Raw genomic sequence first — 72,089 nt, 5'->3', positions numbered from 1 at the left:
AAACTAACAGAAATTTCTACATATTATATTCGAAAATTAGACTATTTAATATTTTTAGAGAGAAAATTATATAAAAACAAATTCATTAACACATAAAAAGATGAAGGGATTAATCAAAGAACATACGTGTACAACCCGTGAACATGGGCAATGAACAGAGTGGTGATCGGCTGTGCCAGTGGGGTGGTGGGCTGGGTGGAAGGTCGCAAAGAGGGAAAATTGGGACAACTGTAATAGCGTAAACAATAAAATATTCTTAAAAAGACATATAAAGGAAAAATACTTAAGCCAGGGTAGAATTTTATAAAGACTCTAAAGTGTAATGAAATAGTTCATAACCAATTGTTAGTGCTTTGATGTCTTACAAGAGATAAAATATACAGTATTATATTTTTAGAAACTTTAGTTAGGTCTTAATGAATTTCTCTAACATCATTAAATGTTGAAAATATTATTAAATCACAATTAATTTTCTCACTTATAAGATCTGCTGTCTTCAAGTGAACATATCAACTAAGGCTTATGATGAACTTTACATAAAATATACCAGCTCTTATTCAAATATGCCTTATTTTTCATACTAGAATCAGTTAGTATGAAAGGTGGTAGGAGCAGGATAACCCCAAATCCCATTTTAAATGCAATAAAATAATTAAAGCTTTTCCCCTTGGAATGAAAAAGAATTACCTTTTTAGGAATGGTGTTTCTAGAAGGAAACAATAATAAAGGTATATTGATTAATTCCTCAAAGTTATTTGAAGGTGAAAATAAAATTTAAAAAAAATCACTCCAGCATAACAGTGAACATTCACTGTATGACACACATTATGCTAAGAAAAGAACTTTTATATTCACTTTTAGAAAAAAACTGAATTTTTGAGGACTAAGTGCCCAACCTAGTTCTGCATCTTGACTCCAAAGCCATGCTTTTTGACCTAAACCATGTGTAGGTTTCAATGTCCTACTGACTCATTGGCAATGCATAGTGGTTAACATGGAGTCTTCAACATAGATTTCAATAATGCACACTGATGTAAATGGCAGAAGAAGGATTAAAGCCCAGGCCCTCCACCTTCAAGCTCAATGCACTTTGACTATAATGTAATGTTTTCCTTAACAGGAAAGGTACTGAAAACATTATACCAAATAATCATGTGGAAAGTTGTTAATATTCTTAAAAGTGCTATCTTGAAGAAAAACACATAATTCTAAATATTAAAATAAATATCATATTCTACATGTATTATTTTATCAGTTTGTCATAAGAAACTCTTGGACTTGAAGAACCTGAATCTGTTTATTGAGTTAGTTCTTAAATACCTCTACTCATTAGGAAAAGTTTCACATGTAGCTTTGGACAGTAAAACCATTAACCAGATTCTCACATAATCTATTTCAGTCTGAGTGATTCACGGACCATCTATTCTTCATCATATTTATTGACAGTTAAAATGGTGAATGGAGGGAGAAGAGTACAGAAGAAAGAAAACTGCTCCCCTACCATAAAACATTACAAAGATTAAACCACCAAGCTTTTTTCATTGACACTTTAGGACTTGAAAATAATTGCTTTACTTTTCATCAAAACGATGCATGAAATTCTCTTAAAAATTTGTACAGAGTACTTTGTAGAAATATTTCTATATATCTTATATCTGGGAAATATAAGGGATTTCAAGTAAAAAATATCAGGTGTATAAAATAACTTCTGTAAAAGCAAATCAAATATATATTCACATGCACTTTTTTTATTAAAATTATCTATAAATATTTAATGAAAGTCTAACTTATTTAACTTCCTAAAATTGATTTTCAGTTATTAAGGAACACAATTTTATTTTAAAATGATGATTACTGCTGAGAGTTTTCTAAAACACCAAGTCCTGCTTATAAAAAGATATTCCCAGTGGTAGAATGATTTATATGGGAAATTTCTATTAAATCAACCTCACCAATGCTGGTGCTTTCAAAGGACAACTTTTGTTGATTAATATGCAGAATGAAAATAAGCTATTAATTTTAATACCCATATGGATTCAGAAGACTTTCTGATACAAAATATATTTTCATTATACTAGTTTGTTTAATTCTTATTCTACATTTTGCTGAAAGATATATTTTCAAATAATATGTGGATTTTCATTAATATCTGTATGAAATATATGTATGGAACAGTGGCTTTTATGTCAAAAATTCCATAGACAAGCAAGTGTTAAAAAAAATCATCAAATGCTTTTAAAAAATCATAGTACTTATTGATTATCTTTCTGCCAGCTACAGGTAGTAACTATTAATCTTTTGTATATCCTAGAGTTACTTAAGAATCTGAAGAAAGATATACCCCCAAGACAACACCCCCCAAAAAATCCCTTTTGTGTGTTAAATTTTTCATTCAATGTCAGAGAATTTATAGACATGTAGAGTTCAATTTGGTATAGATCAATGTAACTTATAAAGGCCTAGGTATTAAAAAATAATATTCATAATAAATTCATTGATTATTCAATAAGCATTGAACAGAAATTGAACTATTAGGAGAAAAACAGAAATGATATTTTAAGCCTAAACTTTCATTCAAATAAAACTCCATGGATTAAAGAATGAAATCACGTTTAAAAAATAGAATGCATGTTATTTTTACAGGATTTTTAGCTTCTTAAGAGCTATTTTTTTTTTTTTACTTTTCAAAATTAACTTGATTGAGACATAATTAACATGCAGCAAAATGCAAACAGATGGTTAAGTTTTGTCAAAACTATATATCTGTGTAATCAGCACTATAACCAATATATAAAACATTTCTATCACCCTACAAATATCCCTCATGACATTTCTTCAATCTCCCCGCCCCTATTCCCAGATCCATATATTCAGTGATCTACCTCTGTCACTATGGATTGGCTTTGCCTTTTCTAGAATATCATATAAATAGATGCTTTGTACTCTTTTGTGGCTGTCTTCTTCAGGTAAGCACATGTTTTTGAGGTATGCCCATATTATTTACATATCAGTAATTCATACTCTTTTTAAACATAAAAGAAAATTTTTAAAGTAGAAGAAAGGCAATTTAACTAAATTAATAGAAAATGCATTCCTTTATTCCAGAAAAAAAGCAATATAAATTAAAAGGCATGAAAAACATGAATATTTAGATAAGACGAACTATTATATTTTTGGTATACATAAACATAAACAAATTAGGTAATATTTACAATTATTTTAACAAAATGGATAAAGAAAATTAATATAAAACTGTAAGAAAGTAATAAAAAAACACTGACATATAAAATACCCAAGCTCATTAATAATCAAAGCCATGTTAACAAAACTATTTGTTTACTATGAAGTCATTGATGGAAAACAATGAAATATGGTCATCGTAAATACCCTCGGGATACTGAGACATAGAGATCTTCACCCACTCCATATAGCAATCTCTACAATTTAAATTTGAAATTTAAAGACTCCCCTCGAAATTTCAAAGCCTAGATATTTTTACTGGAGAATTCCTCTAATATTTAATAAAGAGTTTTACACAAGCTTCTCTGGAAAACAGAAGAGGTGGTAACACTCCCAATTCATTTGTAAAAAAATAGTATTATCTGACACCAAAACCGGACAAAGTAAGTGTAAACAAAGAACAATGTCAGTATTCCTTGTAAATATAAATGCAGAAGTCTTTGACAAAATATAAACAAATAAAATTCAGAAATACATAAAATAGTTATGCGTTCATGACCAAGTTTACTTTTAGGAATCAAGTATGGTTTATATTTACAAATTAATAAATGCAATGTACGCTATTGACATATTCAAGAAGAAAAAATATATAATTATATCAATTAATATATTTAAAAATATTTTATAAAATTCAATACCCATGCAAAAATTAATTCAAAATTTTTAATGATTTGTTTTAAATGTAAAATTAGAAAACTTTTAGAAAAAGATACTGGAGTAAATCTTTAATATCTAAATCTAAGTAAATAGTTCTTAGCCTTGCCACCAATAGCAGAACCCAAAATTGATAAATTATACCTTGTTAAAAATTTTAATTGTTAATAAAAATTTTTTTGCTTTGTGAAGGTACTAATTAATAGGAAGAAAAGACCAGATATAGGCTAAGAAAAAGTATTTGCAAATCAACATTAGACAAAATTACTATATAAAGAACAGCAAACAACCAAAGAATGCAACTAGAAACTAGGCAAAACATGAACAGATATTTCAGCAAAAAGGACGGGCTGATGGCAAAGAGCACATAAAAAGACACTTAATACCATTAGTCAGTTAGAAAATTAAAATTAAAATCATATGAGAAATCATTATTTGTCTATTTGAATGGCTGAAGTAAAAAAAAAAAAGAAAACAAAAAAAAAACAGTGAAAGTAGCAAATATTAGAGTAAATGTAGAGAAACTGGGCCATGCGGACACTCCTGTGTGTATATATTGCCATTCTGGAAAATTTGTCAGTTTATCAAAACACTAAACATGCATGCAACCAACAGTTGCACACCTGTGAAAATATCACAAAGAATAAATACACACACACACACACACACACACACACCCCCGTAACTTAAATGTATATAGCAGCGTTATTTGTAACAGCCAAAATTGGTAAATACCCTAGATGTTCTTCAGTGAATGAACCTTCAGTGGGTGAATGGTTGAACAAACTGTGATATATCCATACCAGGAACTACTACTCAGCAACAAAAATAAGAGCACCATTGATATAGACAACAACCTTGATTAATTTCCATATATTTAGGTTAAGTGAAAAAAGATAATCACAAAAGTTTACATATGATGTGATTCTATTTTTATGTCATTCTTGGAATGACATAATTATAGAGCTGAAGAATGGATTAATTTCTGCCAGAGGGTAAGAACGAGGTGGGGCAGGAGGAACATCGTTGTGGCTACAAAAGTACAACATGAAGGATTTGTGGTGACAGAAATTTTGTTTCATTTTTCTGTATTAATGTCAATTTCCTGGCTGTGATATTATACAATACTGTGGCAAGATACCACCATTGGTGGAAAGTGGTTAAAGCATACTTGGGATCCCTCTGTATTGTTTCTTATAACAGCATGTAACTCAATAATCATCTCAATTGTAGGAAAGCTTCCGGACATATTCTGCATACACTATAAAGTATATAAAATATAACCCTCATAGAATATAATTTAGAGAGCTAATGGAAATGTCATAAACTTATATAGCTGGTAGAGATTACTAAAGGTCATCCAGCCCATATTCTCCTTCCTTTAGAAAAACTTATACCTAAATCTACCAGATGACTATAATTTTTAAAAACACACAGGTTCTGTGACCTCACTATAAATACATATGCAGATTTTCCCTCTCTGAGAAATGTCTTCTTCCTGTATATCTACTGGGTCATCTATATCACCACATGGCTATTTAAATTGATTAATTTCTCAACATGATCCAGAGTTAAATCATATGGCTATGTTGAAGAATAATGCTATGTTCTCATTTACATTTAAGTCACATATAGATAGAATGGTACTTGCAGTAAATCACTTTCATATTTTTGATACTGGGATGGTGGTAGGGGACATGTAGTAGCTATGATGAAGACTAGCTAGATGTTCACCAATCTGATTCCCCTTGCTTTGGTTACAATGCTAAGTCTCTTTTACAGTTGATTGGGACTATGTAACAAGATACTGGCTAATGATGTGTTTGCCAAAGTGATAAAATTCACTTTCAGGTGTAGCCTAAATCAATCAATCAATCAATCGATCAATCAGTCTACACTATCTTCCATGTGTCTTTCTCCCCTTTCCACTTGGCTGAAAACAAAGGATTTCAAAATGGTGAAGCAACACAATGGAAGAATGGAATCCAAATCCTTAAGTCACAGGTTGGAGAAATGTGACAGCGAGGAATGCCTGATTTTCATGAGTTTTTGATGTGTGCCAGACAAAAACCTTGTGCTAGACTGCTGAGATTATAGTGTTAAACAAATTTACCTTATACTAATAGTATAAATTTTTATTGTTAAAAACAATAGTTTATACATTTGAGAGTTTATTACAAAATATAGTTATTTATAGATTTCCAGATTCTGGCATCTGAAAAATTGATCGACTGAATAGTTTCATTCATTTATTTAGTCAAGCATATATTAATCAACGTAGGCCTCATTTATCCAAGGCATTTTTGTTGATTCTTTCTTTTATAAAAGTCTGTGTGTGGCAAAGCTCAGCTTCTGTTTTTGAGGGTAGATGATGGCTATTGAATCCTATCCTCAGAATTGCTTCTTTTCTCCATTTGTGCCAGTCACAAAGATTAACATATTTTAAACAATATTATTTGAACAGCTGAATACATGTGGTAACCAGAAAAATCTTTCAAAAATTCAAATAAAAATGTGGTTATTTATCACACTGTAAAGAAATCATCTACCAAAAGACACTTTATTGAATTGCTTTATTGAAGTTTCTCTTATTCCTATGCAACGATGCTGCCTAAATAACTCAGTGAATTCCAGAAACCTAAAGATACTACTAAATTTATTTAATAAGTGGACTACTAAGGTAGTAAAAATATTTTCCCCAAATGAATGGCTATTATATTTAATATCAAAACATGTTCTTACAGCAATGAGTCAAATAATCCTAAAATAAACCACAAAAAAATCAAACTAACATCTTCTACAACTGACAGATGAAGAAAAATTAAATGTATCTTTCCACATAGGTCTCCATGTTCAAGAAAACAGCTTCAAAACCAATTACACATGTGGGTATTTTTAGTCCATCTTTCCTCTTGATGGCTGTATTCCCCACAGTCCATGGGACCAGCGTTCACAGGAGGCCGCTGCTGTCGTGCTTAGTCCATCACTATGACAACTTCTCACCTAAGCTCCTTATGTCCTCGCATCTTTTTTCTTTCTGACCTAAGGGCTTGTGTTGGCAATATGGAAGTTTGTGTAACCAAGTCATGTTGGAAATCACTGGGCAGAAAGGGGGAGTATTCTCACACGTTGGGGAAGAGTCCCTAGGTAGACACCTCTCTGTCAGTCCTCCAGTGGGATCTTCTGAGGTGCATTTCAGAAAATTTCAAAGGGTCTCCCACAGGACTGAGGCCCAATTATTAACATATCACAACATTTACTGACCCTCTTCTCTGTCTCCATTTCTCTACATTTTCGTGTCTCCAAGGGTCACCTCTCAAATAATCTACTTGTGTTCAACTTTTTGTCTCTGAGTTTGTTTTGAAGAAAATCCAAAGATACCTGCTATATATAAACAATCTATAGACATTATTCTGAATCTAGCTCTTTCTTATACTAACAACATATTAAAGGTATGTTTTTAGTTATATATATGTATATATATAATCAGATATTATATTGAAATCTCAGTCTGCAACTTAAAGTGGGAATTAGATGTCTTATATGCATATTATTTCTCTGTAAACAAATGCTTATGCTATATAAATTATTTCTACAAAGTAAACTTTTCTTATATAGGCATGTATATGTGTATATAGTAATAGGTGTGCATACATATATGTATAATTAAATACTTTCTTATTTCAAGATTAACATTAAGTATTTTCAGAATTTCTCCAACAGTTACACTTTATCTTTTTCTTACATTAAGCTCATGTCTCATGTTACATTAAGGGTCCTAAGCATTAGAGGACATCTAATTTATCCCCAGCTATTAGTGTATAAAAGTTAGTACCTATTATCTATTATTCCTATTTCCGTGTCTTATTCTATCCTGTTTTGCTTTTAGACCATGTATGGCCACAGTAATTTATTTTGAGACTGTCCATTATTCCATTTAGATTAGACATATCATGTAGTTATTTTTATTTTCCAGAAATTTTGCCAACTGTCTAATAGAACTGTCCAGATGTATATCCAGGTCTGTCAACTTTGGGAACCATGAGACGGTTTATTTTAGTCTTTCCAGATGACTTTTTTTTTTTTTGCCTGAAAAAGGAGAATTATAATCTCAATACTCATAAAACAACACAGTATCATATACCCTTTTAATATTTAATTTTATATTATAATTTATCTTACCAGTCATCAAAATAATTAATAAACATTTAGATTGATTTGTTTTATTTTTGTGTTTATTTTGCTGCACAAATATTTTGCACATACATCAATTATTAATTGGTGTTTTCAGTGCTTTTAGTTAGTTTGATAGTTTCTCATAAACTAAATGCTCATGAAATATTTCAAAATTAGTTAATTTTAACCTGAAAATCTGATGTATATTTGAGGGCTAGATTATGATTATGAATTTTCATGGCTACTTTGTGGCATAGAATCTTGCTACTTCATTCTTTAGAAGAGAGGTATAGAATTTAGGGGATCCATTTCTCCACAAGGTTTGCTGGAGTTTCTTCCCCCCTTTCAAGAGCCCTTGCCTTTGCCTCTAGTATTCTCCCTGGTAATTAAAACATAGTCTCTGCCCTGAGGGCATGCTCCAGCTTTGGAGTTTGCTTTACCTTTCTGGATTTATGATTCAGATTTGTTTTTGACCCTTGAGAATTTTCCTTTCTCATACAAGACTATGCATAGGTTTAGAAAAATTATTTAACTATTTGTAGACCTTATAGCTGAAGGATTTTTAAGATATCAGAACTTCCTTATTAAAAGAATGGGAGTACTAAGTATTAGCTGTATATTATTAAATATGGATTTTAATTTGGTACCTTGGCAGAGTGCTTTGCTTCTTAAGAGCGTCAATCAATTTTAATCCCAGGGTCAATAGAAGAGAATATATCTAATATAGACAGTATACTATAGCACGGGAATTTAGGAGATAGTATCGTAGTTTGAAGTTGATACATTTTGACTACCTCTTCTTCAGGAGTTCAGTCCTTATAGGCAATTAGGTAGACTTCGTTAAATGATCTAAGGACTGGTCCCTAGAAAGTATTGTTCAAAATGTTGAAGAATGTTCCCCCCAAATTCATATATTAACTGAACATCAAAAAGTGACCTAACTAGGAAATGGGTCTGCAATGTAATTAAAGGATGAAGATGAGATCATACTGGATTAGAACAGGCCCTGAATCCAATGTGTGTATCTTAAATAGTGACCCTCCCCCCCAAAAAAGCTACCCACAGAGAAGACCATCTGGGAAAAGACCATCTGAAAATAAAGGCAGAGATTTCTACTATTCTGCCAAAAACTGAGGAACACTAAGTCACCAGATACTGGAAGAGAAAATGAAGGATCCTCCCTAGTGCCATTTTGGGAGCATGACCCTGCTGATACCTTGATTTTAGCTATCCAGCTTCCAGAACTGTAACAGAACACATTTTTGTTATTTCAATCTAGCATGGTTCCAGCACTTTGTTATAGTAGCCCTCATAAACTAATACAGAGGGTTTGAAGGAGGCTAAAATCTTGGTAAGATCATCTAACACCCTAGATACTAAAGCAAGGTTTTTACTCTTGCTTTTCTCTCTCTGTAGAAAGAGAGAAAAACGAACTAGTGTCAACTAAAAGCAGTAAAGTGTATCAGAGAGGAAGCAGGACTTTGCATTCAGTTTCCCTTATTATCATCCTGGCCTTGCTAATTGCTACTTGTGTGATCACACTTCTCTGAATCTCAGTGTCCTAATTTCTAAAATGAGAAAATGTCCCTATGTCACAGGTTGTTGTGAAGAGTAAGTAAAATAATACAATTAAAGCACCTGACATGACAATACATGGCACATTTTAAAGCCTGGATAAGCCTTATTTTATTATTTACTATTAATAACATGTTTTCTGCTAATACTATGACAACTATTCCTCTTCCTTCTCCTCCTCTTCCTCGTCATTCACTCATTCTGTGTTTATTAAATGTTTGCTATATGATTCACACTGTACTAAACCCTGAGGACAGAGAAGCAAAAAAAAAAAAGTCAATTATTTCCCCCCCTAGTTTGATCTGATTTGATTTTTTTGGGAGGGGAGAGGGGGTACCTGGGAGAGTGATGTAATAGTTATTAATAAAATTATTTAATCTATTAATGGGGAATAAAAATATGATGTATCTCTTCATTTTTGCTGAAATATTTCTCCTGCCTCACCCAAATCTTAAAATTCGTCCTTTTCTAAAGAAACCTTCCCCATTTTATCTTCATTTCAGTGTATCATCAGTTTTCTGTAGAATCCCTGACATACGTATGGGTATATAAAGCAAAAGAGCATTCTAGGCCAAAAGAACAGTGAGAACAAAGGATGAAAGGCAGCAGTGTATATTGTATGGAAAAAATGGCAAAATGGTCCATATGAAAGTGGATTGAATGAGAGGAGGGGCAGTGAGCTTTAAAGTCAGAAAAGAAAGAGGTGTTACATCCTAAAAGGTTTTGTGGGCCAATGAAAGTAAAGAATTTGGCTTTTATTCTTCATGGAAATGGAAGTTATTGAAATATTTTGAACACATGAGTGGCATAATATGATTTGCTAACAGGATCATTATGGCTTCTTCTTTGAGGATAAATTAAATGCATATAAGTTTAGACGGAGTAAAACCAGACTCCGCAGTGGTCACTGAGCAGATAGGACTCCTTTCTGCTCCTCTTGCTCCACTTGGGCTTGCTCCGCTTCCTCTGCGGCCATGTCTCATAAACCCCATATGGCTGAAATTGAGAATTCTGAGAAGTTGAAACTGAAGAAGACAGAAACAGGAGAGACATATTTGCTTTCAAAAGAAAGGACTAGCTCTGGCTGGTATGGCTCAGTGGATTGAGTGCCGGCCTGCAAACCAAAAGGTCATGGGTTCAATTCCCAGTCAGGACAGATGCCTGGGGTGTGGGCCCGGCCCCAAGTAGGGGGTACACAAGAGGCAACCACACATTGACATTTCTCTCCTTCTCTTTCTCCCTCCCTTCCGCTCTCTAGAAATAAATAAATAAAATCTTTAAAATAAAATAAAACAAAAGAAAGGATTAAATGGGAGAAACAAGCAGGCATATCACAGTGAAGCCCACACTGCAAATATGCATGGTACATTCCACAAGCATTGCCTTCTTTTTTCACTTCTTTTAGCTGTTTAACTTTGTAAGATGCAAAAATATTGGATCAGTGCAAATGGCTATGCTGCCCCTTCTCACATCGGAGAACTACTAAACAATGAAGGTTGCACCTGCCTTCTCCCATCTGCCTGTCTGATTGGCAGGGAAGGAAAAGAACTTCCATGTTTGTGAAGAAAGATGGGTGGGCCCACAGTGAAATCTAGAGTAAAAAACCAAGTTGATCCAAGGTGTCCAAAGGTTATAAAATGAAGTTTAATCAGAGTACTATTATTTTTGTTAAAATGATTTTAATTGGAATGCACAATTTTTTAAAATATGCAAATAAGAAGTTTTAAACCACCCCCCCCCCAAAAAAGAAAAAGAATAGTAAAACCAATTTGGGAGGCCACTAAAATAATTCAAAAGAGAAGTAATGGTGGTTGAAGCAGAAAGCTAACAGTCGAGCTAGTTAAGAAGTAGTTAGATTTAAGCTCTATTTTGAAGGTAGAGGCAACAGATACTTTTGAAATACTGAATATGTGGTATAAGAGAGATGTCAGAGATGATATAAGGCCATTTAATCCAAAGAAGTAAGCATTGTAATTTTTTTTCCTCTGTGATTAAATTGAGGGTCAGGTGGAAGAACAGGAGATTATTTTTCAAACAATGAGTTTGAGGTGCCTATTAGACATCCAAGTGTTTATATTGAGAAAGCAGTTGGCCATATAAATTTGGAGATATGTAAGTTTAAGCATACACTTGATATTTTATTGGTGAATAGACAAAATGAAAATCCATGACAATGATTAAATATAACAAGGGAAAAAGTGAGGAATAAAAAGAGACTATTACAAATATTAGCTCTGAGACAAACCATAATTTTAGAAAGTCAGAGTGTTCTTATTCAGAACATGTGTGCTATCTTTTAGATACGCCAAGGCAGTCAACAGATACCAAGTATTTTTCAAAGCATTTCATAAACTCATATCTTTAGGAAAATGCCCTTTTCCTCCATTTTTTGTAAACTCATTTTCAGACTATGTTTCTGTAATGAGACCGCATTACTCTGATGCTATTTCACACTCAGCATGTTAAGCTATGGTTAACTTCAAAGGCACTTCATGTCAAGGAAAAACTGTCTGCAGGATTTTCTTTAGTTTTCTATATAAACAAGTTTATGTAAACAGGATGATAATCTTTCAAAAGCAATCCACAGATATTCCTGTTTTCAGATTTTCTTCATGTTTGAAGCCTTTGAGAACCTCTGCTTAAGTATTGAAAAATTAAGACTTTTCCTCATTTTGAACAATTACCAGGTTATGATGTACCCCATCTGTTTTGGTGTATATTTTTTGTAAAAAATCTATTTATTACTCTTTTCATTTTTCTCAAAAGGTTCTATTCTTTTATACTTCTCTTTTATTGATGATTCTTTGTATTCAGAGTTGTTTTTGCAATACAGTTCTTGAAACTAGTGTTTAAGCTTTATCTAAAATGTAGTTAAAAAAACATATAAAACACTATGGGATGCTGATAAAAATACAGCATTATTAGAAAACCTAGGATATGCCCTGGGTGGTAGCTCAGATGGTTAAAGCATGATCTTGATACCCCAAGGTTGCAGGTTTGATCTCCGGACAGGGCACATACAAGAATCAACCAATGACTGCATAAATAAGTGGAAGAGCAAATCAATGACTCTCTTTCATTCACTCTCCAAAAATCAATTTTAAAAAAAAGCAACCCTAAGATCTAATACTAGCAACTTGCTTTGAAAATTTTAGAGTGTGGTTAAATTTATACAGCTAAACCCTCTGAACCTCAGTTTCCTCATTTGAGAAAAATTGAATGCAACGATACTGTCAAATTTGTTTTAATGAAAGTGAAATATCTAGTTAAATTGTTCCAATCCAAGTGTAAAAGAGGCTGAAAATTGTAACCAAATCAAGAGGAATCAGGATTGGTGAGCGTCTAGATAGTCCTCATTATAGCTACTGTACTTTCCCTAATACCATCCTAACATCAAGAATATGAAATGATTTATTGCACACAGATTTCTACCTATATGTGATGTTACCATAAATCAGGACATAGCATAGTTCTTCAACATAAACATGATTAATTTGGTTCCAGTTCATGTCAAGATCTTAATAAATTGAAATAATTTTATGGAGATTTAGATAAGAATGAGACATTTCTTGCAGATAAATGTATGTATGGGTATATATATATTTTTATACATGTGTGTATACACACACACACACACGCACACACACACACACACACATATATATATTTATACCGAGGTCACAGAACCCAAGGTGTTTCTAGAAATGAGGTATCTGGTAAGATTTGAGTATAAATTTTTTTCTAAAGGAAAAAAAAAATATGCACCACCTGACTTTAGCAAAGCCTACTAGCCATATAAGTCTGTGACATTTCCTTTAACCCTCTAAAATATATGTTACTGGAATAATATTATACATGTTTTATAGTGTAAATGAAAAATGTCCAGAAGCTTTCTTACCACTCCTGAGAATTTTTTTGTCATTTCATAAAAGCAATATAGTGCATAAGATAAAAAATAAATAGAGTCCTGGGAAACAACTAGGACCAGAGAATGGAAAATATAAAAATAGCCTACTAAGTTAACTAAGAATTGCCAGGGAAGAGAGAGGAAGAGAGGGCTGAGTCAGCTGCTGTACCAGTGTTGACATTGCTGTTGGAGTGACTAACCCTCAAGGATCCACAAAGGACCTCAGGTTCAAATTAGGCTGACCCACAACTCACCTCTATATAGCCTTCAGCAAACTCTCCAGGGAATACATCCAACCTTTTCTGTACTTTGCAAACCTCCTTCCATTATCCTTACAGTTTCACTACTACACACAAGCTCAAAACCACAATTTGCAATAGGCACCAAAGCCACTAATCTCATCAACTCTATTTAGATTGAAGGTCACCCTAGAAACAGCAGTTCTTCAAGGTAACTTTTTATCCTCTGAATCCCTACCCAAAAAGGACTCTAATAAATCTAACAGAAAGTAACCTCACTGGGTAATCTAATCATAAATTCCTAACTGGGCAGGTCATGGTGGTGCTCTTGCCCCAGGCCTATGAAAGGTTTAGTTTTGTTTTAAGCAAGCCTTGTACATTGTTCTTGGGCCTCTAGATTAACACATCTTTGAAATGCCCAAAGTAATCCTCTTTTCCAGAGTTCTTGGAGGCCTTCAAGGAAGCACAGAATTTCGTTAACTATCCTGTAATGCAATCATAGGGACTTCCCTGTGTTGTTTTGTCCCACCTTCAGGCAGTCAGTCTTCCTTACTTTCTCTCCTTCATTAAAAATATATAAGAGAAGTTGCAAAACTGTCCTTCTCTGGAGCATTTGAGATCTTGCTTCCCAGCATGTCCTCAGTTTGGCTCAAATAACCTCCTATAAATGTTCTCTATAGCTTTGAACATTTCTTACTGAAAACAAAACTTTTTGTTTCCTTTGAAAATCTTCTCAAGCCCCATATGATATTCAGCATATTATTGTAACTATACTCAGGTGTATCTCTAGCCTTTCTCCTCTGAACAACTTGACTCATAAAGTATTAGTAAGGTAACTCTTGGGACTTCACCACATAAGATTTCTTTCACACTAAAAACATGTAGACTGAGAGATAAAATCCAAATATTTTTCTCATTTTGCCTCTTCTGCTTATACTCACCTTCTGTATATATAACAGCCATAGTGATTATATTAATGTGTAATTTATATCATGCCATCTTGTGCTGAAATCCTCATTATGGCTTCCCATTTCACTCAAAGTAAAACCACAGACGTGTACCATCTCTTTCAATATTTGATTATTTTTCTCTTCCCTGTCCTGTCTTCTCTAATTTCATTCCCTGTTATTCATCTTCATCTCCTGTTTTAGCCACACTGGTGGGTGTCCTTGATTTCCTTAAATGCCCGGTAGACCCCTGCTTGAGACCTTTGTGGAATCCTAAACCCAAAGTCTACAAAATGCTTCCCTAAGAATCTGTAAATTCATTTGTGTTCATTCCGCAGGTTTTTGGTCCATTGCCACATCATCAAATAAATATACATTGATTATGTCATCTCAAATATCACCCTCATTTTGCTTGCTCTTCATATTGCTTTATTCTTCTTTATTTTAAACATTATGAAAGGGGCCAGAGTTGAGAGATTTAATGCCAGGAAATCAGAACAGGAGGTTGTTGAGTTCTTCTAGGTAAGACACAAGAAGGACCTGAACTGAGACAATGAGGGGACTTACAGGAGAGGAGTGAGGGTTTAGGTATCGGTAAAACTTAGATGTAGAATCACAAAGAAGTGACTACAGGAATAACATGAAGACTAAAGATGGAGGAAGCAAGCCAGGATAACTGTGGTGATTTAACGTGTTCGTGTTCGTGTTTTCCAAAACGCATCAAGTTGATTTCAGCAATGGCAAATAAGAATGTAAAAACAAAAGCAAGTTTGAAATGATGAGGGAATATAGAAGTTTGTGGTACAAATTGGAAACAGGGAAAACATTTTTTTCCTAAATCAGTTACACTATTTCATACCACTAAATTAAATTCTTTCCTTCCAGAGAACTTAGAATGTCCTGGGAAAAGAGGAAAAATAATCTCATATAAATTGAAATATCTTTTACTTCAATCATCTCTGTGTATTCTTATATAAAAACAGTTCAAAATAAATCAATAAAGATTACAAATGTATTATCTAAAAACAGATGAAATATTCTGTTACGTATGGTATAAAAAAATCATCTTTATCACTCACTAAGATGTTCTTTGAGATAAAACTGTTAATATTTTAAGTCTTATTTACTAAATATTTAAATTGGATGTCCTGAATAATAAATTATAATGAAATTGTCATCCATTTATTTTGAAGACATACACCTGTTTGTTTGTTCGTTTATTTTGTTATCCAGAAGCATTTTCAGATTTAGGTAAAATGAGCTGATGGCCTCAATAGAATTTTTCCCTTAAAAATATGTTCGTAAGTAATTTAAAAAAATCATGTCACAATATAGGTAGTAATGAAGAGAAATGTTTATATACTGAATAGTCTTATTTAGAATGTAAAGCACTGTAAAAAATATATTGACCTAAATAATTTAGTATGAAGATAAAAAATAAAGGAATAGGATATTCCAGTTATTTTCTCCTGTGACTATGCATTATTATTTTCCCCTATATTAATACCATTTTTTATTTCTATTTATTTAGCTATCTCTGTTATCTACTTATTTTTCCATCTATCCACCCATTGTTCTTTTCATCTGCTCCAGTATTATCTGAAGTCTGGAAAGTTTAAATAGTAAGTTCTTTTTCTCTCTCTCTCTTATTTCTTTAATTTGCACTGTGAATTAAAGTAATTTTACTTTTTAAATTAGTATTATTTATTTCATTACATGCTATTAATTATTAGAGAAAATAATCTTTTATTTTAAACTTTCTTTTAAATTAGAATTGACAGTACACACATATACATGCATATCCTGGTTTATACATATACATGAATATAGAGTTGAGATTTGACATTTATTTTTTATAGAAAGAAATTATGCATTATGTATGTTTACATCTAAAAAAAATCTTAAGGGGTTCTGGATCCACATAGAAAGAGCTTGAGAGTCTCTACTGCATCTTAAAAATAAATAAAATGTTGAACATAGTTAAAAAGTCAACAACAACTTTTGTATCCATAAGAGAGGGAGGACGCAGAGCAGACTATTGCCCCCAGAACTTGAGAGACAGACAGAACAGGTGAATACAGGCAGTTGGCAGTTCACAAGAACAGAGATTTATGAATAGAAACCTCCTGGGAACTTGTGCCAGGGCTAGAAGACCTAAACTATAATTGTTGAATTGCTAAAGGCTCAGTGAAGACATGTCTAAGAGTTAAAAATTCCAGAGAAATCCACTCATGGTGGGCTCCCCCTACAGTACTGTGAAATTTCCCTCCATGAGTCTGAGTAGTTTCCCACAGTAAATCCCCCCCCCCCAAAAAAAAACTCCTGGTGCCTGCATTTGAGAGAGAAAAATGAACCCATTTTTAAATACTTCAGGGCACTCTGTTCTCCTTAAAATAGCCTCTCTTATGGGAAAGTAGTTAACCAGAGCCTAACCTGCTGGGTATTATGAGAGTCAATTGATGTGGGAGAAGAGAAATACTCAACTCCAGCCCAGTATAAGCATTCCATTCAGCTTAAGGAAGAAGAAAATTATTAAGAACATCTGTGAAGTTCATAGTCCAGATACATAGGCTCGGTAAAGACTGAGATATGAACATAAGACTGTAGAATGCTTCCCTTCTCTACACACTTCAGCATCATATTATTGAAGACCCATTTATAATTCCTTTTATCCAGTATATCATGTTTAACTATCAAGAAAAAATTATGACAGAGCAAAATGCAAAATTAAAAAAATCACAATTTTAAAGACACAAAATAAGCATCAGAACCAGACAAAGCAGGAATGTTGAAATGATTAGATTTAAAAATAATTATGATTAATATGCTAAGAACTCAAATGGATAAAGCAAAGGGATTAGAAAAATATTTCATAGAAGCAAAAATTTAAGAAAAGCGGGGGTAGCAATACTTATATCTGACAGAATAGAATTTAAAACAAAGGCTCTAATAAGAGACCAAGAGTGACACTACGCTGTGATAAAGGTAGCAATCCAACAAGAGGACATAACCTTTGTAAAAGTTTATGCACTCAACATAGAAGCACCTACATATATAAAGGAATTTTTTATTAAATATTTTATTGTTTTTCTCTCACAGTTGTCCCTATTTTTCCCCATTTGCTCTCCTCTGCCCAGCCCACCCCCTACCCTGCTCCCACAGTCAATCCCCACCCTGTTGCCCATGTTCATGGGTCATTCATAGAAGTTCCTTAAGTAGTCCCTTCCCCTTCTTTTCACCTTTATCATCCTCCCACTCTTCCCCTCCCCTCTGTTCCTTGTTTCCATGCATTGTTTGTTTGTTTTGTTCCTTAGGTTCCTCTTATAGATGAGATCATATGGTATTTGTCTTTCACCTCCTGGGTTCTTTCACTTAGCATAATATTCTCCAGTTCCATCCATGCTGTTTTGAAAGACGGGAGTTTCTTCTTTCTTTCTGCTGCGTAATATTCCATTGTGCAAATGTACCTCAAATTTTTATTTCACTCATCTACTTATCTGCACTTAGGCCATTTCCAGCACTTGGCCATTGTAATTATGCTGCTATGAACATAGGGGTGCACAAGTTCTTTTGAGTTGGTGATTCAATATTTGGGTATAGTCCCAGTAGTGGGACTGCTGGATCAACAGGCAGTTCATTCTTTAGCTTTTTGAGGAAATTCCATACTGTTTTCCACAGTGGCTGCACCAGTCCACATTCTCACCAACAGTGCACTAGGGTTCCCTTTTCTCCACATCCTCGCCAGCACTTGTTGTTTGTTGATTTGTTAATGATGGCCATTCTGACTAGTGTGACATGGTATCTCATTGTGGTTTTAACTTGCATTTCTCTGATAGCTAGTGATGTTGAGCATCCTTTCATATGTCTGTGGGCCCTTTGTATGCCCTTGGAAAAGTGTCTGTTCAGTTCCTTTGCCCATTTTTTAATTGGATTATTTGTCTTCTTGGCATTGAGTCATGTGAGTTCTTTATGTATTTTGGAGATCAAATAAACCTATATATCTGGCTGTTCTGTATGAACATTGCTCCTTTTTTCCCTCTTGCTGACCACCTTTGTGGGATGGTAATTTTTCACAGTGGTATTCTCCAACTCTCTTCTGTTTATTTTCTGTGACTCTACTACAGGTTTCTACATTGAATTTACCATGAAGCTTATAGAAAACAGTCCATTGTAAGTTGATAGTAATTTCTAGCACATACAAAACTCTACCTTTTTACTCTTCCCCTTTTTATGTTTTAATGTCACAATTTACCTTTTCTCTATTGTGTATACTTTAAAAATTATAGTTATTTTTAATACTCTTTTCATGAATCGTTATACTATTGTTAAAAATTTACACACCATCATACTACTATGATGTATGTATGATGTATGTATGATGCCCAAACCTTTCCAGGTTGGGGTATTTTCAGACCTTTTTTCTTTAAATAAATTTTCTACCTTCTTCTCCCTCTTTCATCTTTTTGAGAATTAAATGATTCTGATATTGGTTCCTTTCATCATGTAGGACATGACGCTTTCCTCACTCTTTTTCATTCTTATTCCTTTGTTTTTTCTCTGATTTGTTTATTTCAAAATGCCTATCCTCTAACTGCCTGCTCTTTTTTTTTTTTTTTTGGCCTTTTGTTCTAGTGTTGATTCTCTCTATTGTATTCTTCATTTAGTTCATTGAATTTTTCAGCCACAGAGTTTCTATTTGTGTATAGGTATATGTATGTGTGATTTGTCTGTTAAATTTCTCATTTTTCCTGTATTATTTTCCTAATTTTGTTAAATTGCATTTCTGTGCTTTCTTATAGCTTATTGAGTTTCCTCAAAATATCTATTTTGAAATTTTTCCCTCAAATCACAGATCTCCATCTTATTGAGGTTGCTTATTGGAGATATAATGATCTTTGGTAACATCATGTTTCCTTGATTCTTCATATCCCTTAGAGTTTTGCATTGCTGCTTTTGCATTTGAAGCAGTAGCCACTTCTTCCAATCTGTATTAGCTGCCTTCAATTGAGAAATAGTTTCTCTGGTCCTACTTAATATTCTGATGCTTTCCCTGCCATTGCCTTACACCTCTCCCACAATACTTGCTCCTCCTTGTTGCAGAATTCTTAAGCTTGTATGTCTTCTTCCTATCTTGTAACATACCAGGCCAGCTTCTGGAAACCCCTCTTGTTTTCCCAGTGTTGGCAACATAACTCAAAATTTTAGTTTCTCCTTTGCCTGCAGACCCTGATCTGTTTTCTCTGCAGGTTCCTTCTGTCTACTGATCTTGCTCTCACTACTGCCCTTGGAATGCACATGAGGAGCTGGTCACAGAGTGAGGATAGGTGTAGGTGTGGAACTCAGGGTATTGGGAATGCCTGTGGGTCAGCTGGGGGGACTTTGGGTGAAGTTTTCCCAACGGTTGGTGGGCAGGCTTTTTGCTAGATTCCAAAACAGAGTCAGCGGATGCTGTGTACCTTTAATGATCTCTGGTATTATTTTTATCTTCCTCTTTCCCAACCTTCTCCTACCTCCCAGTTATGGAGGTCCCATTTGAATACTCTAGGTACTATGGGAGAGAAATGGGTTTCTTTAGCAATGTCCCGCACAGCTGGGAAAGAAAGGAATTCACTACTGCTCTCCCTTTTCTTCCATGGGAGCAACCCCCAGGCTCTTCTTTCTTTCAGCTACGTCACCTTATGGAGAGGGGTGATGCCTGCAAGGTTCTTCGTATCCACTCCAAAGCATCTATGCTAGAACTACTCTTCTGGAAACCTAGATTTCTACTAAAGCTCTCTCATCCATGGGTTTCTTCCCAAGTCAGAATTGTCTAGGTGCTTCCAGACTGTGGCCAAGTGTGACAAAATAGATGAAGACAGTGATAAATTTCTGGCAGTTCCACAGACTGTACCATGGTTTATCTGCCCATTACCTGATGCACAGGCAGGTGAGACTCATCCCAGATCCCTGGGCTGACAGTGCTAGATCCTGTGACTTCCATTGAGAAACTTCTGTTCCTGGATGGATGCCACATTTTAGTTGTTAAAGGAAAGAAGACAAGAGATGTCTTATGCTGCTGTGTTACTGACTTCACTCTGTAGTCTCATGTTTGTAAAAATTGATTTTGAGAGACACAGGGAGAGAAACATAGATTTGTTGTTTCATTTATTCATGCATTCACTGGTTGATTCTTGTATACACCATGACTGGTGATCAACCCTACAATCTTAGTGTATCAGCATGACACTCTAACAAACTGAGTTACCTGGCCAGGGCCTATACTTTCATTTTTTAAACTTGATTTAAACACACAATGTTTATATTGACATTATCCAAAAGGAAAAGAGAAGCCATCTTTCTCATATCAGAGAAACTCATTTTGACAGCCACATTTTTATTTAAATGTTTGATATTCAGATACTTTTTCATCTTGTAAGCTTAATTGGTATTTTTTAAAAAATTTTCTCTGCTTTTTCTTTGAAAATTCCGTTGTATCCAAACAAAAACATGTGACCCAACCCTACTCATCAAAACAGTCCATATATTCACAAATGTTTATTTATTACTGCTGTATATAAGCACTTTACCTTTTATTCATATAACAATGCATACATACATTATTAATTTTCAGTATGTTAGACTCTATTACAGGTTGTAAGACAAGCATACTGACAGCAAATTTAGTCATCTTAGGATGTGAGTTGAGTGAGGAAACTGAATAAAGTTTTGATGGCTATACATAAATGAAAAGGTAAGTCCTAAAGTAAGGAAAACATTTTAAAAGATATAGTCGCAGGCAAATATAAACTTTTTTTTTAAGGGTGAGGTACATGAACACACCAGTTTGGTTTTGGTCAGCTATATGTTTAAAAACCTAATGAGATAATAGCTGAAAATGTTTTTGTGTCAGAAAGTCATGATAAGGAGTGTGATAATGATTTAGTACATCTGAAGATCTTAGAGCAAGAGAGTAACATTTTATTACTTGAAATGTCCTGACTGTGCCCCAAGACTATTGAAAAGCTTCTTTCAATGAAATATCTTTGGATTTGCATTCACAAACAAAGGTACATTGAAGATAAGTGAAATGAAGTGAAAATAACACAATAGCTAACAAAGTAAATCCTGTTAAGTATAACTAAAGAACACAATACTCGATATTTTCTAACAGGGTTTCTAATTTCATAACTGAGACAATAAAGAAATGCCTCTGCTATTACTTTATTAAACAAAAACAGAATAAAAAATACAAGCTCAATTTTGGTCTCTGATGATATTGCTCAAAAGCCTAATTGGAGTGGAAAATTAGAACTTAAACAATACATTTAGGAAGAAACTGTAATAAGCATCAGTACATATTAGAATAAAAAAGACAATATTAATTTAGTTTAGATGAGAATAAAATAAGAACAAAAAAAGAGAAGCAATCAAAGTGATTCAAAGATATATGTAGTGAAAAAATTTAAACAATATTTTGGAAAAGATAATTTTGGCCTAAATTTTACAGATGCAAATATAGGAGGATAAATAATGAAATCTGGGTATTCATCAAATTCTCTCCACATAACAGATATACTATTAGATATTCACTTGTTCTATACAACAACAATCATTGATATCATAATCTCCACAATCAAGTTCATGAATTTAATTGCCCGGGATCTTATATTTAGATTGGATATACTAAAAATGGATGAGAACACCTGCTTTATCTTGCTCTAAAGTCAATTTCATTATATCCTGATAATGTGTTATATTACAGTTCTAACCTGATATAAACTGCTATCTTCATCAGATAATTATATGGCAATTTTATCTTTAGCACTTAGAATTTATAAAGTGTTTTTACAATCATATTTGTCCCTTACAACAATGAGGAAATGTTTAGGAAAGTGGGGTAATAGAAGGATAAATTACTTGACTATGCCTGGTCGGGTGGCTTAGCTGATTGGAGCGTCACCCATGCATCCAAAGGTTGTGGGTTCAATTTTGTTCTGGGCACATACCTAGGTTGTGGATTCAGTTTCCAGTTGGGGTACATACAGGAGGCAACCGATCAGTTTCTCTATCACACCAATGTCTTTTTCTCTCCCCCCTTCCTCTCTCTCTAATGTCAATAAACATATCATTGGATGAGGATTAAAAAACAAATTATAATAAAAATAACTTGAGCAAAGTCATATGTTTGAATGATATATATTAAAACAAATATATCATGTCCAAGTACTAATTAAACACTTTTGGAGGATGCTGATTCTCTCAGGTCAATTTAATGCATATAGATCAGTGATTTTCAAACTTTTTTTTAAAACCTCTTGGCACACAGAAACTAATTACTAAAATTCTGTGGTACACAAAACAATATATTATATTTTTTTCTGACCTGACAAAAAAATAAGTATAATTTTGATTCATTCACACCAGATGGTGACTGTTTTGTTAGCTGTTGTCATTGTTTTTTATTTGACAATCTAAGAAAAGAGAGGTCAGTGCCCTGACTAAATAGCCAAGTATTACATATTTTAAAAATTCTTATGACACATCAGTTGAAAATTGCTGGTATAGATCATAGCAAAACTATTTCTCCAAAGTCATAAAAAGTAAATATAGCTTTTTTATCTTCTAAAATAACTTCTGTTTAATTGTTTAAATGTGCTTTAAAACCAATGTATTATAGTAACTGACCTTGAAGATTTACCTTCCTAATTATATTATGAAGACTCATATTTCTAATTCTAGTATCTAATTAGGTGATAGAATTTAAAATGGGACATGGGGTTAGAGGGAGAGGAGGGGTTCTATTTCTGTTGCTTTATCTCCTTAGAAGATTGTCTTATTGTTATGTCGAAATCCCAAATAGGATATATTTATATAAATTTAACTCTTTGCTCCAGAATACATTGAGTGCCTTTGTTATATCATAGTTTAGATCTGTCTTGTGTTATGAAACATAAACTCATAATGTATAAGGCAGATAATTACTAAATAGATTCAAAAGAATCTGTAGGCATAATTTTAATAGAAAATTTATATTTAAATGAGATTAGAAATATTTAGATATGATTTTTAATATTATAGAATATTGTTTATTAATAAAAAATAGGTTAACAAGCATCCTTTCAGAAATAACCTAAAAAAACTTGTACTTTCAATGATATCTTTTAAATTTTTTTATTTAAATTTTTTTTAAGATTTTATTCATTTATCTTTATAGAAAGGGAATGGGATGGAGAAAGAGTGTGTGGTTGCCTCTCACGTGCCTCCAACCTGGGACCTGGCCTGCAACCCAGGCATGTACCCCGACTGGGAATCAAACCAGCAAACCTTTGGTTTGCAGACCAGCGCTCAATCCACTGAGCCACACCAGCCAGGTCATCAGATGCCTTTTTGAAATCAATCAAAGATTCAGTAGAATAAATTTTATACATTTCTGTTTATGTTAAGGACACTTTAAGTAAACATTCTAAGAAAATTACAGCTAACAAATAGTACTTACATCATTTGTTGATCATTTTAAGCATAACGAGCACAATGGGAAATTGGAGGAGGGATATTTTATTTTTTTTACATAAGATATAAAAAAATTCTAAATTTAGTTTTAAACACACTCATTTAGATCATCATCCTGTCTTAAAGTCAGGCAATAATAGAATGCATGAGCTGAAGAGAAGCCTATATATTTTTTATTTGGCAACATAAATGAAGAAAGAAATATATCCTGTCAGATAGGTAATAAATGTCACCTAGAGGCTGCAGACTTTTGTAAAGTAATCAAATTTTTAACTGATCACTGTCATTCAAATCTTTTATCAACTAATTAACCCAAGATATATTTTGAGAAATACTGGAAAAAATAAACACTTGTATTTTTACTATGGATCCAATGCTTATCTGTACAGAATTCAAAATATATTATAAATTTTTACTTTCATATAATCCATTTGAAAAGATTTCTGAGCAATAAGGTACCCTATAGCAATAAATCTTTTTTTAATATGGCTTTTCACAATAGTCAATGCAGTTTCAGTAATTTAAATATGATTCTGAATTACAATATTAACCTCAATCAAAAATATTGCATGAATGTACTGTGAGAAAATAAAGAATTCCATGGAATATAAAATATGGCAGATTATTAATATTTTTCACAATTAAGCATATGTTAGTTTGAATAAGACTAATAAGAACTTTGATAAGAACTTTTTTAACCTTGGTGGAATTTCCAATACCAAAAAGGACAATTAGTTTCATCTAATGAGTCAAAATGGAAACCAGTCACATAGAGAGAATAGTATTTATTGCAGAGATATGGTGGACATACTAATCATGCTTAAATATATGTAATGAAAATGCATTTCTGTATTACTTTATTTACTGATAAACATTATAGAAGGAATTGCAGTGCATTGAAGTATTATATGGAATTGTGGGAGCCTATTATTGTCATTTAACATGAACATAAATACTTGACAAGAAAAGTCTGTCAACAGTCTCTGATAACAATACACTGATCTTTGTAGCTAAACCTACTTTTCCAAGGTAAGTCTTTAGGTCTCATGGGCATTCTTTCAAACAGTAACTACACCAACAAGGACAGAATAATTTCCTACTTTTTCATAAGCATGCACTAGATAAAGATATCTAATAAATACATTTAAATTAGAAAGCATACAACTGTACGCATATTCATTAAAAGGAGTAGACAAGAGTAAAGTGATACCAAGATCATAGAGAACAAGAGTTCAGCTTAAGATGTTAATTAGCTGCAAAAGTCCTTATGCAGATATTTTCTTCTACCATAGATCTGTTTCCTTTGAAATGTAAGAACCCTTAATAATTTCCAATCAACAGCAGTAAATGAGAAAAATAAATAAATAAATATTTAGTGGAAAGGAATAAGTTATTGCTAATTGTTTTAATGAACCCGCACAAAATTTTAACCAGGTGCATTAACCTAGTATTTACACAGGTGGGTAGCAGGAGAAATAATATAAAAAAATTAATTTGTTTGGGTTGGGATCAAACAAGAAAGGGATTTCCAGATGAAAGTCATAGAAGGAAAGAAAAAGGAAGATGAGCTGAATTGTTTCCCCTCAAAATTTTATATGTTGAAATCTTATCCCCAATACCTCAGGATATGTTCTTTATCTGGAAATAGATGAACAAAGTTAAAATGAGGTCATCAGGATGCAGTGTCATCCAATATCTTCATAAAATAGAACAGTTTGGAGACATACAGACACAGGGAGAATGCCAAGTGAAGATGGAAGCAAAGATCAGGGTGATGCTTTTATAAACAAGAAATACCAAAGAGTGCTAGAAACTAGGGAAGAGGCATGGAATAGATTGTTCCTCACAGCTCTCAGAAGGAACCAAACTTACATAGATCGTCGATTAGCTAGCCTCCAGAACTGTGCGACAATACATTTCTGTTGTTTAAGTCACTCATTTTGTGGTACTATGTCCTCTCAGTGCTAGCGCAAGCTGCATGCAGTGCAGCAAAGTAGACGCAGTGTCAAAGTTAATTCATGAATAAGCCTTCAGAATAAGCCAGTTTTGAAAAATCTTTATCTGAAAGTAAGTAGGTATGATGTGATTTTAGAAAGGTAGGGTTGTTTTTCTCTTTTTCCTCAGAGTGTTAAACTATCCTAACTTCATTTTATTTAAATGTATACCTCTTTATAATTTTGCTTATCTAACTGAAATGTCTTCCTTTTTAGTGTTACTTTTGTTTCTACTATGACATTTGATGGTCAGTTTCAGTGTATGAAGTTCAGTCTACTTAGTAATTTAGGCACAGTTTAAATTTACATTTTTCTTTACTGTGCCAGAAAACATGCATAAAAGTGCAAAAAATGTGTAAGTGTATTTTAACAGTTAATTATAAAGCAGACCACCATGCAGCAACCCAAGATATGGCAAAAAAAAAAAAAAAATTGCTAGGACCTAGAGTCCGCTGTTGTGTCCTTACCTATTCATAACTTCCATTCTTACCTCTAGAAATGGACATTATCTCATTTTATGGTAATAACTTTTTCACTTTATTTGAATTTCATGAATATGTTTCTAATCAATATCATTAAGTGCATGTGCATTTGATTTTTATATAACTGTATACATTATTTCATATCTTGCTTTTTAAATTCTAGTTATAGCTGAAGTCCATTAATTCTTACAACCAACAATTATTTTTCATTATACTTTTGATGGCTGCTTGATGTTACCAGCTTAGGGCTATAAAAAGTTATGATGCTGTGGCCATTGATTGTACATCTCCTGGTATACATGTGCATGAGATTTTTCTAAGAATATACCCACAAATGGCGTTCCAGGTCAAACAGTATTCTTTTTTATATTTATGCACAAAACACTAGACACGCCCTTGCTTTATTTAATGAAGTGTCTCAGAATCATCCTGAGTTTTACTTGGACCAACAAAGAAAACACATACCCTGCCAAGGATCCTATTTAGGATATCAGAGTTTAAGAAAACAAAATCAGATAATGAAGGCTGTACGTTACTTTGTTCCACATGTTGACTAGAAACCAGCCAGATGATGAGAGCGATGTGGAGTTTCTAACCATTATAAGGACAAAGCAGAGAAATTGTCTTTTCCTAAAAATAAAGATCATAGGTTTATATTAACATTTCTAGTATATCTCTAATTTACTAAGTCTCATTTGTCTTGCTGTAATAGAATTTCTAGCCCCATATGTAAGAGCGTGAATTATAGGGCCCAGCTCCTTGGACTCAAATCTCAACTCCACTATGGGAATATAGAAGATTTTTTGTATAGATTTCTAAACATATTTGAAATGTCTTCATCAATATACAGTGCAAATAAATCTCAATTTTACTAATAACATTTTAATCAACAAAAATAATTTAAGTAAGGAGAAGTGCTATTGAATTCAATAGTTATTGATAATTCTCAGGCTCTCCTGCAACAAAGTCCCAGAAAGCAAGATTCTAAAATGAATAACAATCAATCCAAGACATAATCAAAGAAAAGTAGAGAGTCTATTTTTGTACTTAATTCATTTCTGAACTCTAAATCACACAGACTTCAATTATTAAGTACTGTATGGATTAACATTTTGAAACAAAAGATTTGCTTCTTAATGTGAACCTGCAGTTCATCATAAAGTGTGGCAAGTAATGTCCTCAGTTCAGTTACTCTCCAGAGAAACTAGTTCTCTATTTGTGCTGTTTGTTGGTACATATTAAACACAGATTTAGAAAATAATGTACTTCCTTTATGAAAACATGGTAGAATATCAAAGGGTTGAATTAAGTGCATCCTCTTATAAAGCACTGAATGTTCTACGGTACACATTTTGCTGGAAATTGAAATATTTTTTATGGAACATCTCAGGTTTATTAATTCTCACTATAAAACGTGATATAACCCTAGCTGGTGTGGCTTCGTGGATTGAGCACCGGCCTGCGAACCAAAGGGTCGTGGGTTAGATTCCCTGTATAAGGCACACGCCTGGGTTGCAGGCCAGGCCCCCAGTAGGGGGCACATGAGATGCAACTACACATTGATGTTTCTCTCCCTCTCTTTCTCACTCCCTTCCTCCCTCTAAAAAATAAATAAATAAAATCTTTTAAAAATATTTGATACATATTCTTAAAATAAAAGTGACCTAAACATAATTGAAGTAACCTTAATAACAATATAATATTCAAAAACATGATACATTAAAAAATAAAACATTAAATCTAAAAAATAAGAAACTTTAAAATTATCTATATGAGGCAGCAATATTTTATTTTATTTTTGTTTTTGCTTTCTTTATCACACTCTTTTCTATTACCATTTAGTCCCTTTTTACCCCCCTTCCCCTAGTAATCACCACACTGTTGTCCATGATCATGAGTCCTTTTTCATTTTTTCTCAATCCTTCCAGCCCCCTACCCTCGCCCACCCCACCAGCTGTCAGTCTGCTCTCCATCTATGAGTCTGTCCCCAATTTCCCTGTTAGTTCAATTTGTTCATTAGATTCCACATATGAGTGAAATCTTATGATATTTGTCTTTCTCTGACTGGCTTATTACACTTAGTACAATGCTCTCTAGGTTCATCTATACTGTCACAAAGGGTAAAATTTTCTTTTTTTTTATGCCAGAGTAGTATTCTATTGTGTAAATATCCCATATTTGTTTTATCCACTCATCTTCTGATGGGCATTTGGATTGCTTCCATATCTTGGTGATTGTAAATAACTTATGCAAAGAACATAGGATATGTGTTCTTTGGTTTTCTCAGAAGTAGGATTGTGGGGTCAAAATGCAGACCCTTATTTATTTTATTGAGGTGTCTCCATATGTCTTCTTTGGAGAAATGTCTTCAGATCCTTTGCCTATGTTTTAATTGGGATGTTTGTTTGTTTTAGTGTTTCGTTAAGTACTTTATACATTTTGGATATTAACCCCTTATCAGATGTATCAGAGAATATGTTCTCCCATTCTGTGGGTTATCTTTTTATTTTGTTCATGATTTCCTTTGCTGTGCAAAAACTTTTTAGTTTGATGATCTGTCATTTGTTTATTTTTTCTTTTGTTTCTCTTGCCTAGAGAGATATATCCAATAAAAGATTGCTTCAAGCAATATCTGAGATTTTGCTGCCTTTGTTTTCTTCTAGGATTTTTATGGTTTTGTGCATAACATTTAAGTCTTTGATCTATTTTGAATTTATTCTTCTGTGTAGTGTAAGAAGAATAAATTGGTGGTCTAGTTTCATTTTTCTGCACATATCTGCCCAATTTTCCCAACATCATTTATTGAATGAACTATCTTTAGTCCATTTTTATGTTTGTTTCCTCTGTTGAATATTAACTGACTATATAGGAGTGGGTTAATTTCTAGGTTCTGTATTCTGTTCCATTGAGCCCTGTGTCCGTTTTTATGTTAGTGCCATGCTGTTTTGATTACTATGGCCTTACAGTATAGCTTGATATTAGGCAGCATGATTCTTCTAATTTTGTTCTTTTGTCTCAGGATTGCTGTTGCTATGCAGAGCCTTTTGTGGTTCCACATAAATTTTTGAAAAATTTGTTTTAGTTCTTTGAAATACATCATTGGAATCTTGATAGGAATTACATTGAATCTTTAGATTGCTTTGCCTAGGATGGAAATTTTTAAATCATGTTAATTCTTCCTATCCATGAACATAGTATGTGCTTCCATTTATTTGTACCTTCTTCAATTTTGTTTTTCAGTGTCTTATAATTTTCTGAGTATAGGTCTTTTATATCCATAGTTAGATTTACTCCTAGGTATTTGATTCTTTTTGAAGCATTTGTGAATGAGATTGTTTTCTTAATTTCCCTTTCTGTTATTTAATTAATGGCACATAAAAATGCAACTGAATTCTGGATATTGATTTTGTAATTTGCTACCTTGCTGAGTTCATTTATCAGTTCTAGTAGTTTCTAGGTGGAATCTTTGGGGTTCTCTATGTACAGTATCATGTCATCTGCAAATCTTGATAGACGTAAAGGGAGAGCTTGACAGAATGTATTATTCTGTCATAGTCAGGGATTTTAACACCTCAATTACTCAATGGATAAATCTTCCAGGAAGAAAATCAATAAGAGGACAGCAGCCTTAAACAACACACTAGATCAAGTGGCTTTAATTGATATCTTCAGAGCGTTTCACCCCAAAACAGAAAAATATACATACTTTTCAAGTGCACAAGGAACATTTTCTAGGAATAGACAATATGTCAGGGCACAAAACAATAATTTTAAGAAGATGAAATCATATCAAGCATCTTCTCTGATCACAATGCTATGAAACTAGAAAACAATCACAGGAACACTGAAAAACACACAAAGGTATGGAAGCTAAATAACATGTTATTCAACAATGAATGTGTCAACAATGAGATCAGAAAAAAATCAAAGATACCAGAAACAAATGAAGTTGAGGAGACAACAATACAAAATCTGAGGGACTTAGGAAAGCAACCTTAAGAGGGAAATTCATAGCATTACAGGCTTATCTCAAAAAACAAGAAAAAGCTCAAATAAACAATCTACCTTGACACTTAAAAGAACTTGAAAAGAAAAACAAAGTCCAAAGTGAGTAGAAGGAAGGAAATAATAAAGATCCCAGCAGAAATAAACAAAATAGAGTAAAAAAATGATACAATGAATCCAAGAGCTGGCTCTTTGAAAAGATAAACATGGTTGGCAAACCTTTAACTAGACTCATCAAGAAAAAAAAGAGAAAAGGTCCAAATAAATAAAATCAGAAATGAAAGAAGAGAGAAAACAACTTGCACCAAGGAAATACAAAGGATTGTAAAAAAAATTTTATGAACAACTATATGCCAACAAACTGGACAACCTGGATGAAATGGATAAATTCCTAGAAACATAGAATCTTCCATAACTAAATCAGGAAGAATCAGAGAATCTGAATAGACAGATTATACCTAGTGAAATTGAAGCAGTAACCAAAAAAACTTCCAATAAACAAAAGCCCTGGATCAGATGGCTTCACCAGAGAATTTTACCAAACATTTCGAGAGGAACTAACACCTGCCCTTTTCAATCTGTCATAAAATTCAAGAGGCAAGCAGGCTCCCAAACTCATTTTATGAGATCAGCATTATTCTAATTCCAAAACCAGAGGACATTACAAATAAAGAAAATTACAGGCCAATATCCCTTATGAACATAGTTGATAAAATCCACTACAAAATAATAGCAAACTGAATAGAGCAATGCATCAAAAAGATAATACACCATTATCAAGTGGAATTTATTCTAGGAATGCAAGGTTGGTACAATAAATATGATTCACCACATAAACAAAATAAAGGATTAAAACCACATGATCATATCAATAGATGCAGAAAAACATTTGATAAAACCCAGCATCCATTTATAATAAAAATGCTCTGCAAAGTGGGAATAGAAATTACATACCTAAGCACAATACAGAGTGAACAAACCCACTGCCAGCATCACACTCAAGGACAAAAACTACAAACTTTCCCCTTAAGATCCCGAACAAGACAGGTATGTTGGCTCAACATAGTACTGAAAGTCTTAGCCACATCAATCAGACAAGAAGAAGAAATAAAAGTCAAACAAACTGAAAAGAAAGTACTAAAACTTCATTTTCAGGTAGTAACATTTTAATTGAAATCTGAAAAAAATCAAAGCAAAATATTTTCTTAACTTTAACTAAAATTGTTACATCTTTTAAACTATTAAGATGTATTACTATTACATTAAAAAGTAATATTTTGCATATATAATTTATGCTGTCTTGAAATAATTAATTAAAAATGCTTTATTCAATGAGATAAAAGAAAAAATTTATCAATTTTAATATTTGTAGATATCTTAACATTATTTCTTTCATTATTTATTTTTAATCTACATAGCCTTGATTTCCCCTTAATTCTACCCTCTTCTTGAGAGCCTGGTGATGATGGGAGGCCTGAAGGCCCCCTTACAAAGCTAGGACTTTGTGCCTAAGCTTAAAGTTGTAGAATGTTTAAGTTGACTTTTTGGCTCATCTAGTGCCTGGAAAACTTAAATCAGAGATAATAGAGTGGTTTAAGTGAGAAAAGAAGGCAGTCTGGCTAAAGATTTGATAAGAAATAATTAGATTAGTTAGATAAAAAGAGACCATCCCATTAGTTGACAGATACCAATAAGTATGGTGATAAAAAATAAAATGTCTCAATGGGAGCTACTGAGGTTCACAGAAATAACTGTCTCATTCAATGAGAAGGAAGGATATGATCAATTACTGTTTATAGGCTGTCAGTCCCAAGCATACTAAATAAAATTATGTTTAATATTATCTCCTCTATTAGAGGCATTTAACAGGGCAAGGAATATACATTGTCTCCCATGAAAGTAGTGTCAGTATTTGTATTAGTGAATGTAATTTCAAATACTTAACCTATGAAAGAGTTCAGAGTTATATTCTGGTAGAAGAATGGATTGGCTTTTATAAAAGGTACTGATGTTGAAGAAGGTTCCTTTTGAAGTCTAGGAAAAAAAGCAAAATGATCTTCAGGTGATAAAACAAAGAATTCCCTTAAATGAGACACATGTAAAAATTTGGGGACAGCCTGAAATTTTCAAATGAAAAGGAGCACATAACCAACAATTAAATTAGGGTTGTGAGTTAGTGCTATGAGTTGAGTGAAGGAATGGCACTGTTTCTGGGGTCATTGGAAGGAGAGAGGAATTATTAAAGGGGAAAGAGCTTTTGTAAGGGGAAGGAAGAAATAATACAACATAAAGCTCATTATGGTGAGGAAGACAAAAATACATTTGAAAAAGCAAAAGGTAAAGAAGAAGCATTAGGATAAGAATGTCTTAGCTTTAAAAGAAAAAAGAGTAATGCTGGAGGAAGATAAGTGGTCTTTAAATGATTAAATATCTGCAAATAAGGTATATTGAGGTTTGTGAAGAGGCTGCTTGAAATTTGATTGGGAGAACCATTTTTTTTTTTTTTTTTTTTTTTGGCTTCATCATGTGAAGTGAATAAAGCAGACTTTTTTTTCCCTAATTCTGGGTCCATGGGATTGAAGAGCTCTTCAAGGGTGGAAAATTTGGAAGGTTACAGGAGCTCAAAAGTGGCCATTGCAATTCTAAAATATCCTTGGTACAATTTCTGTCATTTTCATGATATAAAACAGAATTAGTGACATAATAGTGAAATGTGCACTCTGCTGGAGGGTAGAAGGAGGTTGCCCAGTAATTAAGAGGGACCTATGAGGGACCAAGATCAAATAGAGAAAAGAGCCAGGTAAGAAAAAGCAGTTTTGTCCTGGCTTGTGTTGCTCAGTGGATTGAGTGCTCACTTGCAAACCAAAGGATTGCTGGTTCGATTCCCAGTCAGGGCATATGAGAGGCAACCAGTAAGGGTCCCCTGTAAGGGGCATGTGAGAGGCAACCACACATTGATGTTTCTCTCCTTCTTTTTCTCCCTCCCTTCCTCTCTAAAAATAAATAAATACAATCTTTTTAAAATATAAGCAAGTTTTAAAAGAAAAAGCAGTTTCTTCTATAACCTCCATCTGGTCTCTTGTGTAACCCCCATTAAGAAGTGGAAAGACTTGAGCAGTCCCTGGAAAAGTAGTAAGAAAAACAGAAAAGCCTCACAAAAAGAGTTGAGTATTCCTCCTTTAGAGTCAGGGAGTAAATTCTCACTAGAAAAGAGTCAAGAACACCTCTCTTGACCAGAAAAAAGCAGGAAGGGTCCTTCTCCTGTTTAACAAAAAGAATCAGGGATTAAACCTCCCCTCAAAAGAAGCAAGAATAAATCCATCCAGGAAAATTCTCAGTCAATATAAAAGAACAAGGAAAAGTCCTGTGCAAACAGAAAAGAGCCAGAAAACTCCTGATCCAACAGAAGAGAACCAGGAAAAGCCTCATTTAGTAGAATTAAAGCAACTCCCCATCATGCTATACAGACAAATATCCACATCACTGGATTAGGAGTTGTGATTCAGCACCATGAATCTCCAATTTCCCTGCTAGGAAGGACAAAAAGGACCTAAGAAGCTGGCATGTATACATGGGTGAAGATAACAGCATCTAAGGGCATTCAGCATTCTACTCAAGTCATGCTACCAGAAACTGTCAAATTAAAATAAATCTGGATTTAGATTGGGTTAGATTAGGTTTATTCAGAAGAGCAATAGGGAAGATGCTCAAATTTCAGAAATCCACAAGCATCTCCAAATGAAACAAAGTTTGTTTGTTTTTTTTTGTGCCCTCCCTCCCCCTTTCCCTCCCTCCCCGTCTCCCTCCTTTACCTCCTTCCTTCTTTCCTTCCTTCCTCCCTCCCTTCCTTCCTTCCTTCCTTCCTTCCTTCCTTCCTTCCTTCCTTCCTTCCTTCCTTCCTTCCTTCCCTTCTTTCTTTTTCTTTTATTTCAATAGGGTAAAGGGAGAGCAAGCAGATATTAGCAGAATCTTCTCAGGGGCAACTGGACAAACAAGAGGGGAAGAGTGTGATAACCAAAGGGTCTCCTATGTTGAACTGATTAACTGATTCCCAGAACAAGCTAATAAAAAAGGCACAATATACTTTTTTTGTTTTTTAAGAGCTCCCTCAGGGTTGGGAGACAAGGGTTCCGGGGACAGCAGGAAGGACAGAATCTGTACTGAAGTTTAGTGAAACAAACAAAAGGTAAGAAAGGGTCAACTATGAACACTTAGCCTCAACTTTTGTTTTTTCTTTAAGTTTTTCAGCTCAGTCAAAAGGGCCACAACACCCACAATGTGTGTAATTGTCATGGCTACCACAGTGACTAATAGCTGCAGAGAGTTGATCTGCCTTCAGCTTGCCATACACTCGTCCTGCCCTCCAACACATTAAATCAAGTGTGATGAATGTATGAATTTTCAGTGTGCCACTTAAGTACGGAGTTCACTTATGGGTCATTAAATGTGGACAATCTAATTTCAAAATCCCATCTGCAGGGGTGTTTCTTGGAGCGCTACCTAGTCCCAGTGGCTTTCTCAGTCAGGTTACTGGCAAAAATCATGAAACACACAAATAGAATTTGTTTTTCTAATACAGGGCTATTTCTAGAGGTGTATGAAAATTTTGAGATAAAACACAGCAATGCATATGGTGATGTACAAGGTCTTGAAACACTTAAAAACTGTTATCATCTCTAGACATGAAGGCCCACAGAGAGTGAGAACACAAAGGTATAAAAATATACACCGCAAACTGAATGTTAACAGGAAATGCCAGTGGGGCCTATCCATCCATCTTACTATTTTTTGCATTTCAAAGTATGGTATATTGCAAATATCAGTACATTCCAACATTAAACAGCATGTTTAACACTAGACGATACTATTAACTTGAATTCAATATTTTTTAGGTAAAATTTACATGTACTGAAATACACTAATTTATTAAGTATATCATTCAATGAATTTACAAATATTTATACTGTATAACCCCAAATTATCAACAGCTAAGGATTATGTTAATTGTTAGACAAAAGAACTTGTATTTCACAGAAATAGTGATTAAGAATGGAAATATTATTGCATGGAAAACTAAACAAAGGCAAATTTGAAAAAATTTATAGCTTAAGCATCTTAAAACAATAATAGTAGCAAAAATAAAAAGTTGTATATGGTTTTCATTTATCAAAATTAAAAGAATTTCCAATATTTACCAAAATTCTCATTGATGTTATTGTAGCATGACAATTTTCAGGACACATGGGTATGGAGACAGGGAAAACACTAAAAAGCATTTAAGATCTCAGTGAATAAGCTTTTCTAGGACATGGTTGTTTATTTACATATAAAGATATAAGAGTCTGAAGAGAAATATGAAATAAAATTATAACTATTTAAAAAAAATTCATGACTTCCTTTGGATGGGAAAGCAGAGTATGTTTTATTTTTGTTTTTTCTCCTTTTCTCTCTTCTCTAAACTAGTAACTTTTCTAAATATGAGAAATGGGCAGGGTTGATTCTAGACTGATTAGCTTCATGTATTGTTAATATTTAAATAAACTTTGAATAAGCAATAATGGAATGTTAAAATCAAGAGGAATATCACCAAGATTTTTTAAAAATTATAATTAGAGACCAAAGATCTAAATTATTTTCTTTTTCTCTAAGAAAGTCAGGGGTCAAATTTTATGTTTTTTAATAGGATTGAAGAAATACCATGAAAACATCTTTTATTTTTGTTCTATACTCTTTAAAGGGTAAAATAGATCACTCATGTTGTAGATTAGGCAGTAGAGAAAACATGATTTTTGCTTAAATAAAAATAATTTGCACATCGATACCAAGATCTGTTCTTACTTTGCATCAGCATTTCTACTATTTGTTAGGGTTGCCATTATGCAATGACATACTACACAACAGAAAGAAGGAACTCTTACATTTTGCAATAGCATGGATGGAACTGGAGAGCATTCTGCTAAGTGAAATAAGCCAGGCAGTGAGGACAAATATCATATGATCTTACCTGCAAGTGGAACCTAATCAGCAAAACAAACAAATGAGCAAAAAAGAACCAGAGACATGGAAATAAAGAACAAATTGACAGTAACCAGAGGGCAGGGGGGGGAGGGGGATAACAGAGGATAGAAGGGGAACATGTACAAAAGACCTGTGGACAAGGACAATGGGGGCAATTGTCTTTGGGAGCAGGGTTTGGATGGGGTAGGGGAGAGGAATGGGGGTAAAAGTGGGGACGACTGTAACTGAACAATAATTTTAAACAAACTAAAAGAAGTACCACAGATTTGATGGTGTATTTTTTGTTTTGTTTCAGTTTGTTTTTCTGTTTTTGTTTTTTATTTTTTTGAGGAGGAAAGAGGGGAAGGGCGAAAGAAGAGAGAGGGAGAGAAACACTGATCTGTTGCCTCTTATATGTGCCTCCACCAAAGTCTGAACCCACAACCTGGGCATGTGCCCTGACCAGGAATCAAACCCATGGCATTTCAAATTAACAACAGATTTTATTTTTTCACAGTTTTAGAAGATAGAAGTCCAAGAACAAAGAGTAAGCAGGGTTAGTTTTTTCTGAAGCTTTTCTTTGATTTACAGATAGATGTCGGTCTTCAGCCTGTGTCCACACAGAGTCTTTTCTCTGTAACTATGTCTAAATTTCTTCTTCTTATAAGGACACTGGTTACTCTCAATGACTTATCCTAATGACCTCATTTTAACTTAATCACCTCTTTAAAAATCCTATATTCAAATATAGTCATATTCTGAAGCACTAGGGGTTAGGGCTTCTATAGATTGATTTTAGAGGAACAAAGTTCAATCCCAAAACAGCACTCATTTTCATATAAATCTTATACAAACTACATGCCAACAGTAAATTAGAAACTGTCTAATAATTAATATTGCTATAGTTACAAATTTTCTACTTCTCCTGAAACTGTTGCCCTATTCTTTCCAAAGCACTTGCATGTGTGCACATACACACAATAATATGTCCAGTCATTACCAAATTATCTTTAAAAAATTAAAATTTGTTTTCACTTGTACATTCATGAAATTGAGAAAAGAAATCACTCTGTTTTCTAGAAAGCTGTTTAATCATTTGCTGCAATTTGAATGTACAAACAGCTTACAATTTACACATGATCAATAATGTGGAAACAGCAAAATCTCTATCTTTTGAGGTATTAAATAGAAAACAAACATATATATCCTCTAGTTACTTCTTTGAGTTATGTGGCAAGAATAATTAGACTATGTTCAAGCTCTCCAAAGAATAAAACTATATGTTCTCAAGGGCATATGGTTAGAGCAATTTTATGTGGAATTTGGAAGCAATACACATTTCTAAAAGCATTGGACCAAGAAAATTGGAAATGGTTTAACAAGGAAAAAAGACCAAAAGGTATTATTTACAGAACTTTTTAATATATGAAATATTCAGGTATTTGGCAATGATGAAATATATTTTGCCTGATTAAAAGAGTATACTTTGTACAATATGGAGAATTACTCAATATTGTTAATAACTATATATGGTGCAAAATGGGTACTTGAAATAATCGGGGGTATCACTTTTTAAAATATATGATTATCTAGCCACTATGCTATACATCTGAAATTAATATAAAATAATATTGAGTGAAAACTGTAATTGAAAAATAAAATTTAAACAAATAAATAAAACAAAAAAGAGTAAACTATGTAGGTAAGTCTACTCTCAAAGGTTTATTTGTATAGAGATAAGCATTCACAGAGAATTTTAAAGACAATCCCAATTCTTTTGAAATAAATTTATAATATCACATAGAGTTATCAAGCTTTGAAAAGTAACAATGTTAAATTTTATTTTTTGTTCTACACTCCTAAATTGTGTTTCATAGAGATTTTCTTGAAATAATTATTTCTTCCTCAATACCACCCTGTATTTTTCTCAATTATAAAGCAAGACTCTATCTGCATACACAACTTCAGTTGTCTATATCTAACCACCTACATAGTATTTAAGTCTCAATTGTTGGGAACAAAAGAGCAAATAATTCCATTATTTTCTGTCACTTTTTGTGAGAAATATATCTTATTAAAATATACAATCACTGTTCTGAAATAAATGAAGATTACACTTTTCTAAATTCAATATTCACTATGTATCTTACATCAAATTTTTAGTGTAAAACCAATAAATGTCTTAAATCTTTAAATATCCCATTTCAAATACATTATATACACAATAGTGGATGCTTAAGTATACCTTTTAAGAAATCTGATGAAAATGTTTTATAATATCTTATAATTTAGTACACCTTTTAGTTAACATGATATAGATAATGCTGAAATAAATAAACTTGTAACTTTGAGTTTTAAACTATTAACTAGAATGTCAAAAATACATGAAGGTAAATTTAATACCAGTAAGGATTATAACAAAGTTTTATTTTCATTAGTTTGTTGTTATTGTTGAGGGTTACAATGGATAAGCTATGGCAATAATTCAAAAGAACAAGTTTCCGAAATGCTGATCTTTAATATATCTATCAATATATTTGCTAACTTGCACAAAGATGCTTTGAACATATGAAATGTTTTATCAACAGTTTAGGGGGAAATACAATTGAAAAAATAATTTTAAAAAGCATCCACCTGAGATCCACATTCAAACACAAGTTTCAAAATATGGTCTGTTCCCTTGATGCTATTCCTAAGACATGTTGCCGAAGCCAGAAAAAGTAGAACTTTCCTTCCATCACCTATTCATATGAAACATCGATTCCTCCTCAAAGTGATCAACAATGTTCATTTAAACTACATTCCTTTAAGAAGAGGGACGTGGACAAGGATAGTTAAGGCAAGAAACAGTATAATCACTCTTGGACACTGAAGTTGCCTAGAAGTGTCTGTAATACTAAGCCATTCTACATCTCAAGAGAAGCTTTGATGTTTGGTGGACTTATATTTAAACTAGAAATTCTACAAACAGATTGAAGAAGAAATTACCATGAAATGGATGTAAGGTTCCTGAAATACTTCTAAATCTATGCTGCAGAGTTACAGAGTAGGGAATCCTACAAGACACACATGAAAAGAAAAACCAGAGTGCTAAGACACAGTCAGCAAAATGAGCAAGCTCCCTTTTATTTAAAACCAGCCATTAGTTGATTCATAATGAATTGCTATTTATTTCTAAGATTGTTTCTATTTGCATCACTAAATGACCTAGAACAAACCAACAATATAGCAGTAAGATTCTTCTTTTATGTAATTTTTATTATACTTTTTCATTACCATCCAGTCCCCTTGTAATTCCCCGCAGCAATCACCTCACTGTTGTCCATGCTCATGAGTCCTTTTTCTTTTTCCTTCAATCTCTCTACCCCCTAAATCCATCTCCCCCAACTAGAGCTTAAGGAAGACTTGAGCTTTCATTTGTATAATTTGTCCTTTTTTAAAATTTAAGATTAGAATTATACATGAGACCAAACGTATAAATCAATGTGGAATCCAAATATTTTAAGTGACTTCTCAGCATATACGATGCTTTAGTGGCTTGATTCTGGGTAAACCTGTGTTATAGATATCAGAGTAATACTCAGTTTCAAGATAGTAAAGAACTATCTAACCGAATATCAAATTGTGTTTATCAAATTTGGGGCACTGAATATGTTCTATAGTCTAATTTCTTTTTTGGGGGGTCCTTATAAATGGTCTTTGACTTGACCCTTCCTCTTCTTTTCCCAGTTATCCCACTCCCTGCTCCCTTCTGGTTACTGTCAGTTTGTTTTTTCTTTCAGTGCTGCTGGTTACATTTTTCTTGCTTGTTTGGTTTTTTGATTAGGTTCCACTTATAGGTAAGATCATATGGTATTTGTCTTTTACTGCCTGGCTTATTTCACGTAGCATAATGCTCTCCAGTTCCATCCATGCTGTCGTGAAGGGTAGGAGTTCATTCCTTCTTTTTGCGGTATAGTATTCTATTGTGTAAATATACTATAGTTTTTTTATCTACTAATTTATTGATTGTCACTTAGGTTGCTTCAATAATTGGCTATTGTAAATTATGCTGGATGAACATTGGGTGCATAGGTTCTTTTGAATTGGTGTTTCAGGATTCTTATATTCTAATTTCTTGAAATGTACTTATTACCTACTTTCTGGCTTTGTTGTGATCTATAGTATCATTTTCCAATACAGTACATAACTTATATTTATTTTGTATTTTATTGCTCACCAACTAGCATTTAAACTTCTTGAGGTAAGGTATTTTTGTCTCTTTTGATAGTTGCTGCTATATAACCAGAGTCTAGAATAATATCTGGCACAAAACAAGCATTTATATTAATAAAATAAACTGAATGTGAAGCTGCAGGAAAAATTCCCCATTCAAAATTGTTTTACCTGTTATGTTATTTATAAGATTCTATGATTTGAAATTAAGCCTATTGAATTTTGTAGGTCAGGAATAAAGTTTGATTTGGGAAATTTTCAAGAGATACAGAGATTAATTTTGACAATCCTTAGTGCTTCCCAAACTTGCTCTTACCCTTTGTTTAATTACACAAATAATGTACTAAAGAATCTTGCTGCCTGCCAATTAACCACAGTGCCCGTGGTCTGTGTTCTGAATGTTTAAAGGACTGTGGTCATCTTCTGTGGAGGCCTTTGATGACATGGTACAGCTACAGACATGAATAAAGCCCGGACAAATCTGGATCTTAGCTGGACCCGTAGCCTATGCAGTGTTATCTTTGTTCATGGCCACACAGAGCAGACCCTGTTTTCACAGAACACCTACACCATCATAGGTAATATTTATGTATTTCTAAGGCAGCCTTGGTGGCACTTATCTCTGCTTACTTATTATATTTTCCCTAAGTCACACAAATTCCTTGGGAATCAGGCTCAGGGAGAATGTATAAATCCTGGGCATTGGGAATGGGGAGATCAGACGCACACTTGGAAAGTCCCAGCTTCATCTTTGCGTGCTCAATCCAATTTATAATTTCCCGTGATCACGGAGGAGATGGGCATGTGTTTGGCTTTTAGAAGAAAATGTTTCCCACTCTTCATGATGTCAGTGATTATGATGGATAGGAAAAAAAGAGCCAATAAAGCATCCTATGCACTGCCAAGAACATTTCCTAATCTTCATCAAAGCTGCCAATCTACTATATAAAAATAAATATATATTATTTATTACATACATATAATACATATAATACATAATATATATTTACTGACTATATTTATATTATATTTATATTTATTTATATAGTCAGTAAATATATATTATATATTATATGTATTTATATATATAAATTCTCATCTATATCTCTACAGAAAACCATATTTTCTCTCAGAAGTGGGCCAGATCTGCTCAGTCTTCTACCAGATGAACCTGGCCCCACCCTAAAGAAGGAAAGAATTATGACAAAGCCCCAGTCCACTCAAACTTTCATGATAGGTCATTTGCAATAGTCTACTTAGTTGAGGAATTTGTCTATGTTTCTGCCTCTTCTATAAATTAGTCTATTTGATTTGCTCCTTTTTGTGTTCATTTGCCTTGAATCTCACATCTGTTATTTTCTGTATCAGTAACCTGCATTGAGGTGTAAATACACCATGGGGTAACTCCAAGAGACATACTGGCAAACATAGGTTCAAGACAATAAATTTATAGCTCCTTAAATTTCATTTGTAGTCTCTCCTCAACTTGAAGTGCATCAGAATTCTCCTGTTGTCAAGGTATCATGCAGGTTCTTTTTTTCCATTTTCTTTCAGAATCATGCTTCTCGCGCTCTACAAAAGAAAGCATGCCTTTCACTCATTCTGAGTCTCACTATGAGCTTTGTCCTAGGTTGTTAATAAAAGTTCAGGGCGCTAAACAAAGGCAGAGTTTGAAGTGAAAACATACTGTTGATGAACCTTCATTAATCATGGAATCTGAACATATTCTAGGGTTTCTTGTATTTTTCTGTCTTATACATTTTTCTGTATGTATTAAGGGCAAAATATGAAATTAGAAACTGGCTATTTTAACTTATTTCTGGATATTGGGATTGTAGATGTATTGCAAAGTGGTGTAGAAGGAGTGAAGACTAAACTTTCCTCTTCTACCCACCAACTATTATTAAAAACTATACTTGTAAGAAAGAGTCCCATGATAGCACTACATGCAATACTGCAAACAAATATTGAAGAGGGTGGCCTATGTGCCTCATCTGTGTTATAGGAATATTTGAGATTTGTCTTAAAAAACAGCAGAAAAGGAATCCTTCTCTAGTAATGAGTACATCCTTATTCATTCTTTATTTTCACCATTTTATGTCAGAACTTTGTGAGGTTTTTATTTGCCCATATCTTTTTCTGAGTTTCATTTGCATATTTTTCTGATTTCAAGGTGGAGGAAGTTAAATTTTCACGTGTATTTTCAGCAGACCAACACTACAATTTCACACACACACACACAAATGTGTGTATATATAAATATGTATTTATATATATAGAAATATATACATATATTTCTTTACATACATATGTAGACACATATACATAAGCATATACTTCTTTGGAAATATACTTCTTCGTACAAGGTCAAAGCTTGAGATATAAGTGAATAAAAATATCAAAATGTACTTTAGGAATCCTTTTTTTCCATTATGCTTCCTCTGTATTCTATATCAGAATACTACTACTCTTTTTCCTTTGTCCTCTAAGACGTAACATTTTCATTTATATATCCAGTACCCCTAAACTCTGAAACTTAGTCTACCCATAACATCTTCTTTGTGTTTTTACCTATTCCACTTGTGTCATGATCACTTTGAAGTGACAACTTGGCTTGGCCTAATACTCAGTTATTGGAAAAAAAAATTATGTTTTTAAATGTGATCAACACCTACATTTATTTTTCTTCAAGCAAAAAAGACCATCGTCAATAATCTGGCAGGCCTGATTCAACCAGTTGAAGGACCTCAAGAGCAGTGCTGAGATTTCCCTGAGAGAGATGTTCCCTTGTGCACGGGGGTACCAGCTCTAGCCCCAGAACTTCCAGCATGCTTTTCCTCACAACCTGCCTTACAAATGTCAGACTTGTCTAGCTAGCCCCATATCACAGAGATCAATGAAATCTAGATCACTTTTCTAAGACATGCCTTAACAAACTATTACAAAAGAGTGGCTTACAACAACAGAAAATTGCCCTCTCATGTTTTTTTTTTTAATTAAATCATTTTTCATTGTTATTCTATTACAGATTCCCAATTTTCCCCTCTTTGCTCTCCTCTGCCCATCCCACTCCCTGCATGGTTCTTAAAGCCAGAAAACTAAAATCAAGATGCTGACATGGTTGCACTTCCTCCAGAGGCTCTTTGGAGACTGTATTCCTGCTCTTTCTCAGTTTCTGGTGACTGCAGACATCCCTTGGCTTGTGGCTATGTCACCCTGTTCTCTGCCTCCATTGTCCCATTACCTCTTCTTCCTTTCTGTCTTTTCTGTACATTGGTCTCAAAACTCCCTCTGCCTCTCTCCAACAGTGTGTTGCAGCCTCTCTAGGCTGGATAGGTCCACTTGGGGCTCGGGTAGATGGAAGAAGATGCATGGAGCTTTGGGGATGCTTGACATGCCTTAAATTGGGAGATTTACACAGGCACAAGCCTGGTCCGGGGAAATCACACAGGCCACAAAGCCTGTGTCTGCGCCGCACACGGGCCATGAGCCCGTGTGGAGGGAGTCAGTCACACAGACCACAAAGCCCATGTCCAAGTCCGCTCCCTGACTCCCCACCTGGTCCAAAGCTCCTAGCCCTTAAATACTAGCCTCCTCAAAAGAGGCAATCAGGCCAGAAGGTGACATAACTATCATGAGCTGTGCGTGCGATCCTACTCGAGGCTAAAGAGCAGTTTATCACACCCGGGGCTCAAGGCCGTGAGACCCAGGCGAATGCCTATGGGAATACTGCTTTATCAGACTCCTCCAAGGTTGTGAGGAGTTGCTCCCTCTGGTTACCCATGCATCTAGGTGAGGGGGCCAGACCGCCTCCACGTACCCTACAAATAGAAATACATTTGATTAAATATAGGGCCTATGGAAATAATCCAAGATAATATCCTCTAAATTCCCATAACAAAAATCACATATTTTGTCACAAAAGGTAATATTCCAAGTTTCTGAAGATTAGGACATGAAATACTTTGGGGGGGGCCTTTTTTTTTTTTTTGCAAACAACAGTCTACCCTCTTACCCCTCAAGATTCACATCTCTCCCACATGCAAAAATATATTTATCCCACCCCTTCATATCCAGAGTTCTCAATCATTATAGCATCAGTTCAAACCTTAACTATTATCTAATCATCCAAATCTGATCATCTAAGTCATCCAGATTAGGTATGAGTGAGATGTTAAATATTATCCATCTTGGGCTAAAATTCCTCTCCTTCACTGGACCTGGAAATTAGAAATAAGTTAAATGTTCCTAAAATACAATGGTGGACAGGCTTAGTGTAACAGCTATAGACTTCCTTATTCCAAAAGAGTAAATGGAAGATAGAAAGGAACTACCACTGGAGAATTTTAGGAACCTAACAAACTTTTTTGCTTAACAGTCCCTTCTTCAGTTTGTCTCTTTCTTCCTGCATTTTGCTATAAAGCAGCGATACTAAACCAGGCTGTACCTTAAACACTGCCTGGGAATCTCTTCAGTTGAATATTCAAATTTATCACTTATAAGTTGTGATTTCCACACAAATATAGGACACAATTCAGCCAAGGATTTTGCCTCTATATGGAAAGGATCATCTTTTGTTCAATTTTCAATAACACGTTCCACATTTCCTTCTTACCGTCCACCAAAACAACCTTCCCGTTCATAATTTTACCAACATTGTGTTTATAACCACATATGTATTCTCTAAGATGAAAATTTATCTACCATGCTCTTCATTTCCTTCTGAGCCTTCATATCCAATTCGAAAGGCACTTCCATATTTTTAGGTACTTGTTATCCAGCAGCAACCCATTTCTGGTACTAAAATGTGTATTAGATATTCAGAACCACCATTAAAAATTATCACAATTGAGTAGCCTAACATAAGAGAAATTTTATCTCTCACAGTTCTGAAGGTTAGAAGTATAAAATCAAGATGTCAACAAGGCTGAACTTCCTCCAGAGGCTCTAAGGGAGATTCCATTCTTCTTAATGTTTCTGGTGACTATAGGCATTTCCTGGTGTGCAGCTGCATTACTCTCATTTCTGTTTCCATGGTAACCTTAGCTACTCCTCCCTATGTGTCTTCTGCTTTGTATATCAGTCTCAAAATTCCCTTTGCTTCTCACTTATAAGGATATACACAAATATACTGAGGGTCCACTGAGAAAATCTAGAATGACTTCATACTCTAAAGATCTTTAACTTAATTACATCTTTTGTACATACACGGTTTTATTTATTTCAAAGTATCGGGTTTCAATTAAATGGCTCAACTTATCAGAAAGAAATACTTTTTTGTGATTAATTGTCCAGTTTTGAAATGAACATTTCTTTTTTAATCCTCACCCAAGGATATGCTTAAACATCAATGTGAGAGAGAAACACCGATTGGCTGCCTCTTGGTGCCCTCACTTGGGACTAAATCCACAACCCAGGCGCGCGCCCTAATTGGTGATCGAACCTGTGACCTATTGGTTTACAGGACGACTCTCCAAACAACTGAGCCACACTGGCTAGAGTAAACATTTCTTGTTTTTACTAATTCTCTCGGATCATTCTTTTTAATAATGGAAACAACTAATTTCTCAAAGAAAAAAAAAACCTTGTCAATAACTTACTAAATTTTTATGTATCAAAACCTATTTGTATTTGGAAAAGAAAGATTTAGGAGGCATTACAGTTTATTTCTCCTTTCCCAGGACTGTCCCTTATTGTCCCACAACTCATTCATGTATGGTGTCTAGATCGTTTAATTCTTGTGTTTAACCAGGAATGTGCAGTCTAAACTGTGACAATTTATAAAACATTTTTTTTTGGTGTGGGGATGAAGCAAAATTATTTCATAACAGTACAGGATGAGCATGTATTTATTATTTTTATTGAAAGAATATTTGTTCTTTTTCTTCCAGGACATATTTTGAAACACATTGGAATACCACAGTTATTTTTTTAACAATAATACAATAGAATCTCCATAGGGTATTGCAAAATAATTAAGTGAAATGTTGAAAGTAAGGAGAGGCAAGAATTGAAGAATTGAAAAATTAAGGATTTTTCCTTTTATTGTTTGAATAATTTAATTAATTTAGTAGCCACATCTTTTTTTTTTTTTTTTTTTTTTTTGTAGACTCATGTCAGCAAAATGATTTGCTTAGGCATTATCTAAAGTGACCCCAGATCACATAACACATCTAAAAGAAAAAATACTGTTTTTTATTTTGAATATAAAACATGTTGTATAAAATCCTAAATTACCTTTATAAATTTTTAGTGATCTTCAAAGTATGATTTAAATTAAGACCTTACATTTGTATGCTTAATAATTACCTGAAATAATACTCATTTCTGACACGGCAGGTGTCTGATAGCTCTGTAAAAGACAGAACATCATTACTTCAGGCAAGGTGACAAGGATAATCACTTTCTATAATTCATGTTTAACACCTGAAGGCCAGGGAGGAATCATTATGTCCTTGGTCCAAAAATTTTAACCACACTACATCATCTTCTAGCCAGAAAATATTTGTGAGAATTACAAGAATGACTCTGGTTCAAAGAGACAGCATCAGATTTTTGTCAGCTTTTGAAAATGTTGTAATTCAAAGTAATACTTGAACTATTATAACATGAAATACAGGGTTTATAGCTTCCTATCAGGGCTAACTCTCTTGGAAGTCTAGAAGTCTGATGAAATTTTTTTATTTACATATTTTGTCAATGAAGTGGCATCTCATAAAAAAAGAATTTGGAAATATTTAGAATATAAAATACAGTTATGTTTCTGCTTAAAACCTAGATTTGATTTGAAAATATGTGTGTTTTTCTGTGTGTTCTCCTTAAGCCAAATTTTCCTTTTATAACTGGTGATACTTTGTCAAAAATGAAATACTATAAATTAATGCACTTTATTAATAAAATTAATAAAAATGAGGAAGTCTCTATGTATAATATGATTTTGAATTTGTTTTTTTAACATGTAAATATAAAGTGTTTATGTGTGGTTTTTATGAATATCACTCAGCTGTACTTGTACAAATTCTTCACTCACTAAGACAATGCTGATCAGTGTTTTTATCATATAAATGTGTTCATGAGTGTGGAGTATATGCTATGTTTTATAAGTCACATTTTCTTTTTTCTTTTCCTGGTATTTCCAAAGAAAAAAATCATGCATTTACTGAGGATTTCCTTTGATAAAACATTGCTGAAGTCTTACTTAAAAGATTTTATTGCTGATAAGAATTTTAGATATATTATCAGATGTCTTTAAAGCTACATTCATTTTCAGTCATCATTTGGCTTATTAGTATATATGTCTAAGAATTTCTCCTCTTGAACATTCCTTTAATCTTCTAACATTTGAGCCCCATGTAGACCATAAGTAATTTAGAAAACAAGATGGTCTTTCTCTGGTCTATGATAATTAGATATTCATCATTCTCAAGGGTAAATCTAGAGTAACTGAAAAACAAGATCAAATAATTAAGGATCATAGCTTCAAAAAGATTAATTTGGTCACTGGACATTTCTAGGTATTTGAATATATATTATAGAGAAAAAAATACCTTTACCCATTGAACCTTATATCTTTGTTGGGGGGAGATAGATATTAGAAGCCTTAGCCAGAACAATTAAGCAAGAAAAAGAAAAAAAAGTATCCACATTGCAGTGGAAGAAGTAAAATTGTCAGTATTTGCAGATAGCATGATATTCTATAAAACTCTAAGACTTCACTAAACTGTTAAAATCAATAAATTCAGTAAAACTGTAGAACATAAAATCAATACACGAAACTCTGTTGCTTTTCTAGCTACTCATAATGAATTATCAGGAAGAGAAATTTTTAAAAAACTCACTTACAATTTCATCAAAAGAATAAAATATATAGGGACAAATTTAACCAAGGAAGGAATGACCTATATAGTGAACATTATAAGACATTAATAAAAGAAACTAAAAAAGACACAAATACATGGAAAAACATTCCATGCTCATGGATTAGAAGAATAAATATTGTTAAAATGCCCACAGTGCTCAAAGAAATTACAAATTTATCACAATCCCTATTAAAATTCCAAGGTACTTCTTGCACAAATAAAACAAGTATTCCTAAAATTTGTAAGGAACCATAAAGGACTCCAAATAACCAAAGCAATCTTTTTTAAAAATAAAGGAAAGAAATGAAAGTATCAAGCTCCATGATTTCAAACTCATTACAAAGCTAAAGCAATTAAAACAGTATGCAATTGATACAAAAGCAGACACATAGATAAGTGAAAGAGAATATAGAGAGCCAAAAATTAAACCTACACATATGTGGTCAATTGATTTACTGCAAAGGACCCAAGAATATACAATGGGGACAAGTAGTCTCTTCTAAAAATGATGTTGGGAACTTCCAGCCAAGATGGAAGCATAGGTAGATACACTTTGCCTCCTTGTACAACCAAAAGAAGGGCAACAACAAATTTAAAAACAAAAATAAACAGTAGTGCCAGAAAATTGAACTATATGGAAGTCCAACAACCAACATGTTAAAGAATAAACATTCATCCAGACAGGTAGGAGGGGCAGAGATGGGTTGCTGAGGTGGAGAAGACATGAAGCAAGGCAGCGGCTGGAGGACTGGGTGGTGAGATAGTGGCTGGCAGACTGGGAGGTCCCACATTTGTGTGTGGTTAAACCAGGAGAAACAGCTGGGGAGTGAGACAGATGGCACATCCCAGGGTTCCAATGCAGGAAAAGAAAGTCTCAGAACCTCTGGCTGTAAAAAGCTGTGGGGGATGGGGCAGAGGGAGAAACTCCCAGTTTCATAGGGGAATTGGTTGGAAAGATGCACAGAGACCTAGAATGTACACAAATCTACCCGCTAGGAACCAGCACCAGAAGGGCCCAATTTGCTTGTGGGTAGTTGGGGGAGTGACTGAAAGCAGGCTAAGAGCCAAGCAAGTGGCATTGTTCCCTATCAGACCCCTCCCCGACATACAATGTCACAACACATTGATCTGCATTGCCCTAACTTGGTGAATACCTAAGGCTCTGCCGCTTCCAATATAACAGGTGTGCCAAGATAAAAAAATATGGCCCAAATGAAAGAACAGATCAAAGCTCAAAAAAGAGAACTAAGTGATGAAGAGATAGCCAACTTATCAGATGCAGAGTTCAAAACACTGATAATCAGGATGCTCACAAGAATGGTTGAGTATGGTCACAAAATGAAGGAAAAAGTGAAGGCTATGCAAAGTGAAATAAGGAAAAATATACAAGGAACCAACAGTGAAGGGAAGGAAATAGGGACTCAAATCAATGACTTGGAGCAGACAAAGAGATAAACATTTAACCAGAACAAAATGAAGAAACATGAATTCAAAAAAGAAACATGAATTCCCAGACTTAGGAACCTCTGGGACAACTTTAAACATTCCAACATCTGAATCATAGTGGTGCCAGAAGGAGAGGAAAAAGAGCAAGGAATTGAAAACTTATTTGAAAATATAATGAAGGAGAACTTCTCCAATCTGGTGCAGGAAATAAGACTTCCAGGAGATCCAGGAAGCTCAGACAGTCCCAAAGAAGTTGGACCCAAGGAAGTACACAACAAGGCACATCATAATTAAATTACCCACAATTAAATATAAGGAGAGAATCTTATCTTAACATGTAAAAATTTGTTAATTAAGAAACAATATGCAAGATAATTAAAATTTAATTTGCAAAATAAGTAAAGAGATTATTTATAAACAGTCATAAAATATGTGAAGTTAAATCTACTTGGGATCTTCTTTAGGCAAATTAAATTAATTATGTTTGAAATCATATAAACTATCCCCAGATATTTTCTATCTACCAACTCTAAAATTTATGATCAAAGTCCACACACCATTTAGCACATCACATAGGATCACATAGCACACGTGTCTTAAGTGTTTGGCATAAACAATGGTGAAAAACAAAAGAAAAATTGTCTTTAGTCTTACATTCATTTTGAGAGTGACAAAAGTGCTTAGAGAATCTGGACAATTAGGGATAAAGAGTGGCAGGGCAGAGGATTGATAGCTAAGAAGAGGTGATCAATCAGGAGGTAATATTTAGGGAGTATGATATAAATATATGGTGAAAGAATGTTCCAAGCAATACGAACAACCAAGTCCAAGGTTTCAGAGGCAGAAACCATTGTGGCTAGGTTAGAGGAGGAACATAAAGATTACTGTGGCATGACTGTATGACTATGACTGAGGGACAGGGTAATAATGTGGGGCAATGAGAAGGAACGGGAGAGATTCAGAATACAAGATTTGGGATGTAGACACAAATCAATTCATATAGACCTGTATGACAACGTGAGAAATTTGATGTTCTAAATGTGAATGCTTATAGAGAGCTATTGAAGGGGCTTTAATCAGAAAAATATAAGATCTCATGTATATTTTAAAATATCATCCAAGGATAAAATTATAAAGCAACAAAAACAGAAGCAGAGAAAGCAAGCAGGTGAGTATTTCAGATGGTGCAAGATGACATGGGTTGATGGTGGCTTGGATTAGGGCGGTGACGGTAGTGGACTGTAAGGTTATATTTTGTCATTAAAATCAACAGAACTTGCTGTTGGCCTGACCAGGTGGGCTATAAAGAAAGAAGTGACTAAGAAATGGTTGGTTATAGTAAGTTGGTGCTTGGGGAAAGAATGAAACATTCCATTTAAATTAAATTTGGGACACTAATGTCTAGAAAATACAATCTATTTTATCTAGCTATCTTATTAAATGTATATATTTTGAATCATTAAAATCTGTTTAAATTTCTTGTCAAGTGATTTTGTCTCATTCTGTATTTGAAGAGGATAATTATTGAAAACACCACAAAGACCTGTTTCTGAAACTGAGTTGCACATAAAATAAGTCTTAGAAAATGATTCACATAGACAGTATTATAGTGAGATGCAAGTTATTTTTCTGGGTATTCTTATAAAATCTATTCAGAGGAAAATATTTCAAAGTAATTCTGTAGTCATGCTGTGTTATTACATTCATTTCAGCTAAGAATACAATGTAGTGATTATTATACTTTTATGAACTTGAACCCCTTTATATGCATATAAATGTTGCTCAGAAGGTGACTATGGAGATTGCTAAAAAAGAAAAAAAATCAGCATGAAAGAAATATTCTTTGCATTTTTTTCAATCAGAATAAATCAGAGTATCCTTATCCCTTCAAAATTAAAAAATATTTTCCTAAATTGTTGTGCACAGTCTGAGTTAATATTTGTGAGAGTTTCTTGAAGTCCTAAGAGAAACACCATTATGGTTAAAAATATATATACATAAATAATTTTAAGAAACCTTTTTTGTAGATTGAAAAGTACCATGGTTTGTATATATTTAGGGAAAGCATAACTCACTTGATAATGTATATGTAATAGAAATAAAATAAGAATTCACACTACTTAAAAGTAGCATAGGTTATGGCAAATGCAAATTAAGTTATAAAACTGCTAATAAGTTTTTGAGACCTTGTATTTTTACTTTATACTTTTTAAGACAAATACAACATCTCATTTTTAACACTTTTAAACATACAGGTGCAACCTATATTACCATATTTGATGAAAATGCAAATTTACTATTTAAATAACTTGATTTCTATTTGACTGAAATTTTAATTATGACAAGATAATTTCTTTCTTCAAATGCATTTAGAAAACACTAAAATAAATAAGCTAATATGAAACCTTTGTAGCTCAGAAGTACTTATATATACCTTTTTTTAATTAAAATAACTATTTTCTGATAATAACAGACTAAAAAATTCTGTCAATAAAGAGTAAAGAATAAAATGAAATCAATCATAAAAGCCCTTTCAGATAATACCACTGCTATATAATCATATGTATCTAGACTTTGTATCTACATATACATGTTTTTTATTTCTAAAAAATAAAATAAAATATTTGTTCTTTTGTAATGTATTTTTATTCAATATCAATATGGACATCTATGCAGGTTAATGCACGTCTGAATCATCACTTTGACTTGTCCCAAAGAATTTATAAGTTATGTTCTATAGCTTATTAGTGTTTGTTAATATATTTTAACATTTGCTGTCTCTCTTTTAACATAAAAGTAAGTCAAATTTACAAACTGCTTAAAAATATATGCCAAGTTTTGAAGAACTTTGTTAATGGTGTAACAAAAGTGATTATAAGTATTGTCTATTGACTACTTAACCTAGCACTAAATTTCTTCTTAGAAAACTTCTATGAGTTATATTTATGTTACTAATCCTATTTTAGAAATGAAGAAACAAGCATGCAAAAGATTAACTTTTTTAACGGTCATCCAACTAAGATTCAATTGCAGGGACCCTGACCCAGAAGCTCTGAACTATTACTATATCATAGTAGAGTGTTTGTGTGAAGTGTGGATTGTCTATTATTGCATTGAGCTTCATGTGTAACGATGAACTAATTTCCAAATATTCATACTGATGTATTCTTAACCCACAAATAGCAATATATTAGTAGAAATAATGCTCAACTTCAGTTAAAGCTCTATTCTTGCCTTGAGTTCAAATGTGGCTCCCCCTGTTTGGTACTTTGGAGGAAAGCCCTTAAAATGAGTCAATTTTCATAAGACTTTTGTGTAAGATAGCTAAACAGCCATCTCTTCCAAAAAGAAGTAAATGAAGAACATTGGAGTGTATCTATAAGATAGTTCCCTGACCCACCACAGACTTTGTTTTCAAGCTCTAGTAAGAGAGACATGATTATAAAGATTAACTAAACACACTATATGAACTGAAATATTATCTTCAGGTGTACAAAAGAAATCTTTCTTTGAGAACCAAGCAACAAAGTAAAACCCAAATAGGGACACAGTAGCCTGGTAATCATATTTTTACCCACATTACATAACTGTCATTCAGGACCCTGACCCTGCAAAGCCATTTTGATTGATCAAGGAGTTCAGCATGTAGCAGATGTCACTCAGCAGCCAAAATTGTTGGGTACTAGAGAGGGATAACCCAGCTGATGTCCGTAGGTAGAAGAATTTGCATTGTTCAAACTCTATGACCTGGTTCCCTAGTACTTTTGAAAATGGTTGGGAGGAGAACAAGAATTGGAGGACGTGAACTGATCAACAAAAGTTGGATTTTAAAAAGGAATACAAGTCAATATTAAAACATTAGCAAAGGTTGATTTTCAAGATTTTTGGTACATTGAAATAATTAGTAGAGTGTCCCTAGACAACCATTAATGGAGTTGAATTTTGGTGGAATTATGCCACAGAAGAAATACTCCATTTACTTTTAAACTTTCAGCAAACCTTTTTCTCAACAAAAATGCCCTACTTGTTTGCAGCCATATTTGACTTAGCTTATATCAGGAGAGTAAATTCCCATCTCTGACTCAACCATTGACTATATGATCTTGTACTGAAACATGCCATTCATTAACTGAAAAGTGCAGAAAGTAGTTAAACATTGTTAATTTAGAGGACAAGTTATCCTCAAGTAAATAGTGATTTATGAGCTTGGAGAAAAGCTCTCATAGACAAGCCAATGAAAGTTAAAGCTGATTTTGGCATTATATTAATAACTATCACTTGTTTTGCACCTAATAGATATTATGATAATAATAATATCCACCTAAGTCAGTCATGATGATTAAACAATGCAGGTAAATCACACGGACATTCATAAAGCACTTAAAACATGCAAGACACTATATTAAGCACTTTATAAATTCATGTAACCCTCATTAAAAATCTACATGATATGAACAGTTATACCTAAATTACTAAAAATGGTAATAACAGAACTGATAGAGCACTTATATATGGGCCAAATACTGTTTTAGGTAATTAGCTGCATTTTTGTAGGGAGTAGAACCTGAAGCACATAGACGGGAAAACAATTTGCTGGATACCTCTCAGGTGTTCATGAAGAACTAGGCTGCTCACTCTGACAGTCACGCTCTCATTGCCCATTTAATCAGTATTCCATAGCACCTTAGGAGTAGCTTTCCACAAATGTTTATTCATTATTATTATTATTACTATTATTATCCTGTGCTAGACACTTTTCTCGTATTATTGCAAATTTTGTCATGTACCCAAAAAAAGCCCTCATAGGTTGTATAAAATGCCTCAGCCTCACATAATAAAAGTGTCAGAGCTGATATTTGCAACTATTTGACCAGTACCAAAGTCTATGCCCTCACTAAAAGAAACACTCATGTAACAGGGGGTCACTAAAGGAAGTGTTGGATGATGGGAGATGTGAAGAGATTGAAATGATGCAGCATCTAATTCTTGCCTCTTGCTTCAGCTAGACTAGTTTGTCTTCTGTGCATATATTCATGCATTGTTATTTTTCATAAGATTGCACTTGGATAAATAAAATTTTCTCAAGAAAATTGACAGTCTTCAATGAGGAGAAAACACATGATTTCCCAACACTTTCATGTCATGTATTTTATCATCTTATATAAGTTTCCAGTTAGTTTTCCTCACCAAAATGTAATACCTGTCCAAGTTTAAACTTTACCTTTACCTTTAGCTCCAATTACTATTCTTAAGGTTAAAATTTGCCAAGATTCTTTTAGTAGGACTACTAACTGATTCCATTAATCATCCTGCCCTCCTGGAATCATTGTATCAGCTATAATTACTATCATCATTGCTTTACATAAAACCATCTATTAGATGGATAGGTAGATGATTGATAGATAGATGATAGAAGTCTCACATACATCTGATTTTAGAAATTTATAATATAATAATATCTTATGTAAAGACATGATAATAACATTACAGTAATACTAACTGGTTGCTCCTTCTTACCAAGAATGATTCCCAATGCTTAACTCCAAAATATACATAGATATTCCCTGGCTGGTGTGGCTCAGTGGATTGAGTGCCAGACTGCAAACCAAAGGGTTGCAGTTCAATTCCCAATCAGAGCACATACCTGGGTTGTAGGCCAAGTCCTCAATAGGGGATGCTTGAGAGGCAACCACACATTAATGTTTCCCTTCTCTCTTTTTCTCCCTTTCTTCCTCTCTCAAATAAACAAACAAATAAAAAAGTAAATAAGTAAAATGAATATATACATACATACAATTTAAAAAACCAGCTGAAAATATGTCTACTTGAAATACTTCATTTTCTCTTTTAGCCATCATGTTGCCTTAAAACACATATGTAAGAGAACTTTTCATATTGAAAACAACGGATGATAGACTTTACACACACATTGAAGAATATATTCTGGTAAATAATTTCAAAGAAAATCACAGCATGAGGCTTTACCAAGTAAAGCAACATTTCTATTTGCAAAATTTAGGTGGTAGCCTGAAATTTTCCTATTCATCTTCAATGGATGGCCATCTCTAAGATCTTTATTAATTTCAAAAGACTGAGCCTCTTCATGGAGAATTCCATAAGCCTCTTTGAATTAATTGACAATTGAATCATTAAACACAGTTGGCTGGTAAAGTAATGAGAGGAAAAGATTTTTTGGTATGTGAGACATCTTACCCACCAGGCTTGTGTAATATGTAGCTAATGCAGGTTTTATGTTTATTTACTTTTGTTATGCTTCTTTCTACTTTTCCTAAAGCCCTCAGGGTCAATGTATCAAGTTCTATTAAAATTATATTTCAACTACATAAAATTATATCTCTCTAATCAAATGCTATCAGTCTACCTCCTCTATCAGGCTTTAGCACAAGTATTACTGGGTCTATGTGTTACGATTAGAAGACTCCTTGAATATGATTTATGTAAATGACTTCAATATTGGAGTTTTAGGTGTTTCCATATTTAGATCACTTCTCAGAATATCTGAATAACTTACAATCTAACATTCTGAGTCATGAAATTGGCACTGCTTTATTAGCTAGCGTTAGAGTCCCTGGCAAACTGCTCACTACCTTTCCTATAAGCCATCTATTAAATTAAAAAGCACTTTCCTTCAAAGACCTTTTTATAACCATATTTTCACATTTATCATGCAAAACATCTCCCTAAAACCCTGATATCAACAATAAACTCCCAGAAGTGCTAGATAAAGTCTATTTAAAATATTCATCAACTCAGTTATATGTATTCTCTAAAAATTCACATTTGAAGGAGCAGTATAAATGTAAATCCTTTATTGGTATTTTCCTTGTGAAATCAACTGTAGTTAACATGTCTCAGACACGACTCACTCTTTGAGTTATTTGGCCTCAGGATCCCATGTGAAAAATAATCACAATAATCATTGTTTTTGATAGAATCACTGCTTTCTGATGTGACATAATTAACAGATGTAGGCTATATTTTCATACCTCTCAAAATACAGTTTATTTACTTATCAAATAAGTTATCAAATAAGTCATTGTTTTTATGTTTCAGGATAATACAGGGATTGGCAAAAGCAGGTTTACAGTTGTGAGTACAGGAAACAGAGTTTATTCTTTTATTATTTATTAATTATTGTGTTATTTATGGAAGTTGTAAACTTACTTTTGCCAACAGCTGTATTGACATTGTTAATTAGTACAGCAGCAGACAGTGAAATAAATTACCTAAGAATTGAGTTGTACTTTAGTATGTTTTGTTTCTTAATAACTAAAAATCTTTATTTGTAGTTCAGAATTTTGTGTGTTCATACATTTTTTCAGAGTCCAAAGTATATGATTGCATTCATACAAAATTTAAAATGAGAATATATTACCAAACAAAGTTATCCCTTCCAAACCTGCTTGTATGATGTTGGATATTAAATGTTTTTCAAAATTTTAGTGTTTTTTTAATCTCATATCCCCAATTGGTACTAATCTATTCTGATTAATTTAATTCCTATAACTATAAACAAAACTTAAATTGGAATTTCTTCCTATTAAAGACAAAATAATTCTATGCCCAAAAAACTAGAGGTGCTTTATCATCACATATACTCTAAGTGTAAAGTAGTATAATCATAATTTAATTATGTTTATGTAAACAGACATAACATACAGGGTCCAGCAGAAATAACATTTGCCTGAGTGTGGTTGGTAGGGTAATAATATCGGTGTAATAATTTTTAGTTTTAATTTGAACATTTCACCTAAAATGTCATGTGGTGTGCTTGAGTATGATATTATTATAGTACAGAATTACATGCTTATGACTTTGTAATAAAAGATTTTGTAATAAAAAGGGGCATTATTTGTGCCAGACCCTGTATTTATAACTTTCGTTACACATTCTTTCCCTCTTACCGTACTCTGCCTAAGAAAGGAGTTAAAATATATCTCTGTGATCGTATATGGTGAATTTCTTTTATCCACAAATGAGGTTTTTTCAGAAAATGGTCATTTCAAGTACTACCTCAATTTTGTGCTGTTTCTTAGGCTGTTTTCAAAATTATACAATAGAGCTGAATGTTCCCATGTGTTGTGCATGTGTGTGTTTGTGAGTGTGTGTGTGTATATTATATATATATAATATATACATAATTTATTAGAGTGAGAGAGACAGACAGAGAAGGAGAGTGAGATTGACTTGTTATTTTACTTATTTATGCATTCTTTGTTGGTTTTGTATGTGCTCTGACTGGGGATCAAACCCATAACCTTGACTTACAGGGAAGACTTTCCATCCAACTGCACTACCCATTCAGGACCACACATACATATTTTTTAATTTTTTTCTTTATCTGCAGAAATCTTTGCTTTGACTCATTACAAAAACAAGCTGTGCCAAAGCTTTCAGTTTGGCATCTCTAAGAGGGTCCTTGACTCCTTAAGATGGTTCCTTGAATTTCTACCCTTGTTTTTCCACTAGAATATATTGCTTAACTTATTATTTATACAAAAAAAAGTATCAGTCAGTAGTCTAAAAAACAAGCAGTATTTTTTTGTTCTCATTATGTGTAGACTTCACCAAGGCATCCAGGTTCTTAATTTGATGAGGGGTCAGGGCAGAATTCAGAAGTCTTTCATGTTGAATTATTACAATAATATGTGGTAGAAATTTACTATTTCAGATAATATTTTTAGCAATTTAAAATTATTTTACTGATGATAGGTCTAAAAATTATGGTCCAGGAATTTTAATTGAAGTTATTTAGGTCATATACTTAGTTGGTAACATTGATTACTTCACTTTTAACATCTAGTCTAGCTTTTTTGACCAAATCCATTGTAAAGTGATTGTTTTTATAATGAAATAATCAATGTAAAAAATGATTCTTTCAGTACATTCTACATAAAATATGTACAGATATACAGTAATAAATGTTTACTCATTTGGTATTATTCATTATGGTGGTTATTACAAATAAATATAGTACATCTCAGATGGTTACTCATATTTATCAGTTTTGAAAAATTTTAAGATAAATTTTGAAGTAGTTATGTTATTTATGTACTTCTGACCATAAAGCTCTTTACCCCAGAATGCTCAATACCATAAGTTCAAATCTTTATAGGCATTAAACCAAATCCACTATATTTTAAACTAGTCATAATTATACTACCTTCCTTACTGTTTATTATATAATTATATTAAAGCAACAAAAGTATTTACCATCATGCACAGAATTTGGAAATCAGTTTTGAGAAATGCTATAAATATATCAACTCTAGAGTTTTCCAATGGCCACTAATTATTTTTCATTAAATTGGATTTAAGATTTTGGGGATACTTGATATTTGTCTATTAGAAACTGACATTTCAAGAATGAAAAATTTAACCTTTGAGAGGCACCATATTTACCCATTACTGGTTTACCAAATTTTTGAGAGTTGATATTTATTTTGGGTCTTGTCTCGGTCTGTTTTCAATTCTTTTAAGATCCAAGCCCTTGGGAAAATATATATGTTAATTGCATTGGATGATTTTATAAAAATCTACATGAATCAGGTGTATGTATATATATATGCATGTATATCAATATGCAAATATATACACACAAGATGCAGTGTGCTGAATAGATGTATTTTAATGAGGGAAAATGTCCAGGGGAGCATAATTTAAAATAGCAGCTTATGACTAGAAAAGCTTTTGGTTTATAAGTGACAAAGGAACATTATGAATTGAATTTTAAAAACTCTTTACTCTTAGGCATTAGCTGAATCTTAACTACAAATAGATGACTTCTGGTAAAAGAACAAAGTTCAGTGCTTCATATCACTACTACCAATTTAGTAGTATAAATGTTAGGATGAATTTCCTAAAATTAACATTCTTCCAGTGGACAATCTAATGTTCAGTGAGGCGTGTTTAACTTGCTGTACTTTCCTAAAATTGCAAGGTTAAATCCTGAGATTTTAACTGCTTTTTTATTTTTAACAAGTTGCTCCCTGATTAAAATTTAGAAAGACTTAGTTCAAATTCAAGGGAAAAAAACTATTAGCCTATTTTTCTTCAATAAATATACTGTATCTTACCTCTAAAAAATGAGTCAAAAATAGCAACACATAAGCTTCTTATAAGAACACTTATTTTAAAATGAGTATTTTAGAAACAAATATCTTATACTTTCAGGCATTTTTATTTGACTTGTCACCACTTGCATATAGAGTGACTGGACTTTGAAGAGGAAGGGGCATTTTGTACATCATAACAAACAGAAATATTGTACACCAATCTAGATATAGATATAGGTAATCTGAAAGACTTTTTTCAAACGAAAAGGTGATGAGTTATAGTCAAGTGCTTCTGTTTTCACAATGAAAAACAAAGTCTTTACTGAGAGTAAGGGAAATAAAGGTCTGCGAGATTTTACAAAATATAAGTTATGAAACAATAAGAAGGCAACTTGCTGGGCAAAAGGAGCAGGATTTGTAGGCAATTTTGTGTGTGAAGTTCAGTTTTGTGGATTTTAAGTGGCAAAGTGTCAGTTTATTTTTCTTACTTTCTCTAGCAATTTCAGATTGTGTCATTCAGATGGGAAAAAGCTGATAGCTGAGCACGACTGAAAAATAAGTTTTTATTCAATTCCATGTAATACAAGAAAGAGAAAACTGTTGTTTGAGGGTATTTGAGGGTAGTTATTTGAAGGCATATGATTAATAATGATAGATATTTCATTCTAACTTGTGTAAAGATGGAATTGGAAATTGAAGAAAGGTTGAATGTTAACAAAAAAATGGTGAGGTCATTGGACTGGAGTTCTTTAATTCCAGGTTTAGCTGAAATGCTTGACATATAGTAATTTAATTAATGACTTTGCGTGAATCTCACCAGACAGTTATTGTTGAAGCATACTCCCCATACCTTTTAACTGCCACACAAAGACCAACTGAGAAACCTGCTGACCAGAAAAGTTAACTTTATTAAGCAAGCAAGAGCATTTACTTAGTCTGCTAGTGTCTCCAAATGGATTGGGTAGGCATGAGTTCTTACAGAATTTTGAAAGCTGACTTTAGTTATAATTGTACCTAGATGTAACTAAGTTTGATATAAAAAGGGATTGGTCTGAAATTGTAAATGAGTGAGGTATTGAAATAACCAGTGGTCTTAATCTTTCAAAGATATGAGTCTATGTGAAGATATAGCATTGTAATTGTATCTTGGGACCGGAAAAATTCAATGATAAAATAGTTTCAGCTTAGACAATTTGTGTTACATGCACATCATTTTTGGCAAAAGAAATCAAACAATCTTTCTTATAAGTAATCACGTAACTTTTCAAATCATAACTTCTATATTTATCATTATGCATAATAATCACTTATATTCTAAACTGATGCCAACATAGTTAAAGAAGATATTGTTTTATTGGAAGCAACCTCAATGCCCATCAGTAGATGATTGGATCAAAAAATTATGGTACATATACACAATGGAATACTATGCAGCAGAAAGAAAAAAAGAAGTACTAAACTTCGCAACAGCATGGATGGAACTGGAGAGCATTATGCTAAGCGAAATAAGCCGGGGGGCGAAAGACAAATGCCATATGATCTCACCTATAAGCGGAACCTAACCAACAATGCAAAGATGCAAGGAAAATAAGACCAGCAACACTGAAAGGAAAAGAAATCAACAGAGACAAGAGGGAAGGAGGGAGGCAGGGGGCAGGGAAAGGGAAGAGAAGGGGAAAGTCGAGGAACATATAGCAAGGACTCATGGACAAAACCAAAGGGGAAGAGCTGAGGGAGGGAAGGAGGGAGGGGGCAAGGGAAAGTGGTGGGGGGGAGGCAGAGACAAATGTATTTGAAAAATAAATAAATAAATTTTAAAAAAAGAAGATATTGTTTTATTGGGAAAACTGTGTTAAGTGCAAAAAGAAGTAAAAGAAATAAAAAATGATTACATGAAGACTAGGAAAAGCTATTCCCCAGAAGTCTCAACAATTGTGTGATGACCTAGGTAGTTGTCCAAACTTTATCTTAAGTATTGTAACTTAAGCATAGTTATGGTAATTCAATGATAGAGTAAAATAATTATATTGCCCACAAATGTTCTTTCATATTTTAATGGTTTATATTAATTTTAAATACTAGAGACATACAATTTAATATGAATTATTTTAGAAAAAATGCATAAATAGTTCTATATTTCAACATCATAGCTATGGAAAAGCATAAATAGTTACACAGGTAATGCCAAAAAATTTATGTCTATCATTGAGGTGAAATTGCAACTGAAGTTTCAAAGTCAATTTTACTAGCAATAAGTCAGTGGGCATAATCAATCAAGATTTTTAAAGATGACCTAAATTCTAATTTTGACAAGAGAGAATTTAACTCATTTTGTTTTATAAATATAGGCTAGAAGATCTGTACAAGATGGGCAAGTAGGTAAATGCTGTGCCTACTTACTCCTATGACCACAGCAAAATTACAACTCAGTTATAGAACGACCATTCTTGACAACCACCTGAATGATAGCTGAACAGAACTTCTGAAAGGATATAAAGAAGCAGCCATGGGAAGACTGGCAGGAGGGGCAGAAATGTAAAACTGGCTGGTACTACATCCACATGTAGCAGTTAAGAATGGAGACAGGTACCGTAGCTGCAGGAGTCCCCTTGATGAGTAGAGTCCTAACTCCACGCTGTAGACCCCACTTTGGAGCACCAGTGCCCAGAAGCAGAGTCCCCCACCCACAACATCTAGCTATGGAAACCAGAAGTTATTCCTTCCCAATGAGATGGAAGGCTGCTGGCTGCTATGGACTTAGTCATGCTCTTAAAGCACATGTGCACAGAATCACTTACAAACTCACTTTCTCTGAGCTACAGCAAAGTGATATCAGTTCTAAAAGTACAAGGAACACTCAGACATACAGGGAACAACTGAATTGACTGGCTACAGACCAAGGGCTGAAAGGGCAGTTCTCTCCAGGATGAAATGTAGGCAGGCACCATTGTTCCTCTCTTGAGCCACCCCTAGCCCCCTAACAGCCAACAAGCACAAGGGTAACCAAATCTGAGTCTCCATTAACCTGGATAACACTGTCCCATCCAGGTGATTCTCTAGGACCCTGCCAAACCCAGCTAGGGAACTAGCCTGAACTTATTTCAGCAGTGGTTCCACACAAGAAGGTGGCCTTGGCCTGTGATGTGAACTTTCTCCAAATCTCTCAAAGGTCCAGACAAACAGTGGCTTCCCGAGTGTGCCCTGTACTTCTTGCTAAGCGGGCCCACTCAGCAATAGCGGTAGTTGGCCTTGATTGTCAGCTTAACTTTTCCCTGGTACCTCCAAGCATGGTGCAGTCAGCTCCCAATTGTAGATCATGTTGTAGCTCTTACTAGGTAGCCCAGGGCCAGGCATAGGCAGTGGCTGAATTTGGACTGCATCAAAGCCCCAGTGATTAGCCTCAGACTACATCAGAGTACCAACCAGAGCTCCACAGACAACATACCCAACGCACGGACCCTGCAGGTACCAGAGCCCAGCTAAAGTAAGTCCTACTCTGTGGAATCAGCCCCTGAACAACAGCTCATTCATGGTAGTCACAGCCAGTCTTCATAGACAGTTAGCTTGAGGGTCGATCCAACCCAATGATGGATTGGATTGACCCTAACTGACATCAGCTGTTGGCTGATGGAGCCAAAAGCAAGCAAGGTTCAAGTACAACAGGAGGGCACACACAACTTACACAAGAAACACCCATGGAACAAGCTAAAGAAGTTCATCACCAACAGATCAGTATTATAAGAAATGTTAAGAAGATTTCTTCATGAAGAAGAAAAAGAAGAATTAAAAAAATTGAAAATAAAATGATAATAACTACATACTATCAATGTTTTCTTTAACTGGAAATGGATTAAATGGCCCATTCAAAAAAACACATGGTAACTGAATAAGAAAACAAGATTCATACACATCATGCCTTCAAGAGACTCACTTCATATTGAAGGACACACATATAAAGAAATAGAAAAAGATATTTCATGCAAATAGAAGTAAAAAATTCTGGGGTAGCCATAGTTATATCAAACAAAATAGATTATAAAACAAAGGCTACAATCAAAGAAAAGAACATTTGATAATAATAAAGGGATCGATCCAAAAAGAAGATATAACTTCTATAAATATTTATACATCCAATTTTGGAGAACCTGATATATATATATATAAAGCAAACATTGACAGATAAAGATATTGACAATAATACAGTAATAGTAGGGAAATTTAATATCCCATTGATGTCACTGAGTAGATCACCCAAACAGAAAATCAAAAGAAAACAGTGACCTTGAGTAATACATTATACCAGATGTCTGCAATTGATATTTTTAGAACACATTGTTCCAAAGCAGCAGAATATACATTCTTTTCAAACTTACATGGAACTTTTTTTTTTTCAGGATAAACCACATGGTAAATCATAAAAGTCTCAATAAATTTAAGAAGATTGAAATCATAGCAAACATCTTCTCCAGTTATGATAGTTAGAAATCAATTAACATGAAGAAAACTGAAAAAACACACAAACTCATGGAGGCTAATTAACCTGCTACTAAGCAATGACTTGGTTAACAATGAGCTCAAGAGAGAAATCAAAAGATACCCTGACACTAATGAAAAGGAAAACAAAACACAATGACTTCCTATCTTTGGGACACAGCCATCCTATAGCTGAGAGGAAGAGCAAATACAGGCCTACCTCAATGAACAAAAAAAGAAATCAAATAAACAACCTAAATTTACAACTGAAAGGACTAGGAAAAAAAACAACCAACAAGGTCTACTGTGAGTAGAGATAAGAAATAACAAAGATCAGAGCAGAAAGAAATAAATTGCAGTCAAAAAAAGGTCAATGAAATCACGAGCTGGTACATTTAAAAAATGGATAAATTTGTGAGAAGACACTTCAAGAAAGAAATAGAGAGAACCCATGTAAATAAAATCAGAAAAGAAAAAGAAAGTGATAAATGATACTGCAGAAATATGAAAAATTATAAAAAACTACAAGCAATAATATGCCAACAAATTGGGCAACTTGAAAAAGTTACATTCCTAGAAATATAAGATCTTCCAAAACTGAAATAAGAACCAGAAACTCTGAGAAGACTCATATCTTCTAAAAAAATCAAATCAATAATTTAAAAACTCTTAATAAACAAAAGTCCTGGACCAGATAGATTCACAGGTGAATTTTATCAATCACTTAAAGAAAAATTAACACCTATTTATCCCTAAGTAGCCCAAAAATTGAAGAGGAAGGAAGCCTCCCAAGCTCAGTTTACAATGCCAGCATTACTCCTATTCTAAAACCAAGGAATGACGTTACAAAAAAATTATGACAATATTCTAGTTGAACATATATGCAAAAATCCTAAACAGAATATTCACAAATTCAATTATGTGATACATTAAAAATACTATACATCATGCAACATGTGATTTATTCCTGAGATGCGTGGTTGGTTCGATGCCCACTATGCAATCAATGTAATACATTACATAAATAAAGTGAAGGATAAAAATTGTATGATCATATCAATAGATGAAAAAATATGAAAAAATTGAGCATCCATTTATAATTAAAACCTCAGCAAAGTGGGAATAGAGAAACATACTTCAACATAATAAAGGCCGTGTATGACAAACCCAACGGTGAAAGTTAAGACCAGGAAAGAAACAAGGATATCCACTTCATGACTTTTATTAAACACAGTAATGGAGGTCCAGCCATAGTCATTAAAAAGGAAAAAGAAGTAAAATTCATTCAAATTGGAAAGGAAAATATAAAAAGGATTATTTCCAGATATTATGATACTATATGTGGAGAAAGACTCCACCAAAAAACATTAAAACTTATAAATGAATTCAGTAGAGTAGAAAGATAAAAATTTAATATTCAGAAATTAATTGCATTTTTGTACATCAATAACATGCTATCAGAAATAAAAATTAAGAAAACAATCTCATTAACAATAGCATCAAAATATAATAAAATAATTAGGAGTAAATTTAACTAAGGATGTAAAAGACCTATACTTGGAAAAGTATGTCATTGAAGAAAGAAACTGAAGAAGATACAAATAAATGGTGTCATATACCATGCTTATGGGTAGGAATAATTTACATAATTAAAATATCCATACCATCCAAAACAATGTATAAATTCAATGTAATTCTTATTGAAATATTGTTATTTTTCACAGAAGTAGAACCAATAACTGGACAATTTATATGGAATTATAAAAGACCCTGAATAGCAACAACAATCAAGAAAAAAGAACCAAGTTGGAGGTATCAGGCTTCCTGATATCAAGCTATACTACAAGGATATAGTAATCAAAACAGCATGGTACTTGCAGATAGACACGTAGATCAATGGAAAAGCATAGAGGGCCCAGAAATAAATCTACAACTATATAGTGAATTAATTTATGAAAAAGAAGGCAAATATATATAGTATATACAGTCTCTTTAATAAATGGTGATGGGAAAACTAGAAAATACATGCAAATAAATGAAACTACATCACTCTTACAACATATAAAATAATAAACGAAAAAAGGATTAAAGACTTAAATGCAAGACCCAAAAACATAAAATCCTTAGACAGACAGTAGCTCTTTGACAATGCTCTTAGAAATTTTTTTTTTTTTTTTTACGTCTCTTTGGGCAATAAAATAAAGCAAAAAATTAAATGGAAAACACAAACTAAAAAGTTTTTTTTACTTAGGAAAGGAAACCTTCAACAAAGCAAAGACAACCAACTAAATGGGAAAAATATATTTGTCAATGATACATATGAAAAGAGGGTTAATATCCAAAAATATAAAGAATGTGTACAAACAAAGAAACAAAAAGTCTAATTAAAGAATGGACGAAAACATGAACAGATATTTTTCCAAGGAGGACATACAGGTGGATAATAGACGTAGAAAGATGTTCTTTAATTTAGTTGTAATCCTGGCTTGCTCCTAGGAGGAGGTTATTGTAACTTCCACTTACTCCTCTACCATCTTGGGTCCTCAATAACCAAATGAAAACCAGCCGAAGAGAAGCCTTATAACCAAGAACATACAGAAGGAATGCTTCACCACAGCAAGACTGGTAGGGGGTACAGAGGCATGAGAGGGCTATTTGGGCTTCCATGGGAGGCAGTTGAAGTACTGGGGGGATATTTCAGCAGTTGAGGGTGTGCCCCTGAGAAGTATGGGGACTAAACCCTAAACTGGACTCCCCAGCATAGAGCACCAGAACTGGGAAAGGAACAGAAACAACATCCGACTGTGAACACAGCAGGGTTTTTGTTCTACTGGGAGGGATGCCTACAGATGTAAAGAGCCTCTTAAAGAGCCAACACGCAAAATTTCATCTGTAGTCAGTTACCCTAGTCTCCAGCAGAGGAAGGAAGAGTGTACTTAAGACCTGTGAGGAGAATCTGGAGTAGGTGGCTCTGGGGAGAGAGCTGAAGTCATTCCTTCCTGTGCTGAGTCATTCCCCATACTGCAGAAGCCATCTTTCTTGGGCAGAACACTCTCCTTTAAGTGGCATCAGCTTGAAGGGAAGCAAGAGTCCCACCTAGAGGAATCCCTCTTGCTCACCCTGTGGAGTTTAAGCCAGGCTGCTGAGCACAGCTAGAGGCTATAGCAGTTATTAAGGTGGATCTCTGGGAGCTCTGAGACTTTAGCTGACCATCCTCCTGGCATGGTGATGGTAAAAGCCAGACTTGATGCACACCCTGGTATTTTCTGCACAGTCAGGCTCAACAGAGAGAGCCACAAGCTGTGAATCACTGATAGCTCCAAACAAGTTGCTTAGGGCCAGTCACAGGGAACAACTGATGTAGGGCAGCATCAGAGTCTTTGTAGACCAACCTACCATATTTTGCCATGTCTAACCTGCACATTTTTTGCCCAGATTTTTGAGGGAAATATAAGCATGTGCATTATACATAGGTATATACCCATATATATATACTTACACTTTCCATATTCACATAATAATGAGTATAATAATCTTGTGTATAATGTGCACAAAAATGTGGGTGTGCATTATACATGGCAAAATATAGTAATACATAGAAATAATTTTAAAAAATAGTCAAAATGGAAAGACAAAGAAACAGTCCTCAAATGAAACCTGAGAATTCTCGAGAAGAACAGCTAAATGAAATGGATGCAAGCAATTTACCAGGTATAAAGTTTAGATTAATGATTATAAGGATACTCAACAGCAGAGGGGAAAATAAAAAGAAAACTTAAAATGAACCTGTTAGAAATAAAGAATACAATATCTGAAATAAATAGTACACTGAAGAAATAAACAGTAGGTTAGATGAAGCAGAAGATCTAATCAGTGATTTGGAAGACAAGTCAGGAAAAAAAAACACCCAAGTGGGTCAGCAAAAAAGAATTTAGAAAAAAAAAAAGAAGAGAATTTAAGAAACCTTTGGGACAACATGGAACTTAACAACATCTGCATCATGGGAATACTAGAAAGAGAAGAGATTGAGCAAGGGATAAAGAACATATTTGAAGAAATAAGGATGAAAAACTTGTTCAATCTGGTGTAGGAAAAAGACACACAAGTCCAGGAAGCCCAGAGAATCCAAAACAAGATGGATTCAAAGAGGCCTGCACCAAAACACATCATAATTAATGTGGCAATATAGAAAAAAAATGATTTTCAACATCACCAGTCATCAGAGAAATGCAAATTAAAACCACAATGAAACTTCACACCTTTCAGAATGACTATCACCACTAAATCAGCAAACAAGTGTTGGTGAGGATGTGGTAAAAAATGAACCTTCCTACACTATTAGTGAGATTGCAAATTTATGCAGCCACTATGGAAAACAGTATGGAGTTTCCTCAGAAAAATTGAAAATAGATATACCATGTGATCCAGGAATTTCTCTTGTGGGTATTTATCCAAAGAAATCTAAAACATTAATTTAAAATGATACATGCATTTTTATGTTCATTGCAGCATTATTTACAATAGCCAAGGTATGAAAACAACCTAAATGTCCATTGTTAGATAAACAGATCAAGAAGAGTTGGTACACATATACAAAAGAATATTACTTTGCCATTAAAAATGAAATTCTTCTAATCTCAAAAACATGGATGGACTTAGAGAAGATTATGCTATGTAAACTGAGATAGAGAAAGACAGGTGTCATATGATTTTACTTAAATGTGAAAACTAAAAAATAAAGCAAATGAACAAACAAAATGCAGACTCATAGTCACAGAGAACATTTTGATAGTTGCCAGATCAGAGGGGGTTGGGAGGCTGGGTGAAAAAGGTGAAGAAATTAAAACAAATTGGCAGTTATAAAATAGTCACAGGGACATAAATGACAGCATATGGAGCACAGTTAATAATATAATAATAACTATGTATGGTCCCAGGTGGGTGCTAGACTTATCAAGGGGGTCACTGAATAAATTATATAAATGTCTAATCACTATGCTGTACCGCTGAAACTAATATAATATTAAATCTCAATTTAATTTTTTTTTTTAATTTAAAAAGACTAGTAATTGAAAAGCTCACATGGCATAAGAATGGCTAACTACATGCTATATTGCTAACTTTATAGCAAAAATGCTGCTACTCTGAGGTTGCTAAGAATTACCTACTTTGCTCTGGCTGGTATGGCCCAGTGGATTGAGAGCCATATTGTGAACTGGAAGGTCACCATTTTGATTCCTAGTCAGGGCACAAGGCTGTATTGACGACCAGGTCCTGGTTGGGGGCATGCAAGTGGTAACTGATAGGTGATTCTCTCGCACATCAATGTTTCTCTCCCTCCCTCTTTTTCCCTCTCTCTAAAAAATAAATAGAATCTAAAAAAAAAAAAAAAGAATTAGCTACTTTATCGTGTGACCTGATTTGTAGCTAAGCTATTTTTGAAACATATCAACATAATTTACTGTTAAAAAGTACCACTATAAAATCTCTTAATAAACAAATAATTTAAAACTGAAGTGAACCTGCATAGGTAAATTTTTGTGTAAATAAACTGTTTACTGAAAGTTATCAAAACTGATTTCCATGTAAAAAGAATGCATCAATGAAAGTATAAGTAATAAAATATACTAATTTAAAGTTAACATGCATATTAGAAAAAACCAAAAGTAACTGTAGCATGTTTGGAATTAGGCCAAGGAAATATTTATTTAGACAAGAATATTCTATAACTGACATCATTTAGAGTCACTCACACATGGCGTTAATTAGAATTAAGCTAAATTTAAATTGGTTTATCATTGTTTTTAACATTTCTACAGAAGATGAATCCCTTATAACTTATCTAGAGTAAGCCGGTACTATTTCCATTTTGTGCACCCGGTGATTTGCATAGACAGGGACATGGGTGGGGATTGCTGAGGGGAGCGGAGGTAGAGAGAGGTGGAGAAGAGTATAGGAGGGAATAAATAGTGATAGAGGGAGAGTTACCTTAGGGTGGTGAACACACAATACAGTGGACAGGTGATGTGTTGTGGAATTGTGCACCTGAAAATTGTAAAATTTTGTTAACCAATTTCACCTTTATAAATTCAATAAAAGGTGGGAAAAAAAGATTTACTTAAAAGCTAATTCCCTCATGAAGTCTTTGCTCACCATTACCAGGCAAAGAAGTAAGTTCTGTTTTTCACTGCTCTTATAGCATAAATGTTTGTACAGTGAATTTTTCATTTGACTTTTATTTTTTTCTTTCCTGCTACTGGCCACCCCAGTATACCCCTGAGTATAACACAGTAGATGTTATGCATGCATCTGAAGAAAGGATGACGGAAGAATTAAGTATGTGGTTTTTCAGGGAACTATATTCTAACCATTTGAAATAACCAGCAATCAAGCAAGAACATATCATAAGATAATAATATCTCAAAAATTCATAAAGTAACTGCATGCATAGAATGATTTAATTGTTTTATAACTTTTGTTAAACATAAAACTACATTGCTTACGCGGTCCTTTTGAATTTTTGTTATGTGTTATTATTTCTACTACAGATTGCTACTGGAAGAAGTAAATGTGCAGAAAAAGAAAGACTTGTAAATATATTCTCATTTATTAATTCCAGGTTTTTAAGAAAGTATAAAATAAAACAAGTAGGAATTTACTAACAAAAATAAAGTGCGCTAAGCTTCCCTTGACCTTGTGGAAAGCAATGGTGCCTTTCCAGTCTTCCACTTTCAAGATTCTAAGAAATTATGTCCAATTTAATTATGGAAAGAAGATAAAAGGCATTAAGGATGGAAGTTGCATTGAAGAGAAGGTTCATTGAAAAAAATCCAGATTAATGTGAAAATAATTCACCAGTTCAATTACCTGAGAAAATGAAGATGGGAGTTTCTAGTGTTATTGATGACAATAATGGAAAGGAGAAAGGGAACAAAGAGTTTAATTGAGTGCATGTGAAGAGACAAAGAGAGCTTAACTGAAAGCAAAGGTCAAGCCAGGTCTTGCCCAGAGACACACAGAGTTTTGAAAGCATGTATTAAAAGAGAAATTCACCCCAGAATGATAAACTAACATCTTTCAAGGAAAGAAGTAACCATTAATCCAAGGTTATGCAAGTCCATAAAACACATTAAAATAGTCCATAAAACAGTACATTTGTTTGTCATTTGTGAGTTAATAAACTGTAAAAAGCTTCTCTTCACTACATTTTATTGTCATTTATCAAGTTACTATTGTACTCAGGAGACGAATGTCTATAGGTGACATCCACCATTGTGGGGTAGGTTTGTTACTAAAGCTAGTATTAACTACAGCA

This window comes from Pteronotus mesoamericanus, unplaced genomic scaffold (assembly GCF_021234165.1).
Source record: "Pteronotus mesoamericanus isolate MK-2021 breed Mesoamerican mustached bat unplaced genomic scaffold, CSHL_Meso_final contig_20, whole genome shotgun sequence".
In the NCBI taxonomy this organism is placed as follows: domain Eukaryota; kingdom Metazoa; phylum Chordata; class Mammalia; order Chiroptera; family Mormoopidae; genus Pteronotus; species Pteronotus mesoamericanus.
Note: the sequence above shows the minus strand (reverse complement) of the source record.